The 72,089-nt window shown below is 35.1% G+C and overlaps 3 protein-coding genes and 1 long non-coding RNA gene across 5 annotated transcripts; 1 reads left to right on the top strand and 3 right to left on the bottom strand.

Annotated features, from left to right (window-relative positions):
* Positions 1-3,693: 3,693 nt before the first annotated feature.
* Positions 3,694-7,639, bottom strand: LOC124377200. Its single transcript, XR_006924069.1, has 3 exons — positions 7,573-7,639; positions 4,320-4,367; positions 3,694-4,075 (listed from the first exon to the last, which is right to left on the bottom strand). It is a non-coding gene; the product is annotated as an uncharacterized LOC124377200 (long non-coding RNA).
* Positions 7,640-21,689: 14,050 nt separating this feature from the next.
* Positions 21,690-27,914, bottom strand: pax1b (paired box 1b). 2 transcript variants are annotated; one of them, XM_046835719.1, is made up of 5 exons: positions 27,723-27,914; positions 26,433-27,053; positions 24,311-24,441; positions 23,071-23,239; positions 21,690-22,920 (listed from the first exon to the last, which is right to left on the bottom strand). In XM_046835719.1, exons 1-5 carry the CDS (start codon positions 27,724-27,726, stop codon positions 22,820-22,822), a joined length of 1,026 nt encoding a protein of 341 aa, XP_046691675.1. In that variant the 5' UTR covers positions 27,727-27,914; the 3' UTR covers positions 21,690-22,819. The 2 variants fall into 2 exon arrangements, with proteins under 2 accessions (XP_046691675.1, XP_046691676.1); XM_046835720.1 differs by having other exon boundaries at positions 23,071-23,186.
* A 9,905-nt stretch (positions 27,915-37,819) lies between these two features.
* nkx2.4b (NK2 homeobox 4b) lies at positions 37,820-41,536 on the top strand. The gene is made up of 2 exons (XM_046836443.1): positions 37,820-38,886; positions 39,831-41,536. Exons 1-2 carry the CDS (start codon positions 38,484-38,486, stop codon positions 40,463-40,465), a joined length of 1,038 nt encoding a protein of 345 aa, XP_046692399.1. The 5' UTR covers positions 37,820-38,483; the 3' UTR covers positions 40,466-41,536.
* Positions 41,537-41,681: 145 nt separating this feature from the next.
* Positions 41,682-66,342, bottom strand: xrn2 (5'-3' exoribonuclease 2). The gene is made up of 31 exons (XM_046836442.1): positions 66,091-66,342; positions 63,461-63,588; positions 63,263-63,374; positions 61,891-62,002; positions 61,616-61,674; positions 60,732-60,821; positions 60,493-60,565; positions 60,034-60,084; positions 59,182-59,339; positions 59,024-59,098; positions 58,681-58,814; positions 58,296-58,353; positions 58,091-58,198; positions 57,891-57,935; positions 56,426-56,569; positions 56,295-56,339; positions 55,941-56,035; positions 55,312-55,447; positions 52,506-52,613; positions 52,289-52,378; positions 52,097-52,169; positions 51,924-52,007; positions 51,595-51,692; positions 51,188-51,267; positions 51,042-51,098; positions 50,258-50,326; positions 49,803-49,931; positions 47,621-47,772; positions 45,137-45,197; positions 42,094-42,234; positions 41,682-41,950 (listed from the first exon to the last, which is right to left on the bottom strand). Exons 1-31 carry the CDS (start codon positions 66,163-66,165, stop codon positions 41,824-41,826), a joined length of 2,967 nt encoding a protein of 988 aa, XP_046692398.1. The 5' UTR covers positions 66,166-66,342; the 3' UTR covers positions 41,682-41,823.
* Positions 66,343-72,089: the final 5,747 nt, after the last annotated feature.

Genomic DNA, 72,089 nt, shown 5'->3' with positions numbered 1-72,089 from the left:
CCTGGGGAAACAGCTTAATTGCCCTCTATGGACACTATTCCAACAGTGGTGGGGTGGGTGGTCTGTCTTTGACTCTAATACATTTCAGGACTGTGTACAGAGTATGTCCCATAAATGGGTAAAAAGAACAACACGCCTTGACGCAATGATTAGTAATGACAAAAACATATAGCAAAATCGTGTGATAGAATGATGGATTCTATTAAAGGTAGTGAATGATTTTTAAATAAACAGAACATATATGCATGACTGGTGTGTGCATTCCAGTAACAAAGGCTTTCACAGATTCTTTGCTCAGTTTCTTTTGGTGTCATCTTAATAACAAAAATAAATAAATAAATAAATAAATAAATAAATAAATAAATAAATAAATAAGAACCTAATTTATACACACAAAAAAAATGCTTCAATTTGTTTTTTCTTTTTTTTTAATAATTATTACTTTTTACAGTTATTACTTTTATTACATTAATATTTTCCTAGGAATGCAACATGGTTTAGATTCTTAGCATATAATCAGCATTTGCTGTTTAGCCAATAGTTACTAGCAGAATGATATTAAAGACATTTTACTGTCTACACAAAATGTCATTTTCAAATAAATGTTTTTCTGTTGTGGAATTTGGGTAACAGGGTTGTACTTTCAAGGAGACAGGACAATTATCAGTTAGTACTACAATATTACCAAACAAAAAGCAAGAAAGAAGAGAATTTTTCGTATTTATTTCTACTTATATACACTAGAATGACCACAACATGGTCCATAACAGCTAGTTTTAGTATCTCTTTCCCATTCTTTGGAGTTAGCATGCTGCTGATGAGAATACAATTCTAGCTTATATACAGTGGACACAGACAGAAAATGCCCCACTGTTTTATATGTACATGGCTGCATTTATATGGCGCCATTTCTCAGGCCTGTATAAAGCAGAAGCAACTGTACTGTACATATAGAAAGTGTTCTACATCTCAGCTGCAGTTGATCAGCCTCTGTGTTTAAAGTCTGACCAGAGATTTTACTGCCTGCACCTCTGTACGGGTGAACTGGCGTTCATGAGAAGCAGTAAAGCTCTGCATGTGCTCAATCTGCTAATTCTAATCTGTGGATGTGCTTCAAATATATGAAGCAGCGATCAAGTGTTTCATACGTGCCCTTCGCATTTTAAGTTTCTATCTATGCTGAATTAAAAAATATATATATTATCAAATGTGACAAATTATTTAAATTGGGGATATTTTCCTTTGGGCACAGAAATTTCTCCAGATTCTCAGAATATTTTTATATTATTTACTGTAGATGATCTAGTCTAGTCTCTAGTCAGTCTTTCCCAATTTGATGTTGAACATTATTTTAAAATTGGTCCATAATTTGTAGATGCAATTTTCCACAGATTTGTGAATTGAATTCATTTTTATTTGTATAACACTTTAAACAATGGACATTGTCCCAAAGCATCTTTACACAGATAATGTGGTAAGAAAGAATCAGTTAGATTCTCTGCCCATCTTTATTTCTGATACTCTGCCTCTCTAAGATATTCTAATTATAGATATTCCAATCATCTTACTAACTTGTCAATTACCCTCATTTTCTAAATCTTCCATCTTTTTCTTTTTAGTGACACTTTTCTAGCCTTTTGTTGCCCCATTCTGAATTTGAGACCTTCTGCAGACAATCAAAATCTATGCATGAGGAGTAAATTCAAATCATGTAATTCACACCTAGCTGTGGATTATCCTGCTTATACAGTGGTCAAAGCTCTTGATGCTTTTAGTTAAACTGTGCACTGCAAACATCAAAAGCTTTGACCTATACATACTGGTAAGTGACCACTGTATAAGCAGGAGAATCCACAGCTAGGTGTGCATTACTCTTTATGCATTAAATTTGATTGTCTGCAGCAGGTCTCAAATTCAGAATATATGTGTCATTATTTCTAGAGTTCTGCCCACAAAAATCATACACAGAGATGAAGTGCAATAATTCTTTACTTATAAGGCAGGTCTTAATTAAGAGCAATGATTAAACTGACCAGAATCAACTTTCAGCCATTCAGAATCAAGTACTCAGGCAATTCATGATGTCAATTATGTTGTAAGATATTGGTCTAGATATTTTCTTATCTTTAATTCATGTGAAGATTAACTAATTACAACTATAAATTACTGTACAAAGAAATTCTAAAGTTGAAAAATGTTGAAGTACAAGGAGGACAAAAAAATAAATCACAGTAGTGAGTAAATCATTAGTGATGCATTACACACAAGCATCTAAAGGAAATGCCTACAAATGTTTCCTATTTTTGTTTTGCAGTTTCCATATTATACAATACAACACTTAATTTGTGACCAAAGCAATTAAGTGACTGGATTAGGCAGACCGTAAAACTCCTGAAAGCCCAATGCTGATTAACATGGCATGGAAAGAAAAGGAATTACTCGCCAGGTCACTTTGTCATGTACTTTCATTTTTGTATCAACTAATGAGTGTAACTGTAGCTTTTTACTGTAGCTGAGAAACTTTTATCACCTCTTCAGACCTTTTGATTTATAGCGTTCATGACTGTGTTCAATTGGCAATCGGTTTATTTCAAACCCCATTAAGTCTACAATGCAGCACTGAAGCAACTCATAACAGGCTTTGAAGATACTGTGAAGCAACTTTCAGCTATTACAATTTTAAATGAACTAAAAATCTAACAGCATAGTCTTTATTGGCCTTTGTAATGTGACACTGGTTTTTTTTGGGTCAACACTTCTTATGCATAAATGGACTGAGTGATGAATCAGCCTCTTTGGCACCCTAAAGCAGTTAAAGGTCTCCGGCTGCAGACTCGCACCAAAAAAACTAATGCATTACGGTAAAGTTAGCTTGTTCAGACACTTGTTTGATAAATCCAAAATTCTCAAATGATCTATCCAATATTAAAAGCTTATGCAAAGTATTTAGCTAATGTTACCTATGTAAAATGTTTTAATTGTCAGCCACTTTGAACTTCTTATTAAAATGGCCAGAATCCAGGTCTCGCCATTGCATCAGTGGATGAATTGTGAATGAACCTGAATTGTTTATTTGTCCTGTGCTCATCCTTGGACACAGTCCGCTCTTATTGAACTGATCAACACACTTTGCATTTTTTTCTTCTAGTAGTGTAAATGTAAATTATAATCCCATTATTCAGCATCACCCTAAAGAGAACAGGATACAATCTGGCTGTGTTTTCTTGAGGTTTTTTTGCCTTTGCTACCTTGACAGTCGTAAAAGTCGTAAACCAACTGTCATGTTTCATCTGCACTCTCACACGTAAAGATAAACCAACTGTCATGATTGATCTGCACTCTTACACACCACCACAACTTCATAGAACACACTTGGTAGCTCTGTGTAACAGAAATTCATCTTGACCTTATCTTTATGTTAGGTTCATCTAACAAATGATATTTCAAAGGTAAAAATATGTTTCTGAACACAGTTGTCTGAATTCCTGCATTTTTTTTTTACCTAAACAGTAAAATGTAAAAGCTTTGTTGTTTAGCTTCAAATATTTTAATTTATTAATTGCATAACAAGAGACCTCATTATTAAAAGATAATTTAATTATAATGCTAGATTATTTACAGTTTTTGTACTTATGCTAAACTAAATGACTGATATTCTATACAATGCTACAAAGATAATTTCAATAGGTTGCAAACAAAAAAAACAATCCAGTAGCATGGCTTGGGACACAGTGCATACATAACTACAGAATGAAAGTTTTTTAAACCATACAGCATATATACATATAGCTGATGGATATGTAAGGATTAGTTTCTTTTTGGTAAACCACAGATAACTAAAGACAAGCATAGAATGAAAACAAAAAATCATGACATTGAAATCATATATAGTAGCTACAAAGTGCTTTATATCATTTAGATCCAATGTTTTATCCCTTAGTGTTGTTGAGGCAGGTTTGCCTGTCGCTGCTTGCTTCCTGGCAGTAATGTTGGTTGTAGGGGTGTTTACAGTGAACATCTGCAGCTGGTTAAAACTGTTGTAAGCTGCAACTCAGATTACTAGAGCTTGAGAGACCTGTACAAAGTGTGGTTAGACTTTCACTTTGATCCATGCAATTGTGCATTTCTCTCAATGGTACATAGTTGTGTAACACAAATTACAATTTACACACACACATATATATATATATATATATATATATATATATATATATATATATATATATATATATATATATAAAATCAATATATAAATTGTAATTTGTGCTGATTTGTATGCTCACTTTAGAGCAAAGTTGGAAGTGACAAAATCATCTGACCTAGTAGCAGTGACATAGCCAGGAATTCATATCAGATGCTCAGGGAACCTGTCATGTAAGCACAGGAACCAACCAGTAAGTCAACTTCCCAGAACACAACAGGGAGTACAAACATGTCCATCATGAACTCGCACTTTTTTACTCATTGTCCTTACCTAAATTTTCAAGCCATCTATCCATCCAGCTCTCTCTCAATGCACTTTTAATAGCTACTAAAATTTTGGGAAATTTATATAGCAAAATTGGAGTGAAAATGATTTAATTCAGAAATTCAGATTTTTCAGAAACGACATAAATAATAAGTAAATAAATAAAATAAATAAATTATTAAAAATTAAATAAATAAATAAATAATCTGTCATGCTGAATAAAATCAATTTATTTTTGTTTTCTGACCTCGTTTTAAAGTATTTTATCAATTGATGGAAAAAAAAACAAAACAGCGAAACTGTTGCCTTTCTGCATGGGTATAAGTGTGATATATATTCAAATGGATTTTCCTTTGGTTTGTGTGCAAAATGAAATAAAAGAGCACAAAATAGTTTCTGTACAAAGCAATGAACTCCCATAAGAAAATAAGGAAGAAAAAACAAGAAGAAAAACACAGCTTTTATAGGCCAAGCATAACCTCCTATTTTAAGCGGTAGAATACTCTTAGTCTTAATACCTGAACTTTCAGTAAGTTCAGGACCTGTTTTGGTACCAGCCCCTACCAACCCACATTTCTTCTAAGCCTAAATCTCCCACTTCCTCTTGGCTTTTTAGTAACACACTGCCTGCTTACGAGTACAATGCTATCGTATCAGAGGTTTCTCACTGCCACCCAGAAGGGCTGGCATGGGGCTGCAAACGTCCTCCTCCACTGCACGTTATGAATGCACCAACATGAAGATAACTCTACCTCACACCAATCTGCACACAAAGCCCATTCAACTCTGAACAAATCTTATCTACAGTCACTTCAGTCTCTCCTGATTATTAACACACAATAAGTGGATGCGGCTATTTTTTGATTAAAAAAAAAAGTTCAGGTTTATTCACTTTGTGTTTAAAACACTGTGGGGCTTAACTCATACCAATCTTCCTAAGAAAATTACCCTGCCTGGGTGGAGCTAGATATTTAAGAGATGATTCAGCAATGTTTGTTGTACCCACATAGATCATTATCTATTCACAGGAGCTATGATATATATGAACAAATCACTTGGCTAATGTCTACTGCATTCCAGTTTTTTAATATACCAAAAGCGTTCTGCTTTTATTTCTTGAAATGTGCTTGTCTAGCTAATGCAACAGTGTGTGAACTACACCAGTAAATGTTCACATGAATTATGCAGAAACGAATACATGAGAGATTTCCGAATTATAAATCAAAGAAGAGCACAGAGAATTACAAAATGAACAGAAAATACACAGAACTCGTTTTTTTACTCTTGCCAGCAACAGTTTTCTCCGTCTTCCTCCATTTACTAAGTTCTTTGCCATGACTGTTCTGGTTGTTCCCACTTTATCGTTCGGTTCCTTATCATATTTAAAAATATATTGGTGATTATGTAAAACATACTTGACTGATCATGCACGAGCCTGTTGGAACAGTCAGGAGTGACCAGGTCCCAATTGTCAAGGCCACTTGGTATAGATCAGGGTGGGGGAACATGTTTTGTGTAAGTGTACAAGTACAAAGGCATATTTATTGCTTTTGATGAACAAATGGTTGTACTGGATACCTGACCATTTTTTAAGACATATGTTGTTCTTCCACAAACCAGTGGTAGACGAAGTACATAAAGCATGTACTTGAGAAAATGTAATTGTAGTAGTTTCCTTCATTATTCATTTCTCTTAAATGTTCTGCTTGATGTTGAACTGATGCTGATCTGTATGTTCGTGATAAGTAGATACCACCAATAGCGGTTCAGGCTTGAATGGTGCCCTGGGTGAATCACGCCATGACCCAACATTTCCCCCATCGATTAGTTTCAGCTTTTGCAAGCTTCTCTCTGCTTCAGCTACAATCACTGGATGAGTAAGACATTTTCTCAGATCAGGCCACAAATTCGTATGTATATCACCCTAAATACATTTATTGCACAATTAAATAGATGTCATTGATTTACATTTACATTTTAGAACCAAGAACTATACAACTCTGGTTAATTGTAGCCATACGATACATACTACATCTATATCCTTATAATGTATATCTTAAATGAGCCTTTTAAGCTTCACCTTACTGACCTCAGTTCAGGACTTTTTCAGTGAAATCATAGAAAACCTTTATAACATCTCAATTAAAGGTAACCAAATCAATAAGCGTGAGTTTACTACAATCCAACTAGACTAGTGAGGTAATTGTTTTGTTGCAAGATACAAATGAAACTACATTCTATAAATTATAATGTTATGCAAGCTAAAATAAATATTGTTGCTCTATGCGTTAAAGCATAAGTGATATATTAAATTCAGTAGCCATTACTATTCTTAAAACAAGATAAGTGATTGAGCTACATACACACCTTTATCTTTTGCACGTTTCTCTCCTATTTCTTTCCTTTTTTTGGGCTTCTAATGGGTTTAGACTGTTTTTTGCCATACAAATTTATATCCAGCGCTCCTTACTGATGTGACATCACCCAAACCCCTGCCTCTCCTTTCTGAGTGTAAGAGCCTTGACCAGGTTCATTGGCCATGACATGGTATATTAATGGACGGGACCGTGCAAATGAGCAATGAATAATTAAAAAAAGATGGATTTATGATCTTTTGTTGTGTGCCGCCTAACCGCCTACGGCTGCCCATGTCGCCTCTGCCTAAATCCGCCACTGCCAAGCGGCAATCAAAACAAGTTTTAAATAGTGCGCGCTCTACCGTAATTGGTGGTTTGCTGCGTGTTTGACCAGTTAAGTTTGATCCGCTCATAAATAAAAAAAGGAGCTAAAAAAATAATTGAGAAATGTAGTTGAGTAAAAAGTAATATATTTCACTTTGAAATGTAGTGAAGTTAAAGTCTCCCCAAACAGAAATACTCAAGTAGATTATACTTTGTTAACTGGAGAAGACTAATTTGGAAAGCTCTTACACACCCTACCATCAACGCTTACTTAATGACGCCATACAGTAAATTGTCATATTATTGAAAGCCACAAATGTAACTGAAGATAGCCTTTATATTGTAAGTGCTAGAAATCACAAACAGTGACATAAAACTAAATACAAAACAACATGAAATTTGGACACAAAACTGTTAACCTACCCATGAGCTGACAACAATTAAGAACAACAAATACAAACGGACAAACATGAGTCAGTATGTATGGTTCAAGACTTACAAGTACTAATTGACAAATAACATGATTCAGGTGCAGACAGTCACGTGACATGAAACTTGCAGTAGCTGATGGGAAATGCTGTCCCGAGTTTCTCTCTGCACAATCTTGACCATTTTTTAATTGCAAACTTTTTTTTGCTAGAAACATAATTAACCATTTTTATTATTATTATGAATTTATATTATGTGTAGAGTACTCCATACAAGTCTGAGTAAATTATCTCTTACTATAGAAACAACAGCATATTAAAACAAATATATTAATATAAACCTGTGATTTTATTTATAGTCTTCACCCATACACATTGACTCATGTTCATGTGAACAATAATAATAAATAATATTTATAATTTCCATTTTATATAATTGGGCAATTCACTAAATGGTATTCCTCTTTGATATAGGATTAGTTGACACAGATCCAAAACTGCATAGTCATAAATGATTTCGGTTTAGGAGAAAGACTTCAACCAGAACTAGTTAACTTCCTGGGAAATGGCTAACTTCCCTCCGTTTTTCTACAATTACAATTCTCACATATTAGGAGATCTATTTAAACAATAGACATTACATATCAACCTTCTTGACCTTTCTGACACTGTACACCTGAAGCTGTTGATCTGTTAATCTCCTGCACTCTTCAGAAACCCTAGGTATCAATAGACAAAATAATCTGAAAGTATTTGTTTTAGGGCTTAAAGTGCAAGACTTTTAAGGCTGCTCTGAAAGGCAAAAGCGGCTCCCTCACACTCACTCGTTCCATCAACAGAGTAATCTCATGTTACACAGCTTTCTAGGGGTGCTTTGCTGTTCAAATGTAAATAGACATGACTTTTAACAGTGCTCTATGAGACGTAGGAAAAAGAAGCCTATTTTTTGTTTATTGTACCACTGTGTCTCTAATTTACTGAAATTGAAAGTCTGTACATACGTATTGTTAACGTCATTAACTGAGGACACTTGGAAAATGTTACCTTTCAGGATACATATGCTTTATACTTATTTATGGATCATAATTTGATGTTGAATGTCTGGTGTACACATTTTCAAATTTAGCTTTAAAGTGGACACATCACAAATTAAGGGGAAAAATCTGGGGGCATTTTTTCTGTCCACTTGTCACCATTTAAAAAGAAATGTCACTAGAAATCAATATAAATGTTAATGTAGATAATGAAACATGTCTATCTTGGTGGGAGTGATTTCTTTTTTACCTACAAGGCATAAAAACTTACGGAATGGTTAGATGGGAATGAAAAGAAGCTACACAATAAAAGTATGTGGAAACTTGACCCATATGTATGCCTTTTCCAAACTCTTCCCACAAAGTTAATTTTGTTTTTGGAAATTTCTTTCATTACAATTTTGCAGCTCAATTCTTTTTTAGCATGATAATGCCCCCTGTGTACAAAGCAAGGTCCATGAAGACAAGATGTGCAAAAAGCTGGATTGAAAAGTCATATAAAATGTTAACATGGCACTTTCTGGTAGATGAATTCAATCCAATCCACATCAGAAATAACTTATTTTAAGTAGCAGTCATTGTCAATGTACCACTCTGAACCAGAACACTGGCAATAATGGTAAAGCTTGAATTTATTAATAATTTATTAATTGATCAGATAGATAGATAGATAGATAGATAGATAGATAGATAGATAGATAGATAGATAGATAGATAGATAGATAGATAGATAGATAGATAGAACTTTATTGTCATTGGATTGTACAGGTACACAGCAACGAAATCCAGTTTGGCATCTACCAGAAGTGCAAAAAGTAGCAAACGTGCAAATAGTGCAGATAAATATGTGGCATATTTACAGCATGTGATATATATGTAAGCATATGCACAGTGAATAAATATAAAGATAACAATAAATATAAATATATATTTGCTCACATGCATTCATTACTCTCATGGCCATCTGGATCAAACGTGCCTGTTGTCAGGAACATCACTGAGTAATTAGTTGCAGTTTGAGACAGGAATTTGCAGAAAGGATTTAGCATGACACAGTGTTTCATTCAACTGCTTTTGTGGTTAGAGGGACATTGTGTACACATTACTGTGGATTACTGTGTATTCACAGTGTAATTCTACAAATTCGCTTTTACCAATTAACATTCGTCATTGTGTCCATTTCCTCACACGCAAACACCACCTTCTATGGTAGTGTAATTTTCTGCATTCACATCCTCTTGGACAATCCTTATGACCTGTCTCCATCATCCCAGACTTAACACGCATACGTGTTTAAGAATAAATCACCCTACAGTTCAACACAGATGAAAAGGATAAGACGTGCAGATAATTATCACTGCTTTCTGTGAAAAAAAAAAGAGCTACAGTGTGCTTTTGCAAGGATGCATGGAGATAAGCATGCAGCTTTTTGCAAATGCAAAGGTAAATAAAGAGCTGCTGGTGCTAGTCGACACTGATCTTCGTATTGATTACAATGCTAATGTTTTGGCAAACGTGCCCGGCTCAGAATTTGGGAATGCTGATGCCTGAAAAGCTAATTTAGCTAGTTTTAGTGCTTTAGATAATTGTCCACAGTCCTTTGCCTAGAGTCCGCTGGGAAAGTAGAGTGTGTGTGCGTGTGCGTGTGTTTGTGTTTTATCAGCAGCACTGATATGTGTGTCTGTGTGTGTCTGCGTGTGCGTGTGTGTGTGTGTGTGCGTGTGTGTGTGTGTGTGTGTGTGTGTGTGTGTGTGAAACAGCCATGGATCTAGCGATCTTGTCCTGGGGGGGGGCAAGCCTTCACAGAGTGCTTACAGCTATCGCTCTTTCCCATCTTCACTGCAATTCTAAAAAGTAGAAAGGGCAAGGCAAGACACAAATCCACACTCTCAACCACACATGCACACACACAGGTTTATTTGGAACATCAGAAATGCAGAAGTTTAAGTAATGTAAGGTTCAGCTGAAGGGAGCCATCATGTTTATCTGCCTTTGGCAAGAACATGGGTTGAGTGCAGCATCTGATTGCCTGTGTTCATAGTGTGCTTGTCTTGAATCTGAGCATGCTTGAACCCCAATATGACAGTATACCTGTGCACACACTTGTAGTTGCAAATTAATGTCATTTGTGGCGTTTTTTTCCAGGTGATGTTAAGGTCACGCAACTTGTGCACAACATGCAGTTGTTGGCAATAAGTTGAACTAAACAATGGGAATCAAAGCTACACCTTATAGAGAACTCTACCAGCCTTTTTGCACATTTTTTTGCACACTTCCCTTTTGTTTGCAGAAAACACTTTTGCACACAACTCAAAAAGATATTTGCAGACATCTTTCCATAATTTTTGATGACAGCTGTTAAAATGATAAACATGCTACTAAAGCAGTTTTGCTGCAGTAGATTGATTAATCTATGTTTAAATGAACCAAGGTTGTTTTAGCTTTGTGTACACACTTCCATAAAACACACACACACACACACACAAATGCAACCTGGGTGGCGCTCTGAAACTATTCTATATTGGCCACCCGAGTCAAGCATTTTGCCAGAGAACCAGCAGCTCGAGATGGAATTTGAGATTGCAGTCAGGACTTGAACTCTCTCGCAGCTCTGGATGACGACAATCAGTCAGCAACATGCAACTATTCAATAAAGATGTTATCGACTGGCAGCAGCATTCGAACATCTCTTTCAGCGGCGTTCACCACGACAAGATCAATGAGCCGAACGTCTCGTCTTTTTTTGCCTCTTCACTTTTTCTTCTCTTTCTTTTTGCACACGAGGGGGAAGAGCCGAGTGAACAAAGAGACGTGAGACTTCCTGATGTCACTGTGTAGGAAAAACTCGTCTGACTTGGTTGTGATGGCAGCTGCAGAGCATCTGAAACAGCTGCTGAGCTAGTCAAACACTCACAAAAGGTCAGTGAGAAGTCAGTACAGAGGATGAGGAAGAAGCTCATTGGGAGCTCATATGACTGACTGGTTGAGTTGGATATCATGGAAAAAATCTTCTGTATTTGTATGTAAATAAAGCAAACTTCCTACTCGCTGACTTGTTTGCTGACACCAACTTGTTTTGACATTGCCTATGCCTATAAAATAATCCTTACTATGATTATTGTTGCCTGTGTAACGTTTCCAAACCACCATGTGGGTTGTACTGTAATTTAATCCATGAACCTCTGACTGCATACATAATGAAATACTCTTCCTGATATAGAGTAAATGTTGATTCCTATAACAGATCATTTTCCTAATATATGTTATATATTGCACGATATATGTCATGCAAAGCAGCCTAAGCTCACTAGACGCTGTTGCTAGTCTTTTTTTATGAATTTAGGCCTGTGCTCATTAGCTGCATTTTTGTACATTTTCTATTTGTAAAACTATTGTCCAATGAGTTTATTTTAAATGTAAAAAGAATCAATTGTTTTAGTTATTGTTAGTTTATTTTCTGTCTATAGGAATTTGTGACAAATTCGGGTCATTAAACAACCACAAATTGGCGTCATTCGTAGAACATCTGATAGCTTTCATTATGTTTTTACAAGATCGTTGCCTTCTCACCTTTCCATCATCATAACTCCAGAATTTTGTATTCTGATTAAGCAAAGTGGTCTATTCACATTCACGGTATTCAGCAGACATCCCTATCCAGAGCAAGATACATTTAAGATAAATGTCTCTTGACCACTTAAGGGTTTATGGCCTTGCTTATTGGCCAAGAAATAGAACCTGGTGGTTCTGGGATGTATAACTTCTTTTAAGAAGACCAACATATCAGTAATAAACAGAGGCAGACAGAGTACACAGCTTCAGTACTTGAGTAAAAGTAAAAGTTCCCCTTGCTAAATTTTACTCAAGTACAAGTAAAAGTACTACAGTCAGATGTCTACTTAAGTAAAAGTACATAAGTACTTGTTTTTAAAAGTACTTGAGTATAAAGAGTACAAGAGTAAATTTTCTAAATATTGCATTACTACTGCCACAGTGCTTACATTTATGTACAGAAACGTCCTACATGGAGTTATGAAAAATGTTAATGTTAATACCTTGGAGAATGTAAAAGGAATTCAAAGTAAAATCAAGTCATTTTCATATTTTGACCATGTTGCTTTATTTAACATTTCTCACTTGCACACAAGGCAATAGAACAATGGCAACGCTCCGACAAACCTCGGCTAGAGTTTTAATGGATTTTTTGCACCCACATTTGAACCTGACTGTGTAAAACCGACCGCTTACTCAAGAACATCAAAGCAAATGCTCAGCTTACATTAATGTGTAATATCAGAAAAGAAAATGTGAGTTTCTCTGATGAAAAAACAATCAAACCAATAAACCTAAACCAGCAAAGAAGGCAATATAGCAATGTTGTAACACACCTCTGAACCTGACTGTGTTATACACGGAGCATAGAGCAAAGAAGAGAAAATAATAATGATTAAAGAAAATCAGCTAATTAGCTGTGTTTAGGTCAACAAACAAAGAAGGAAAAATAAAATTCAGCTCATTTGAGTGACAGTATTAAGCCCCTTCCTCTCACATTGACTTACAGGCAAAGGCAGGAGAAAAAACTTTCAGCTGAATAACACCATTCTCACACACACAATCTATGTGTGACAACTCTGTGTGTGTGTGTGTGTGTGTGTGTACTGTACTTCAATTCAATCAAATATCATTCAGCCATCTGAATGCCAAATTGGCAGGTGCATGTGGCTTCGACTACTCAAACGTAACCGAGAATGTAAAAAGCTGCATTATCGCAGGTAGCCAATCATTTAGTGCAGTTTTCTGTAGCTAGAGGATGAATTCTTGTAGGCGTTGATAAAATTCTGTTTTGGTAAACACAGCAAACACTTGAAGCGAAAATTATCATTAATTTCTTCAGAAAATTCAAATAGTCTGGCGAGGTGTGGCCACGGGTTGGCACGTTCCCGGGATGGACCTGCTGTGTCTTCATCCACTGTTGTTTCATCCATGGTTTCGTCTCATCTAAATCTGATCATGCAGTGGACTTTGGCGCAAAGCTGAAGGTGATTGCTGATAGGCTGTCCCAAGCATTGGCGCCTGCACAATCCAATCACGTTTGAGAGGAAAACAACAAATTGAGGGTTTTTGAATTTTTTCTTTTTTCCTTTTTTTTTTTAGAAGTAACGCATACTTACGGTTATGGGAAGAAATGTAGCGGAGTAAAGAGTACAATATTTGCCTCTCAAATGTACTTGAGTAAAGTCATGAGTACGCCCCAAAAATGATACTCAAGTAAAGTACAGATCCCTCAAAATTGTACTTAAGTACTGTACTCAAGTAAATTTACTCCGTTACTGTCCGGCTCTGGTAATAAACAAAGAAACAAAGAAAGACCAAAATAGCAATGTCTGTTTATGTATGTGTTTTTATATCATAGTGGGGACCAAATGTGGGCAACATTAAAAAATACAACCTAAAATAACCAAAATTTGGTTTCATTTTGAAGATGGATGTAGGTATATAATTCATTTACTTCATTATGAAAGGTCTAAATGATTGTAAAACAAATATCTGTGTTTGTGTGTGTGTGTGTGTGTGTGTGTGTGTGTGTGTGTGTGTGTGTATGTGTGTGTGTGTGTGTGTGAGAGTTGCTGCAAACCTGTCGAGAACTCGTGCGTTAAGGTGGAACGCTGCATTTAGTCACGGCAGGTTTATCCAAGATGCACCCACATGCACTTTTGCTGCTTTCTTTCTACTGAATTGTACTGGTTCGTTTCATTTCTCTTAAATTCATTTACATGGAAATCAACTTATTTTAAAATAAATATTTGCTATTTTTGCTTTTAAATAAAACTGATGAAAAATAAATTATTCACCACTTGTCATGGTTAAGGACACACTCGCATTGAATTAAGAGTACACTTCTCACACAATAAAATTTAGTTGATGTTAATTTAATCTCTATAGATAATCTAATGTGTGTTATTGGCAAGGGCATTAAACCATTTCACATTTTCAGATTTTTGACAGTCAAGTACTCACCCTGGGACTTACACTCATATAGCTAACTGGTTAAAAAATAAAACTAGTATTTGGTAGATGTGTGTGTCTTGTCCTGCTTTCTGTGTGACACAGAACTGAACTGGATTTAAAGATTAAACAATGTGTCAAAGGTTGGAAAAACCTGATGTCATGTCATTGATAAAAGCTATAACAACTAACTCTACCTTCTGTCTTCACTTACATACACTAACACCCACCCACCTACACAAACAGACACATGCATACACACCTGCTATTCTGTCTCACACTGGTGAAATAACTGCTCTGCTGTTTCCTCATTATTTCCAAAAACATTACATTGTTTGAACATTTGATTGCAGTGTCGCAGGTCTACTGTATGTCTCCCACATTATATGTTATAAACGTTTAGCAAATAGCATTTATAAGAACCATCTTGAGCGGCACAAGCACTGTGTAACATACAAGTGTTTTATGTGGGAGAAAAAGTGCAAATGAGGGCATGAATGATAAACAGCATGGTCTGCTGCTTTTAAATTCATAACTATTCGCACAATTTAATGTGAGAAAATGGAGTTTGAACAGGATTAACGTTCATACCTTTTTATATGATTTTGTTTTCCGGGATACAGTATCTAAGCATTTGACTTGAATGAACGTGTTGATTTGTTCTTTATTCATGTACATGTTGCATGAGATTTTGATGATTATCAGATTTTAAGGGTACGGGTGCTACAACCACTGCATCCACAAAATTACTTAGCTGGACAATCTGTCACACCCATTCACTCTCCTGCCAGCCTGTACCAGGTTCTACCATGAGGCATTTAAATGTCCTACTGCCTACCAATGCTTACCTGGGCAGGTCAAACACTAAACCCAGCCTGACTTAATACCACATCAGGCACTTTATGGAACACTGACGTTTTTAGTCCTACAGGTATGAATTTTAGTTTACAGCCTATGCTTTGTATCTTTTGTATTTATTGTCCACACAGACTCTTTTATAACAAACTGGTTTGGTGAAAATGAACACTTTATATTGCCCAACTCTTCCATTGAAAAAAAAACGATGGAAGGTTAATAAGGTTAATTTGCAACCGGTCTGTAACATAATTGGGTATAAATATAATAGAAATATAATATTTTCTAAAAAGGTTCACCAATCTGCAAAGAACTGGCTACAAATTGGATCCTATTTCTTTAAAATAGTTCATTTCCTCAGGTTGATATGTTTTCTATGTTCTATTGTAAATAGAATATATGTTTATGAGATTTGCAAATTGAATTAATTTTTTTTTTTTACATTTTACATATAAATGTAAAACAGCAACTACAGCAATTTATTTTGGAATTGGGCGTGCTCAAAAGCACTTACTTTCGAAACATCAAAAGTAAAAGTATTGTATAAGCAGAACAACTTACACACACACACACACACACACATATATATATATATATATATATATATATATATATACATTAATTATTATATATATATATATATATATATATATATATATATATATATATATACATTAATTATTATATATATATATATATATATATATATATATATATATATATATATATATATATATATATATATATATATATATATATATATATAGATATATATATATACATTAATTATTATATATATATATATATATATATATATATATATATATATATATATATATATATATATATATATATATATATATATATATATATATATATATATAGATAGATAGATAGATAGATAGATAGATAGATAGATAGATAGATAGATAGATAGATAGATAGATAGATAGATAGATAGATAGATAGATAGATAGATAGATAGATAGATACCCAGTGAGAAAACACTTAATACACACAAACACCAGAACTGTAGATTTACTCTTGTGTTCTTGTTTTAAATTGATATTTATAATACAATTTATATTCTCATTTTATTTATCTATTCACTTTAAAGTGTCAAGGAAAAGCATATTATTCTAAAAATGTAGGGAAATAAAAGGTAAAATATTACACATTAAAATGTAGTGAAGCAAAAATCTTTCTAAATTAAAATTCCAAGTAAAATAGTAAAAAGAAAAGTAAAAAATAATTTATTTCGGACTACCACTGCTCAAAAAGTCACCCAAATACTGTAATACTTAGCTGATACAACTGCTGAATGAATGCAGGAAACAGAAATAAAGTTTTTTTTTTTTTGTGAACAAGCTGTTTCAGTGTATAACTGAAATCAAACAAATAAATAAAAATGTTGTGTTTTTTCCTTTTTTTTTTTACAGAAAAAAGAGGGAACCGGGTTAGGTCATCTATCCATGCTTCTTGATAACATTTTAATATTTATTGAGCTCTGTTTATGTTTAGCAGTTTAACTGACTAATGTTTACATGTGCACATAAGATTTGTAGTTAGCTAGTTGATTTAAATAAAATGGATTACATTAGCTAGCTATGTTAACTAGCTTAGATCATTAGGATTGCAGTAGAGAAGGACGAGTCTTATTTCAATTCAAAAAAAGTATTTTTGTGCGTGCAAAATTAAAGTACTTTTAAATGTCTTCATGCATCAGAATTTCAACAATATATTGGGTAAGTGCTGATATTTTTCCTCTGGTTTCTTTGATAGATATTTGGCTTGTTTAAACCCAATGGGTGAGAGAGTTTAGTGTGATTGTTCTCATTCGTGTAGGAGGAGGAATTATCTTCTGAACTGAATATGAATACAGATTTGAGTTACAGTACGCTTATATTAGGAAAAGGGAACAGCATATGTATGTATGATAGGAATCCACAGGATGAGCGTTAAGGGTAGAGAAATGGCTCTGTGGTTTCACGCTCTGTCTGTCGTGTATCACATGGCGCCTGTGGTCTGTTCTACTCCGTCTAAAACACTGCATCTACACATCCTGGAATGACACTGTCTGTTATATTTAATCATGTCTGAATTGGTGATGATTAAAACTCGTGCAAACTCGAAGGTGTACTGAACAATTGACAATAACATGAACAGCATACAGGCTGTAATACCCCACAATTAACCTGTCTGTGACACCTTATTTTTGTTGACCTGTTGTCAGCTTTTCTATCGCTATTCATTAATCATTACTGGTGTAAAAATGACAGCTCTCTTTAAAACTGACACACACTAAACCTGTTTGGTAAAAAAAAAAAAAAAAAAACAGGTATTATGGAGATCAACGTGTTCACACTGAATGCAGTGCCTTAAAAAAATACAGACCTGTGTTTTACAGGCATCACTGAGATCCTAACTGGTAAGGAATTTGTCTAGATTTGAACTGAACAGAAGTGGAAGTTAGCAGAACTTCAGTGCTGGCATATATATATATATATATATATATATATATATATATATATATATATATATATATATATATATATATATATATATATATATAACATGAACAATAATAATTATTTAATAAGCATCAAGTGAAAACTGCCATGCAAGTTTTGCTATAATGTTTCTATTACAGAGTGTGAAAAAGTGTAAGTAAAGGCAAATGAAAGTTGCAAAACAGTGGTGTAGCTCGGAAATGTTTACTTAAAGGGATGAGGAAATATGCTAAATAAATTCACCACATGATCAGTACATTTAAAATGATAAATGCGGAACGCTCATAGATTTTGGGTGGATGCCCCACAGCGAAGGAAGCCAATGTGGCAATTTTTCTTTTTTTTATATGACAAGATTATTAAAAAAAAAACAACAGACAAAATTCTTTAAGTGTATTATATACTATTGCTGGACAGTGATCAGGGGAACTAGAAATTAAAGCATCATACAACTAAGCTACAGTCTATGCAATATCTAGCTTATAGAATTTGTGTTAATCGTCAAATTAGTGTTTTGTATGAGCCTGAGTGGTGGATAGATGCTATAAAAATATAACCTTTAGCTACAACTTGATCTCTTTTTTATAAATACAGGGACATGGATTTGGTCCACTTTTTGCTTCTATAACAGCTTAGAATTTTTTTATGGCTTTTCACTAGACAGAAATTGATCAAAAACTGTGTGGTAAGAATTGATGTTTATCCCAAAGGTGTTCAGTGGGGTTAAGGTTCAGGGCTCTTGAGTTATTCCACTCCAACTTCATGGAACTTTCCTCTGTTCACTAGGCATTGTCATGCTGAAACAGGTTTGGGGTTCCAGCATAAGGAAATGTTTATTCTACAGCAAATCCTGTCTAGACAATTGTGTATTTCCTATTTTGTAGTAACAGTTTGTAGAAGTCCCACATATGCTACAGGGGTTATAATCTAGTGTCAACATAACTTTGGCCTTGGTAGGAGGAACATGACACAGGGTTGAAGGTGCTGACTTGGTTTACAAATTCTGCAGATCTCAATCCAACTGTTTGTAGGATGTGCTGGTTGAACACGTAAAATCCACAGAGGATCCACTTCAACAGGGTTTAAATGATCTGCTGCTAATGTCTTTCTGCCAGATACCACAGCACAACTTTAGAGATCCTGTATAGTCCATGCTTCAGTGGGTCTGAGCCGTTTTAGGTTTAGCCGCACAAGGCAGACCAACTCAATATTAGGCAGGTGGTTTTAATATTCTGGCTGATTGTAGTATAATGTTTATATTAGGGTTATTTTCTGCTGTATTTCATTACACAGTTTCCTGAGTCTTAATCAATAATTGTTATGTAATTTCTCTGTACTAAAACACACACACACACACACACACACACACACACACACACACACACACACACACACACAGAATGAATGATGATTGTTAATTATCCACTAAAAGTAAACTGTAGCAAAACATGTAAGTATGACAATATCATTTGTTCGGTATGATCCTTTATTTTCTAGCGTTTCATGAATCTTTTAAAAACACAAACGTCAAAAAATCAACCTCAAATGTACACTAATAATTTTTTTATAAAGACCTTGATCTCTTGAAATAAATCTTTGTGTCATTTATATTTAGTAACAACTTCTCCCAGATTTTAAGGGAATAAAATGAAAACAAGTGAAAAATAGAATATAATGAAATGAAATTTCATTTCATTCAAAAAAGAAAAAAAAAATTGACACTGCATTATGTGCAAGACTGCTCCTGACCCCTGATAAAAGTTTTAAGTCGCTCAGAACTTCTGGCAAGATGGCACTTTCAAGAAAATGACTACACACACACTCTTAGATAGTTTAAACCATGTGCCAGAACATCTGTTATAATGCAATAACACTCGATCGCATGATCAGAAAACACACCCAAATCAATCCAATGATAATTTTTCACAACTTATTGCAAAATAATTAGAAATGTGTGCATTGTAGGTGATGTAAAAAAAAAAACTCATAAGACATCATCTCATAGCACTATATGACAAGGTGTTTGAAATCATCCTCTGCATTCTTAGCAGCTCAGCAGATATTTACATTGCGACTCCAAAGAACCGTAATCTGTCTCAGGCGTATAAGCCTTTGTGTTGCTTCCTATTTTGAGGTCATTATTTACCTGGGCTTTCTTTGCCATGTGAAGGCATGCCCCTGTTCAGTTAGAGCTGTTTACTCTTGGGTCAGTTTACACCTCCCATTAGCTATAGGCTACCAGAGTAGTCAGAACAAACACCCAGTTGACCTTTGAGAGCCTGAAGAATGGAGCTTGACGACTTGCTTCCTCCTGTGCAGGTTAACAAACGCACAAACTGAACTCTAAGTGTTTTTCATGTCATATTATGATATATGAACTGTTGGCAGTGCTCTGAAATTTGACTAATGGCAGTCATATTTAGATTAAACCTAAAAAATGACTCTTAGTTACAAAAATATTACCAGTATTTTTCACGAAATCTATGAATATTGTATTTCATATTGCACATATCAAATATATTTTGTTCTACACACTTTATTACATTTACTGTGCAAACATTTAAGCTTTTATGTCATTTTACTTGTCATAATATTATGTAAAATATAGTTTATTGAATTCTATTATAGTATTATCAGTATAACTTTTTTCCATATCAACCTTCTGAAATTATATTGCTTTATAATATTAACAACATTATTTAAGCTTGAATTAGATTTTTTTTTTTTCATTCATTAATTTTTTATTTAACAACTCCATAGGAATGTATATTTTCGGTGTAAAACCAAAATTTTTTATATTTAATTAAATGCTTCTTATCAGACTTGCTAAATAGTCTCACACACTGTGTCTATTCGTGTTATTTTCCAATTAATTAGCGCACATTTAGAAAGTGTGTGTGTTACGTGTGACTGCGCGTCCGCGTGCCCGCGTGCGTGTGTGTGCGTGCGTGTGTGTGTGCGCGTGTTCTCATTATTAAAGCCTGCTTTAGTCTCATTCCACGCTTTGTGTGTAAAAGCACAGACGGCTGTTGTCTGTCAGCTGTTAAAAGAACTGATTCTTATTTATGTCAAATCCGAGATATCCAGAGATATTTCCCAAAAAGCGACATAAAAGATGCGTTTGGGAAAAGGATATTTAATTTCAGCACAAATTTCCACGAATTTTCCACCTTCAAAAGTAATGAACTAATTATTTATTTTAAATAATAATAATTATAATAATAGTAATTATAATAATAAACCAACCCATTATAATTGCAAGTTTGTTTGTTTGCTGCGAAGACGAAAATAAAGACAAACAATAAAATATTATTATTATTATTATTATTATTATTATTATTATTATTATTATTATTATTTAATTATTATTATAATATACAAATTATTTGTAATATGTCTATATAGTCTGTATCACTAAATTTATATATTTTACTGCTTTTACTTATTTTTTTATTTATTTATTTTATTTACTTTCTTGTTTTTAGCACTTTTAAAAAGTTTTTTTATCTGAGTTTATAAATTACAAATAAAGGTAAGTAATACTTATATTGTACTGCATTATTTTACTCAGTCATTTGACATAATCAAAAATGTGTTATCATAAAATCTTAAATATTAAATGTTGTACAAAATATATTTCTTGAACTGCACACACATTTTTGCAAAGCATTTTGACTTTGTTGGAGGAGAAAAATCACAAAAGTCAATTTCTTTTGAACATGCGTTTATTAAACACAGATGGATTTTGACTATAAATAATATAACTAGGATTTCGTTGTGGGCTTCACAATAAAAAAAAAAAAAAGTTTCATTTTTATTATCTTTATTTAGCCTACAATTAACAGTGTGTATGTATCATTAGGTAAAATTGTATACTTAATAATAGATTATTTTAATCTAAATCAAGAAACAGGCTGTCATACATTTGTCATATTCAACACCAATTGCATTGTATTTGTATCATTCATATTTAATTACATTTTAAAAAAACAAAAAAACAAAAAAAGGTATGTCTAAAGCAACAAAAACTCACTGCAAATATTGCAGAAATCAACTGTGGTCCACAGTTCCAGCTATGAAAATTAAATTAATTACCGATTTCAACCATCTCACTTCTTAGTTAGTTTAATAACCCATTTTCTCTGATATCCTGAATGTTCCTTCTGCTGAAGACAGAAATTAGGAGAACTATTTAAAATTGAACAAATTTAATATCATTCAGCGCAGACTGCAGCTTTAAATGTCACCTTTTTATATGTATATATATTTATATAAATTGCTTGTATAATTGCTGGTTCATTGTTGGGGCCTGATTTGACAACCAGGTGTTTTTTGACCAATTTGTCTACATCCTAATTATGCTTTTGGTTTTCATAATTTTTTATTTGTCATGTCTTGTATAGACACACTGCATGTGCCCGGTACCAAACAGACGGTAAACTATTAGGCTTTTATTACAGGACTAAAAAACATAGTGACAGTCTATTAATATTTTAGCCTGTATTGAACGCTTGTATTAATTTGAGACTAATAACTAGCAGCATCTAGCTTTATTTAATTACTGTAGATAAATTAAAAATCTACGGTATTTCTTTCCTCTAATACAAATATTAATGAATGAGGTGACCAGGGTTGTTTCAGGAGAAAATGATTGTTGCATTGTCTTCAGTCACTAATGTTTTGATATATATAGAGAAGATGATATAATAACCTGCGCTGGTGTACTTTTATAAATCAATTTAGAGTTTCACTGCATGGATTTACTTACTATTTAAATTAGGACAACAGCAGATCCGTGTGTGTTTGCTCTTTTGTGGGTGTTTGTGTGTGTTCATGTTTATGAGGCTGAGGTGGGTAAGGCCAGGCTGTGAATGCTGCTCAGTGCCTCATGCTGCTGCTGCTGCTTAATCAGGGGATTGGGAGGTTTTCTGTCTGCCACTGCAATCCAAATGAGGGGGAAGTTTAGATAAATAAATATGTCCTTCATGCCATCTCTGTTTTTTCCAACAACTTTTTTTTTTTTGTGAGTTTGGATGTATTATCCCGCATGCATAAGACCCAAACAAACCAATGCATATTAGAACTCACCATCTGATGGAGGTTTGAAGTTCATAGCAGTGTGAAGGTGGGAGTCATTATGTGCCAGGCCTGTTCCCTGGGGCTGCCAGTGATGCCCATAGTTTCCCCCGTACACCCCGCATTGACTGGGGGAAGAATAGGGGCAGGGGGGCATATATCCACTAAGACTCGAGGGAGACTGTCAGAGACATGAATACACCATTAGTTTGAGTTTGGAATCTTAAAGAAGGTCTAGCAGTGACCAGAATGAAGGTCAGGAGGTACAGTAAGTATATTGCAATATAAACACACAACCACCCAAGTTTTGGGTAAGTAAAAACAAAACGGTGCTAGAGCTAGTAATTTGAGACTTATCTTTTCAACAAATTTAGATTAGTAATAATGAATTTTTTTCAAATGAGCAAACTTATTACTACACATCAGCAATAACTAATATCATAGCTCACACACAAAAAAGCACCAAATAAGCAAACTTTTTTATTTTACACACACAAAATAATAGATATGAATGAATGTTCATGGTACTGGGTTAACATTTACTGGATTTACATCTATTTGATTAACACCTGCACTACTTATCATGGCATCACTACTTATCACCTAACAACCACAATGACACCCACACGGGTAAGTCCTGACCAAATGTACAAGAGAGTTCATCAAATTGTGAGTGATGTCTGCATCTCACTTTATGCTCTTGGATATGAGCTTCTTGTTGTTTCAGAAGTTATTGAAATATTCAGCAAATTAATTCTATTTTGTCAATAAAAGCCAGAATACTATAGAACTAGAATTTTACATTTCAGGTCACAATTTTACCAGCAACAGCTTAAGAAAATTCTTATTATTTTTATATTATTATATCATTATTTTTTATTTTTTTTAATTTTATTATATATTTTTCATTTGGTTTAGCATTTGGGACTATACATTTTTATTTTGTTCAGCATTTGGTCCCATCAACAATGTTGTTAAAGGGACCAAATGCTAAACCAAACAAAAATATATAGTTACCCTATAGTTTCGCTGCAGATTGATGTAGATAGAAAATGCTACAGATAGATATATGAGATATATAAATTAAAATAAATTACTGTAAGCTATAGCTTGTTAACTCTTAGCTTGTTCTTTTTCTGAAATGGTTCTAGCAACCACGATCGATCAGTCATAATTTATACAAATGTTAGACTGGCATAAAGTTTGCTTAAAGAATTCGAAAAAAACAAACAGATTGAAATGCAAGAGTTACCTGATTGTATTTAATATCCGTATCTACTGGTGATCTGTCAATGCCATTAACTGCATGAGACGGAAATGAAGTTCTGTTCACACATGGCCACTCCTCCATTTTCTGCTGATATCCATCAGGTCCAGTGATGGCTATTGGGGGAATCAAGCAACATTTTCATTCATGTAAATATGTAGGCTGCATTAAAATATGTTGAAGTATACGTTCATTTGTTTATAGACTTACTATTGAAACTATAACAACATCAAATAACACTACACAATTAAACTAGTGCTACATGAAACTGTAAAAAGAAGCTACTAAAGTAAATATAAATAAATGCATTAATATAGAATATAGTTCTAAGAAAAATCATAATCAGGGCACTGTTATGCTATTTTTAATTTCATCTAAAAATTACGAAGATTACTTTAGGTTTATAAATGGTTTGTAATTTTACGATAAATTGTAAATAATAATAATAATAATAATAATAATAATAATAATAATAATCATTAACTATTAATAACAGTAATATTTCAATATTAACTCTTCTTTTTCTTCTTTTTCTTCTTCTTCTTCTTCTTCTTCTTATTATTTCTATTAATAACAACTAAAACTATTTAGAAACAATTAATAATTAAAAATCCCAATCAGGGCGCTGTAATGCTACTAATAGGTTGATCTAAAAATGACTAAGATTGCTTAAGGCTTTTGAATGGTTATTAATTTTACTATAACTTGTTAATAATAATAATAATAATAATAACATTAATATTTTAATGTTAACTCTTATTATTATAATAATTCTTATTATTACTATTAATAACAACTAATACTGTTTAGAAACAATGAATAATAATAATAATAATAATTATTATTATTATTATTATTATTATTATTATTATATTGACAATGAATATAAAACTAAAATGTCAAAATCGGATTTTAATGGTTGTTCTAGGCTACATGACAATTTATTAGATTTTTTATTACTGCACAAGTTGTAAAAAAACGAAAATAATTTATGTTCATCATACGGAAGAAAACATTTTTTTTTTTGTAAATTGTGGTGATGAGATGCCTAAAGACTCAAACCGTTTACATGTGAGTTGATGAAATATATTATTTTGTATTATCGGATTAACACACACATAGCCTTGTTCCCATAGCATTTCTTTGTTCAGTTTTCATAATTAGAGTTTCTTTAAATCTACTTCTACAATTTATTCATTTATCTTCATAAAGCGATTTATCATGGTCAAGTTCAATTTTGGATTTGGAGTCTGTCCCGGGAACACAGGGCATGAGTTGGGAATTCCGCATGGGTGGGACGCTAGGCTACACACACACACACACACACACACACACACACACACAAAGGGATAAACTTGACTTGACTTTCCAGTTGCCCTAACATATTATCCCAAATGTTCTCTAGTTTATTTTTCATTATTACCATATGTAATTACTTATACACTATATATAGTTTATATATTTAACATGCTGAAAGATTATTATCACAGACCCTTATCAATCTATACTCTGTTTCATCTAACACACTGCTCACTTCCCTACCACTCATACGCAGTCAATTTGGCTTACACTTACGCGCTTTCCCTATTATTCTGAAAATTATAACACACTTTTCTAAACATTAGCTGTTACACCTAACAGACACTTATACACTTATCACACTAACGATAGTTATACAGTGATTAATCAGTTTATACCATATCATCTGGTCATGTTTATTTACTGGCTTTCCCATATTGCATTAACACACCACCATATAGTAGAAATGGTAGTAATCATCATCATCATCATCATCATCATCATCACGTCAGATAAAGATAGATGCAGCAACTTACTCCAACATATAACTATTAAAAATTGTTAGAACTGAAATATGATTTTGTATTAAAAAGGGTCACTGAACATTTTGGTTTTTTCACGTGTTCTATTTTAATTAAAATTGCATTTTTCTCATTTCTAATTTTTCCCCCCAAATAAAACATTTTCCATATTTGTCATTCTGATTTATTATTTATTAATTACATTTTCTATCTATTTTGTTTTCTGCATTCGTCTATTTGTCATTATGCATTTGACTGAATGAATAAACGAACAAAGCAGAACTTACCTGAGTGGTCCATGAAAGCTCGTATCCCTAAGATGTTGCTGACGGTGTGTACAGAAGGCCAGGCCCGGGACAGACCGACCCCGACGCCGTGAGGTCCACCGAGTTTTGCGCCGGTAGGTGAGATGGCGTTGGGGTAAGAGTAAGCACACACCGGGCTGTAAGGAATCGGCGGGGCGTGAGGTTTAACGCCGACACCGCCCTCGTGCTGTAAAGGCTGCGACAGGTTCCCAATCTTATTCCTCAAGATGCGACTGATGGAGCTCACCGACGGCACGTTGTACTTGTCGCACACGCCGTCGGACAGCAGCCGGTCCCGGATCTCCCACGCGAACATGCCCGGGTCCGCGCGCTTATACTCCCGTATGCTTTTCACAACGTTGGGTGTGGTGACGCGCGGCTTGCTGCCCCCGATGGCCCCCGGCAGCACCGAACCCGTCTCGTGGTAACGCGCCAGGATCTTGCTCACGCAGCCGTGAGAGACGCGCAGCTGGCGGCTGATGTCGCACGGGCGAATTCCGAGCTGCGCGAGTTCCACGATCCGCACCCGGATGGCGTTGGGAAGAGGCCGCCCGTTCACAAACACACCGCCCAGCTGGTTCACCTCTCCGTACGACGGCTGCTCTGTAATAATAATAATAATGATGATAATAATAATAATAATAATAAATAATAATTATATTGATGATTATGATAATAATAATAATAATAATAATGATAATAGTAATAATAATAATACTGATAGTAATAATAATAATAATAATAATAATAATAATAATAATAATAATAATAATAATAAACTCCACATGGTGGTCATCAATATTTAAGATTTAGACATAGGGCTATTGAACTAATCTTTTATAATAGTAACCTGGCATTAATAATTCAGTGCCTTTTTCCAGTTTCTACTCATTTGTAGGCAAACCTACTACTATGCACAACAAGTTATTAACTTTATAGGACTAAATAGACAATTTCGTATTTTTTATATTTCATACAACACAGCACAAAAATCTCCACTTCCTTTGATTGAACAATAGCAGATGTTGTAAAAGTGTTTTAATTTGTCTAAACAATTACAAAACTAAATGTTATATAGTGACTGCAATTAAGTTGCATTAAAAAGAGAACATTTCTAAACATAACTGTAAAATATAGAGATCTTAAGCATACATAGGCATAAAATAATAAAATAAATATTTTTAACAAATTTGCATTAATTACGCCATTACATTTTTATTTTCATTTACACCTTTTCAATGGAATATTAACATATATAATAATAACACTTACCCATTTGCAGAGACTTTTAGGGGTTCAGTCTTTATTCTGACTTTGTCCACATTTAAAAAGAATAGCTTCTTCTTCTTTTCTTGCTCTCCTTCTTCTTTTCTTCTTCTTCTCCTTCTTCTTCTTCTTCTTGTTTTGTCAGACCTGCACTTGTCACTGCTACTGTATCCAGAGGAACTGCACACATCTCCCAACACAGCGGCCGGTGTGTTTTTGCGAGGATTAAACTCCTCCCTTCAGCCCAGACTCTTCATCACACTTCCTTTTGCACTCATTTTGCACTCATTCTGCTCCAAAAACACAGGGTAATACAGCAGCAGCAGCAGCAACAAGGACAAACACCGGGGATTTATCAGTTCTAATGAAAGAAAGAGAGCACTGCTCATTGTGCATCATTTATAATTGATAATTAATCAACCTCTTGTTCTTCTTCCAGAGAAGGCATCTTAGTCATTCTTTTCTTATGTATACTTTTTCCACATGATAAATAAATATTGTAAATGAATATATGTTAATAATTACTATTTTTGCCACTTCGAAACATAACTTTTCAAAATACTGATTGTAAAGTCTAACATGTCTCCAGACTCCAGACAGTTAATGGAGTGGCCGTGCTCACTTGATCCACGCATGCGCAAACTACAAAATAAATAAATAAATAAATAATTTCCTGGGTCCTTGGCAAACTCGAGAACGTGAGAGCGCATGCGCATGCGTGGCTCACAAAACGCGGCCTTCATACGAAAAAAACAAAAAACAAAACAAAACAAGGAAGACTAGAGTCAAGTGCTTAGAATGGAGCTGACTTTTAACCATAAACCGCGATGCTTCTTTATTGTAAGAGAAGTAGAGCAGAAATGTGTAAAACGTGTACAGATAATATTATTTTACAATTATATTATTATTTTTTTATTTATTTTTTATTTAATTGTTGTTTTTATTATTATTATTATTATTATTGTTATTGTTATTTTTACTATTTAATTGTTGCTATTATTATTATTATTATTATTATTATTATTATTATTAATTCATTATTAATTTATATATCTGAAGGTACCACTGAGTAGTATCCTTCTTCCTTTCGTATCTACTTGATTCATCCCGACCCCCGACCTCTGGAAGGAGTGTAGTTCCTGATCGCTCTGTGCAGCTGAGGATGGTTCCACATGAACAGCCTAAAGATCCATGAGGTTACTGAGCAATTAAAGAACTATGAGAATGGATCTGAATTGTAATTTAATATAAACAGTCTATCACAATGACTGAGGTTTGTAAAATACTAGACAGCATCTTAACTATAACGGAACTATAATAAATGGACATTCGGTACCACCCAGATGAGGATGGGTTCCCTTTATGTCTGGTTCCTCTCAAGGTTCCTTCTACTGGTTTGCTCATTACGGATAAACTAAGGGTTAAACATAATTTTTTAAACTATTTATCACTGTAAAGCTGTTTTGGGAAAATATCCATTGTCAAATGCTCTATACAATTAAAACTGGACTAAACTGTTTAGATCTGTAGATCAACAAGCTATATCACTATCATCAAATACGACCATAATAAAACTATTATAAATGGGCTACATTCAGTTTGCACTTTTGATTTCGGAAAACTTGACATCTATCTATCTATCTATCTATCTATCTATCTATCTATCTATCTATCTATCTATCTATCTATCTATCTATCTATCTATCTATCTATCTATCTATCTATCTATCTACAATGTTCATTTTTGAAGAGGAGACATTTATTATATTCCATTTCCTTATAGTTTTAAAATAAATCTGGACAGATATTGTACAATAAACACATCGCGATATTTAACGATATTATTGTATTTGCTTTGAATGAGGGCTTTACCTCTTTAATAATTCAGAATTGTGAATGTTTGTATTCCTGTTCAGTCTGATGTGGAGTCTATCCCGATTTAATGAGCGGCTTTGATCAGGACAATAAACACAATCAATCACGTGTCATTAGAGAGATTTTTCTCAATTCAAAATACATGAAAATGTGTTGGACACGATGGACAGAACTAATGAACACTGCTTTAATGAACACTGCTTTACACGTGCTATAGTGCAAGATTATAGTAAAGCGTGATAAATACAAACATTTATGAGTTATAGCAAAAAAAAAAAAAAACATTTAACTGTTTAAACCACACATAGAACCAAATTCTTTATATTTTACCGTGCATGACATGTAATGTGTGTATAATTAACATACACATTTCTATTGTTTTCATATTACAGAATTATAAAAAACTCCATATACGAATGTTTTCTCGAAGTGCTCAGAAAAACTATATATATATATATATATATATATATATATATATATATATATATATATATATATATATATATACGTGTGTGTGTGTGTGTGTGTGTGTGTGTGTGTGTGTGTGTTAGTATACAGTGTTTATATAGTATACGTGTACTGAACTGAGTTGTAACTGAGTTGCCCTGCCTTATGCAAATGCTCCCTCTTGTGGACAGATATAAGTCGTGCACATTTGCGGTTTTACTACACCAGTTACAGGAGCAGGACAAGCAACATACACTGTATGTGTATATACACACAGGTGCATCTCAATAACTTAGAGTTTCATTAAAACGTTGATTTATTTTAGTAATTCAATACAAAAGTGAAACTGGTATATTATATAGATTCATCACACACAGACTAATGTATTTCAAGTGTTTATTTCTTTTAATTTCTTTTGATTTTTGGCTCGCAATTAACAAAAACCCGCCAATTCACTTTTTAAAAAAAAACTAGAATATTTCATAATTATACATTTCATAAAACCAATCCAAAATATTTTTTAAATGAATTGTTGGCCTTTTAGAAAGTATGTTTATTTACTGTATATGTTCTCAATACTTGGAAGGTCAGTCAGCTTCTTTAGCAATAACCTTTTGAGTCTTATCCTCCATGTGAAGGGAGTCAATGATCCTCTTCTGGACAACTGTCAAGTCAGCAGTCTTCCCCCATGATTGTCTAGCCTGAACCAGACTGAGACTCCATTTAAAAGCTCAGGAAACCTTAACAGGTTTTTGAAGTTCATTAGCTGATTAGAGTGACACCACAAGTCTTTTTCACTTTATTCTAATTTACCTAAACCAGTTAACAATGCTTCTGTGTATAAAAAGACAAAAAGAGCTCAATGAACATATGGTTTACATGGGTTGGAGTGGAAGATCTTGAGTGGCCTATAGAGCTCTAACCTCAAATATTTCTTCCCCTGAAGAGTGGAGGTTATAATAACAGCAAATGGGAAATAACTATTTCATGGGATGATCAAAAAACATACATATATTATGGTCAGGTGTCCACAAACAAGATTAAAGAAGATTTCCTCATTAACTTGGACAGACCTTTTTTTGTTATTTTACCCAAGAACCGGGTCTACAAATATATACAAACAGACACAGAAGTCATAAGTAAACAAGACAAACAAAGTGTTCATATACCCAGGCACAGAATGTCATTAGATAAGAACAAAACTCTAACATGGTACATAGAAGTAAGTAAAGTAGAAATCGATACTTAATAGTAATAAAGATAAAACTGCACTTGAAGTAACTTGGACCATCGCCTATGTGAATTGACAAAGTCTGAATGCTTGATGTTTATTTGTTTTTATGAGAGGTGACTCCACTGTTATCATGTGTAATGAGCTGATCTGTGTTTTTAATTGCAAGTGGACAGGGTTTTTAACTTTTATGTTTAATTTAAATGCAGCTGCAAAGCAGCATGGATGAGTATCATCTTTTAAGGGGTTGAAGACAGTGGATGGTATCGTCTCCAAAAAATATATATACCTCCCCCAATTTGTTGTGTAGCAATTTACAGTAAATGTAAAAATCATAGCTTAGGCTTGCTGTCTCTTGACCTTTCATCACATACAGATACAAAAAACTATTTATTTCCTATTATGGATATGAAACCCAGAGTATGTGGAACTTATATACATGTAATCTTCACACACACAATGTTGGAGACATGATGACAAATGCTAACCACTACATTGAAATATATATTTTAAAGATAAAAAACCTTTAATATTATATTATATTATATTATATTATATTATATTATATTATATTATATTATATTATATTATATTATATTATATTATATTATATTATATTATAGCTCTTGTTAACACAGGTCGCTTTGTAAGGACTTAATTAACCTAAATATAATCCTTAAACTATTCTGCAATACCAACACTTACCACGAGAGGGCAGTGTAGACGTGTATAGCAGTGTTTCGTCCTTGGCTGACCTTGCAGTCAGACATTCTCAGGTATAAAACACTAAATAATATACATATAAAGACAGATGTGTGTAAGTTATAAACACAGTAACATTAAAAATCGTGAAAAGCACCCGGGATTTCCCTTTTTGGTATTTTCTTCCTTACTTTTTGGCATTAGTGGATTATTCGAACTCCGAAGCATGAAAGTGTAAATGTGGGCTATATTCAAAAAAGGCAAAAGAGAAAGAAAAATAAATTGTAAAAAAAAAAAAAAGAAAGAAAAAAGGCCATTAGCTGTTTCTATGAATCTTTACATTATTACTATTGTTAAGGTTTTTTTGTTTTATATAGTTTTAGTTAAATATTTAAATATACAGTGCATACACTCTCATCCGGTAAAAAGTGTACCTTTCCTGGTGTGGTATTAAGCTTACTTTCAGTTTGAGTCTTTACATGTGGATATAGTGCATTATTAAAGAATTGTCCTGTTTACAATAATTATACAGTATTTATTTTGAGTCATAGTAAAGCACATTTTGTTCATATGTGTAAGTAAATGACAGAGTAATTGGTGGTACCACCCCAGCAATAAATGGTTGTTTTTTATATAGAAAACACATGAACTCTAAACACGTTACTTAGTTATGGGTTTAAGAAATGATAACAATGAATTGATGGGGGCTAGAAAACGTATAAAATGTACGGTTTTCTGAACAAATAAAGCCCGAGACTGTTTCTTTAAATATTCCCATGCATGAAAAGTGGTAAAAAAAAAAAAATAAAAAAAATAATAATAATAATAATAAAATAAATAAAAAAAAAAAAAAATATATATATATATATATATATATATATATATATATATATATATATATATATATATATATATATATATATATATATATATTTTTTTTTTTTTTTTATTTATATATTTATTTATATATATTTTTACCACTTGGAATATATATATATATATATATATATATATATATATATATATATATATATATATATATATATATATATATATAAATAATGAAAGTAAATGGATTGTGAATGAAGATTAAAAATAATGCATGAAATAAAAATATTTTTTGTGTACACCTTTATTTTTAACAATAAACATATAAATATTTATTAGTAATAATCTTGTAAAATTGTAAGTGTGTGTGATGTGTAAAATGTAAGCAGCTGTAAAGACCAGCTTTTTGACCAGCAATTATTTTTTTTATTTAAATTGTAATTTGGTGTAAAAACATTTTAAACTATAAAGCAGTGATATATCAATCTGAGATGGGCAAAAGGTTTGTAGACAACAAAAGGGTTTACATGGTGATGTTTTCTGCAGGTGAGGAAACATCTGTTTATTGTTGTTATAATATGAGTAATAATAATTCCTCGTTCCTCAGACCTTAAATGTGTCTATAACTGATTCACAATGGTGGTGTCTAAAAAAATCTTTTCAATTTGCTGTGGAATAGGAGGAATAGACCAGTGCTGTTATTGGAAAAAGAACTGACATAAGCTCTGCCTCATATTTTTGCTACTGTTCACTTTGTCTCATTACAACAGGTTTACTGGCAGAGCTATTTTGTGTTTTGTGTATTGTCTTTGCACTGTCTTGTGTTGTCTTGAACTGGCTTGTGTTGTCTTGAACTGTCTTGTGTTGCCTTTGCACTGTCTTGCGTTGTCTTGCACTGTCTTCTGTTGTCTTTGCACTGTCTTGTGTGGTCTTGCACTGCCTTGTGTTGTCTTTGCACTGTTATGTCTGGTCTTGCACTGTCTTGTGTTGTCTTGCACTGTCTTGTGTTGTTTTGAACTGTCTTGTGTTATCTTGCACTGTCTTCTGTTGCCTTTGCACTGTCTTGCGCTGTCTTGCACTGTCTTGTGTTGCCTTTGCACTGTCTTCTGTTGTCTTTGCACTGTCTTCTGTTGTCTTTGCACTGTCTTGTGTTGTCTTTGTACTGTTTGCACCAGGTTGCACACATGCACTTTTTTTGGCGAGGACACTTACTAGTCCTTAGCCCTGTGTTTTCTGTGATTGTTGTTGTATGCAGCATCAGGGCTCTGGAGGATCGTTGTTTTATTTCACTGTGTACTGCGTCAGCTATATATGATTAAAATGAAAATAAAAGCTTCTTGACTTGACTTGATATGAGGATTCCTCACACTGCACAGTCATTGATCATTTTCCTGTAAGAGCAGACTAATCATGTTTTGTTTAATTCTCAACTAAAGCATACACTCACAGTAAAAGATCTGAACAGGAATAACACAATAACACAAAACATAATAACACAAGACACAACAATTAATACAAACTGTTTGTGCCATTTTATTTTGAGTCTATAAACTTGTTTTTGTCAGCGTCTGGACAACAAGGTGGTGAAAAAGGACTGAGTGTGTGCAGAGGAAACACAGCTGCTTGGCCTACTGCACTTCACAAATATGCAGGATTACATTTTTAGCATAGGGGCCAGATACAGAAAAAAGAGAGACAGAAGAGGAAGAGAAAATTAGAAAGGTTATTAATTAGAGATCAAGGCAGGAAAAGGGGTGGGGGGGGGGGGGGGGGTATATAAAAACCACAGCAAAAGAAATGTGATCATGATTTAGCTTAATATTCAGTAGCAGTTTTATTGGAGCAAAGATCTGATCTCCATTATAAATAGAAGATGGGTGGCTTGTTGGTAGATGAAACGAAATTTAAATGGACAAATATAAATATATATTATTATATATTATAAATGATGTAAATTATATGTAACATAAATATATATCTAGAAATGTAGAGAATACATTTTCATGATTTAAAAAGATATTTAGATCATGTTTAACATAAGGTAAGACTGAATATATTATTGACTTAAAACTATGAACAAAGTAGTATTTCTGCACTGGTAATAATGTAAACTATAAATCTTTTGTGTGTGTTTGTATGTGTGTGTAATATAACTTTTCCTAAAAACTTTTATTTTTATTGCATTTGTCATATTATTTGTAACTGTTTTTCTCTTTAGACTTTATTGCATGGATAATTAAACTAATTTGAAAATTGAAAAAAGATTAGAGACGTGTTTATCGTACAGATTGTAAAGCTTATATGGTTTGATTAATCATTTGCTTAAATAGCAACGTAAAAGCAAACAATAATACATCCTAAATTATTCAACTATATTGGAGACATAGGTCAAACAATTTACAATATGTAATGGTTACAGTTTTTGCAATAAAATCATTGCAATCTCATATATGCAACTCCAATACATACTGTAAGAATAATCTCAGCAAAATCAGAGAGCAAAACTTCCGAATAGGAAAAAGGTGGGCTCGTTTTTTTTTTTTGCACTTCCATTAGCATCAGACTCGATCCTTAAATCACATTAACTGCTGGAGAAAAGGAGGAGGACGGAAAAGAGAAAAGCGCATTGAAGTGGCGGCCATGCGCGCGCTCGACATTTTCACCTCATCAGAGAGAGATGAAGCCCACCTGGGCACTTTCACACACACACACACACACACACACACACACACACACACACACACACAAAAGGCCATTTGAAGTGTATGGAGCCCAAGGACACAAATATCCATCAGCAATTAGATGATCTAATGGAGCTCAATAATGAAATCTAGCAGGGTTTAACCCCCATCATCTGCCAGATTGTCCATTTTTGGTTCATCTGTAATGAACGTACATTTTCAAAAATTCCCGTTAATGCCAAAGATATGATGTCCAGCTCACAAACAAACATGCATGCAAATAAAAAATTCCGATTCATTTATAATAGTGAATGTATGACGTCATACTAATAAAATGCAGTAACTCTAGTGGAAGGCTTGAGACTGAATGTGCTAAACTCGCTGCAGTTTTGTTCGTGGAAATAATCAGGAATATAGAGAGCATCCGCTGTTAAAAAGTTCCTGGGGCTCCATATTGTTTATGTTGCTGAACCATTTACTAATGAGAAATGGAAAATGTATGTCTTAAAGTTATTCAAAATATCTTTAATCCTCTGTAACAGAAGAGACAAGTGTCAAGTGTCAAGACTGAAAACAAGAGTTAATACATATGCATTAAAACATCAGTCATTACAGCAAGGGGTATATATTGAAGAAAAACAATAAATAAATAATAAATACATAAAATAAATACATTTTAATTTAACTAACTAACTAACTAACTAACTACATCAATTGTTTGTATAATGATACACATTTGAATAAAATGCATAATTGAATATACAAACAATGTATGTAGTTAGTTAGTTAATTAATTAGTTAGTTATTTAGTCTAATGTATCATTATACAAACAATTGATATAGTTAGTTAGTTAGTTAGTTAGTTAGTTGGTTAAATGTATCATTATGCAAACGGTTGATGTATGTAGTTAGTTAATTAATTAGTTAGTTATTGAGTTTAATGTATCATTATACAAACAATTGCTGTATGTAGTTAGTTAATTAGTTGGTTAGTTAATGTATCATTATACAAACAATTGATGTAGTTAGTTAGTTAGTTAGTTAGTTAGGTAGTTAGTTAGGTAGTTAGTTAGTTAGTAAGTAAAAAAAACGACATATTTGTTGTTTCAGTACATTCCAGTACAGTGGCCCTTATACACAAAATTGTATATTTCTTGCAGAATATATTCATCACTTTACAGTAAAATAGCAGTAGACCCTCAGTGTAAATACTGTTACTGTTTATATTTGCACTGTGAATTCCTTCGCATTTCCTCTCTCGCATTCCTTGTGCTTTAATCTGATTAGATGAAGCATTTTACTCTTATCGAAGACAAAATAAATTTTGATTTGATCTTCGTTAGAATCAATGTGGATGCTAGTTTATATGGTCGAAAATAATTTGGAGGCTTTTTTTTATATCTCACTTTATTAAACCTAAACTAAACATTTCTGATGACTGAATTAACGCGTGCGTTCGTTTTTCCACTAAACCCTGTAAATGCTTTAACGCCATCGGTGCCACCTTTTTTTAGTTTGCTACAAAACCTTTCCATTAGAAGAACATTGAAAAACCGAGGAATAACAATATCTGTTTGTGAAATCCATTATAACAAGATCGTTTCAAACGAATAATAAAAGAACACAAGAACACACAAGAAAAGAAATGTTAAGAAAAGAGAAGAAGAATACCTGAATCATTTTTTTATCCGAATCTCTCTGCGCCTCTCCCGTGATCTTATATGCTGTAACACTCTCACCATCTAAAACACCCACCCACACACTCACACACCCACACACTCACACACCCACACACTCACACACGATAAATTCGTCGTGGTTATGTTCTGCAGTGTGTGGAATCCAGAGCGCCATGCGGTCGGTGTGTGTGTGTGTGTGTGTGTGTGTGTGTGTGTGTGTGTGGTGGGGGTTATTTGGGAGAGACTCCAACACAAGTGTTGTTTAAGATCACACAAATTCTCCAAATCAAACAGAATATATTTAATTTAATCATAAATAACAAACTAATATTCCCAGCGATGCATTAATTTATTTATTTATTAGTCTAATTATTTTGAAAATTATAACTAATCAAACACCGAATGAACACTCGGATTTTACAAATTATTCTTAAAAACATTTTTGACCAATAAAAACGAGGTTATTTGGGAATATTATGTAAAAATGTTTGTTGTGTGCTGCTTCAGATTGATAATACAGTAAATAAAATAAGCTGGTCAATAAGCTGCATTTTAAATGCATCTGAAAACTGCATTTTATGAAACATTACTTTTTTGAGCAAAAACATTGTATAACACCTAAATAATAAAAAATAAAATAAAAAACCCTAGTTAAAAAAATCATTGTAAAACACCTGTGCATCAAATAAAAATAAAAATAAATAATTTTAAACACGTGAAATACATTTTAAAAAGTAAAAATGATTTCTGAATTCATGATTGAACTTCTCTAAATGTGCTGCACGTGTAGCGTAAAATCACAGGGTTACTATCAGCTCTCTTCACCAGTTCAGTGTTAACAAAACGCTGTGGATGATCTTCCAATACACTGCTTTATATAAGATGTAAACGATGATGAATTTGTCTCAATTCAAATGAAAAAACAACGCACCACAGAGGACTCACACGATTTCCACGAGGTGGTAATGCCCACGGTACTTTTTGTCCGTTTTATTTTACCTCCCTGTTGCTCCGCCTCTCGTGTTTGTCGTAAGCCTTGCGCGCAGTTTACGAACCCAGCAGTGAGATAAAGACGGGTTTTTCCTCCGAGTGCGTCGATTCTCTTGGAGCATTTTGAACGTGCAGTCTGGTAACCCCCCCATATACAAAAACACACACAGGCGCGCGCACACACACACACTCGTACGCACAAAACGCCATCGCGGAGGGGATTTTCTTTGCTTTTTTTTTTTCTTTCTTTCCTTCTTTCTTGTTGCGTCGGTCTGTCTGAGACGCGATCCTCGCCTTTGCGCGCGCGCGCGACGGGGCCAGCGGGCGCCGAACCATGTCCCTGAGCCCAAAACACTCCACGCCTTTCTCCGTGAGCGACATCCTGAGCCCGCTGGAGGAAAGCTGTTATAAGAAGTTTGCGTGCATGGAGGGCGCTTACCGGCAGCCTCCTCCTCCTCCATCTGCTCAGAGCGCGCAGCATCAGCACCATCACCAGCACCATCACCATCACCATCATCACCAGCAGCAGCAGCAACAGCAGCAGCAACACGCAGTGAGCCACGGAGCTTATCACGTGTCGCAAGGCATGTCTCAGTTCTCACACGCGGCCATGGCGGGATACTGTAACGGAAGCCTTGGCGCTGTGGCCGAACTGCCCACTTACCAGGAGAGCGTGAGGGGCGGCGCGGCCACGGCGGCGTGGTACGGAGCAAACCCGGAGCCGCGCTACGCAGCACGTAAGTTCACAAAACAATGTATACAACAATATATATATATATATATATATATATATATAAATACAGTATGTATATAAACTTTCTATAAAAGTATCCAATGGATATAAAATAGATATTCCAACAAACTACTCAATGCACTACTACACAGACATGCATTGTATTTATTATATAAAGATAATGTGCACAAAAACAATCATAACAAATAAAAATATATATATCAAATCAAAATCTTTAAATATTCACCATGTTATTTTTATTTATATCATTATCAGTGAAAAGCACACCTCAATAATAATGGAAATAATCCCTCTTGAGTCTGGTTCCTCTCAAGGTTTCTTCCTTTAAGGAATTTTAGGGAAGTTGTTTTCTTAAACCTAAAATTATATATAATTATATAAAATTATACATCTTTTCAACCTCTTTATCTCTGTGAAGCTGCTTTGAGACAATTGTAAACAATTAAAATAACACTAAATAAAAAAAAAATTATATATGTGTGTGTGTGTCGAATTAAAGTTTTACACAACTAGAGGCAAAACAATCAAAGAATACATTTTCATCTACAGCTGCTTCTGTTCTAAATCTGGCCAATTTATTTAAATTGAACATCATGAGCCAGGATTTTCCTTTTCGTTTAATTTGATTCGGTTCAGAACAAAATGCACGCACACGTTATGCATCTAAAAACGTCTGGGGATCTGCGAGGAGTTCTTTATAACGCGTGAATAACTGATTGACATAAAATAAGTCTTAATGTTTAGGTGTCTGCACGTGAGCTTGGACATTAGATACATCAGTATTGCTCATAATTCGAATGTAGTAAAATGTCCACGCTTTTTATAAATGTGTATTTATCTTATTTAATCTAATCTGGACTGATAAATGCACTACACTGAGTTTTAATTTGCTTAAACGACATCTGCTAATAATAATCTCTCTTGAAGTTCCCAGATTCATGGGCTCCTCCACAGCGATGAACATGAACGCGCTCGCGGGAATGGACGCAAAGTCGATGGTGACTCTGCACGCGGCTCCTCGCCGGAAGCGTCGCGTGCTCTTCTCCCAGGCGCAGGTGTACGAGCTCGAGCGCAGATTCAAGCAGCAGCGCTACCTGTCCGCTCCCGAGCGCGAGCACCTGGCCGGTCTGATCCACCTCACACCGAACCAGGTGAAGATCTGGTTCCAGAATCACCGATACAAAATGAAACGGCAGGCCAAAGACAAGGCAGCGCGCGAGCCGCAGCAGCAGGACGCCGGTGACGCGTGCGAGCAGCAGCAGCAGCATTCACCGAGGCGCGTGAACGTGCCTGTGCTCGTCAAAGACGGCAAGCCGTGTCAGACCGGCACCGGAACCGGCACGCAGACTTCCGGCCAGCACGCCGCCGTGCCCGCGGTTCCGCTTCAGCAACGGAATCAGACGGTGGAGTCTTTAGCGTCGGCAGCGGATGAGCTCGATGAAATGACACCGAGTCCACCCGCGCTGCACGGGGCTCACCTCAGCGGCCTGTCGCACCTGGACTCCGCCCTTCTGGAGTACAACATGGCGGGCTCGAACCTGCTCTACGGCAGAACTTGGTAAACGAATAAACGTGAAACCAAACCGAACCGGACCGGACCGGGGGAAAAAGCCTAAAGACTACGGGAACAATTGAACCAGAAAACAGTTCGTTTCAACATGTATAAAAGTCGGGATTTTTTTTTAGACTCCATTCCTCCTGAAATAAAATGTCACAATCGGAGTAACCAAACTGTTTAATGGGCTGGATAAACATCCGGGTTATAAAAAAAAAAAAAAAAAAAAATTCATTTTCCACATCTGTCTTTTATCTACCTTTTGTAAGATACTTTCAACTTTTTAGACGCAAAGTATAAAACACATCCGACAGCGCGAGAATTTATGCAGTTTACAACTTTTTTTTTTTTTTTTGTAATTTAAGCAAAACCTACTGAAACATCTAAAATTACATTTAACAATAAAACCCTTCTGAATAATTTGCAGCTTTTTTTCCCCAGCAATGTGAAATCAATCTACTGTTATGAAAAAAAACAATTAGCTGGAGATTTATACTATGGGTTTTAATAAATTCATATTGCGCCATTAATCGACTCTGATTTGTTACACGTGGAATTGGTGGTGAAAAATGGTTCATATTTATTTAATAGTTCATATTAAAAAAATTAATGATATTCCTCATCCCCAAAAAATGTATTTATTTATTTTCACTACAAGCTAATAAAACATCCATAATTAAAATTAATAGACTAACAAAAAAAATTTAAAAACTCAATTTGTTAATTTCTTTGGCTCAGGTTTGGTCCACAGACTAAAAAGCTGTAGGAATTTAGCATTATAATTAATTAGGTTGGGGGGAAATAAAAAAACCTGCTATTCCATCATGTGTATATTTCAGATATTCTCGATAATCGCTTTTTTAAAATGAATTTTTGAATATTAATTCATTTAAAAAAAAAAAAGGAATTTGAACCGAAAGAGGAGAGATGATCAGATCAACCACTGAAGTTAACACGTAAGTGATTTCAGCTGCTGAATGTGCAGACTTCTGATTTCAGATGAAGACAATTGTCCATTAACCTAATTATTCCATTCTCATTTAAAATAGTGTTCGACTCCTAGATCTACATTTATAATTGTCTATTATGTGGAGCCTATGAATATTTAAGCTCTGGATGAAACATACTGGAGAAATGCAAACTGAGCATCTCTTGCAGACACACATTCAGGCGTCAGTAGAAAATATTCCAGCTGATCTGGTATTTTGATGACGACACCACGCTCACACAAAAAAATGTATTTGATATGTATTTCTTAAATGTAACAGGAATTACAAAATCAGTACATAAAAACTGTTATACAGAGTAAAACCAGAGTTTTTCTTAAAAAAGAAATTTAACAGTCCACCAAAAAAAAAAAAAAAGTTATGTTTCGCAAAAAAAAAGCAAGACGCAGACACTAACATCTCCTTCACATAGGTCTACTGTTTCAGTTCCAGTTGTAGCGCCTTGCAGGTGGAGGCAGGCCGTAACCCCTTGATGAATTATAACCCTGGGGAAGAGGATAAAATAATAAAAATCAAGAAATCTAATAAGCAAAATCCTTAAAATCTCTAAAGTATGTAAAAGTGCTGGAATGTAAGCAGTTGAGAATTGTAGTCCAAAACTACAAGGATTTTATAAATAATTGTGTACCCCTTCTGGTTGGCGATCATCTCGGCGTTGCACGTGCTGCTGGAAACCCCCTGCTCCGCCACGGCCCCTCTGCATGTTATGCTGATACGAGAGGTTTGAGACTGCATCGCTCTGTCCCATCCATGAGCACCGTGCTGAGGCCTGGGTGGAAAAAAAACACAAACTAAAATCAGTCACCTTCAAGAGAGACAATTCCGGCTGAACTAAATACTTAAGATAGGTTAGATTTAACATTTTGAGCTGGTCTGTGCTTTTAAAAGAGAGAAAAAAAAAAGTGTGTAATGTTGCATAAACATATTAAAGGAATTATGTCTTATGGTGGGGGGTGGGGGCCGGGGGGAAACGACAAAAAAAAAAAAATAATTTTAGTGGACAAAATCAATTTGAACTAGAAGTGAAATCAACATGACCCCAGCAAATGACAGATCAAAGATCAATAAATTAAATTCTGTAACAAATGGAAAGGACTGGAATTGAATTTGTTAGAAATGTTTATATATGGAGAGAGACCTGGTTGTACTTTTTTATTATATGAATACATTATTATACAGTAATCCCCCGTTTAAACGGATAACACCCTAAAAATGCTTATGTATACAGTACTGTATTAACATTTTATAATATTTTTTAATATCATTTTTATTAATACATTGCATAATTTTAACATAAAACTCCATAAAAATAATTCCCGATAAGTTTTTTGGTCTATTGTGCTATCCATAAAAAAAAAAAAAACAACAACAAACAAATTAGTGTGGCAAATGCAATCCCGCGATAAACCGGGAGCGCCAGATTCGAACTGCGGTAAAGCGGGGGATTACTGTATTTGCAGAGCTAATTTTTTTTTTTTATGGTGTAAGAATCTAAATAAAGTTTTTTTTTTTTTTGCAAATGTGTACACTTTAATACAAAAAGTATTAAGTGCTACATTGAAAATAAAAAAAGTTTAAAATGCCTGTAATAAAGACAAATCCTGCTCCTAAACCAAAACTTATCTGCATATTAACAAAAATAGTTTTATAGAAAAAGATGAGGCTTGAGAAAATAAAAATTCCTGTGACGTTGCTAAAAACAATTAACAGTGCCAGGACTATTGTACACGAGTCCTGCATCATGTGGTGGGACGACTCCCTTTTTAACCCAGCTAAATTGAAGAGGAGGGGGGGAAAAAAAAAAAAAAAAGTTTACAAAAAGCACAAAACTTCTACAATTTCAATAAAACAAATATAATTAATATTTACCCTTACATATGCTAGAAACTTTAATTTTAAAGACTTTTTGTAGTCCTATTTTATTAAACAAGTCCCTGTTTACGGGTGGTACATTCCAAAACAATGCCTAGCATTGTGAATCATGTAGTTGAAACTCATTGAAAAAGGATCGAGTTGTAATGATGCATAAAAAACTGTTAGTTTAATGATCTGTGATAGTTCTTTATTTAACACATTTAAAAGTTTTTCCTGATAATCTTAGGAGATTCCTGAATCTTGAAACACAGTTACCAGCATGAGCATGTAACAATGCGTCACTAGTGTGTAGCACACTACCATCCGCTCATTTTTATTTATTTATATATATATATATATATATATATATATATATATATATATATATATATATATATATATATATATATATATATATATATATATATATATATATATATATATATATATATATATATATATATATATATATAAATAAAAAAAAATATATATATATATATATATATATATATATATATATATATATATATATATATATATATATATATAAATAAAAAACACACACACACACACACACACACACGTACACATTACGCCATGAACGTTATATAGCAAGTTACAAAAGACAAATAGGACTATTGAAATGTATCACCCACAGAAACACCAAAAATAAAGGGTGTTATTAAAATGTATAAACCTCCTAAAAAAAATAAAAAAGTCAAATATCTGATTAACTTGAGAATTTCTTTCAGTGCTGAATAAAAAGGGGAGGGAAGAGAAAAAAAAAAAACGTCGTGTGGTGACATTTCAAAAGGTTTATATAGAGGAAATACTGCATTTTGGGCATTTTGATAAATTATTGAAGTTTTATTCATTTGCATGGGTACAAAATGATGGAGGGAAAATAAATAAAAGGCTTAAAGGAAAAAAATAAATTCTATTCTGACACTCTGGCAATTTCCTACTGAGCTCAAAACGGTGTTCGTTTTTATGAATAGCAAATCTGCAACATGTGGCAATCCATAAAGCAGAACACCCATACTAGCTCTAATCCAGGCTCTATATGAGAGAGAAGAAAAAGAAAAAGCAGCATCCTAACCATCCCTCATTACTTAACCATGTCACAGCCTTCCCAACGCCTGCCTTAGCAAACACCAGTGGAATCCATAATCCCTCCTCCAGGTTCCTTTATGCATTTCATTCGTGTCTGTCCTGAGTGCTTAAAGGAAATGCGCACAGTCACCACTAATAACTACTGACCTAAGGTGACATCGGCCTACAATAGGCCTGGCAGGCCTAAAACGTTGAACCCAAAAGAAGCTGATTAGTGCCTGAAGAGGTCTGGAGCCAGAATCAATGGCTGGTCTGTGTGACCGCAGCGGCCCAGCCTTCGAGACGATATTGGACCAACAGAATTAGTGCTGCCTCATTAAGTCCTGCAAACCTCTTCAGGAGAAAATTTGTTTAGCCTGTGCAAAATAACCAATTCTATTCTAAGCCCTCCCACAGAGGAAGCGAAAGGAAGAAAGCAATTCCAAGAAGAAAAAAAAAAAAGGATTTCTATATTCAAAAGAATTCAGAAAAAGTCCTTTTGCAAGACATTCGATCAATTCATGTAGCACTACTGCATATGTATGAGTGAGATGTATTGATATCGCATGTATATGGAATAATGGGACACAACCTTGAGTAGATGAAATGGACATGCATGGCTACGTTCTACAAGAAGCACACGATGACCTTAAGCACGAGTAAGGTGATGTTTAAGTATGGTGAAGACGAAATGCAGAGGATGATGGATAAAGCTGGAAACTTACCGTCCGTATTGCTGTGGATACGATGGCAGTGCATTTCCTGGAAGCCCCTGCTGCCTAGAATCTATCAAAGAAAAAAAATATATATATATTTATATGAAGCACAAGGTCATGAAAGTGTTTCCTGTATCAGGGTGTGTAAGAAATAGCCTTATTGTATTGAATTTGAATAGAGCTTTCAAATCGATTTTATTTCAGATTTACTAGTTGCAAACAGAATAATGAAAGCAAAATGGTTTCAGTGATACAATTAAGCAGAAGCGATTCGAATGGCAGCGGTACCTTAAGGGGTAAAGGGAGGGAAGAGGGGGGCGGGTACGGGATTCTGCATTTGCATTTCTTCCCCTACAAAATGAACTAAGCATTCATCTGGCGACATTGTGCCGGGCTCAAGTGCTCTAGTTCCAGCGAGGCAAACCCCTCGACAAAGGCACACTTTCCTCCCCCCCCAAAAAAAAAAGTAGCAAGTGGCTTCGACCCAATCTCTCGTTGCCAAGGCAATAACCAGCTGCAGAGCTCAGACTTGTTTGTTTTATAGTGGAAGGCTTGGTGAGTGGCTAAGACAGTGGAGAGGGAGAAAGAGGGAGACAGACTATGTAGGGGGAAGCAGGGAGTAAAGACAAGAACTTCAGCTGTCATTTACAAACATGGGTTCTAAACTGCTCAGAGAGTGGGGGTGTGTGAAGAAAAAAAAAAGCAATGTTTTCATGTTTGTTTTAATCAGTTACACCTGCAAATAGACTGTTTTCCATAGTCTTCTGTAATTTGCATCCATAATAGCAAAGATGGCATTCAATTCTCACACGTTCGGATATACGGACCAGAAAAAAAAGGGATGAAGAAAAAAATAAAAAAACAACAAAACAAAAGAGACCACCCACTTTTAGCCCAATTATCTTGTCGTCACCCCCATCCCAGTCAGCTGAGCTCTGTATACATCCTAAAGATGGCGTTATATTCAATTCATCCCTAATAAACCCTGACTAGACTTAGGACAGAAGAACTGAAAGGATCTGAACACCAGGTGACAAATAGGATTACATCAGCAATCCTCTGTAAACTGTCTTCTCATTAACTTAACACAGGGATTACACTGTCCCAATGCACATCTTGTAAATACAGACATACTGCCTGGTTTTTAATAGATCCACATGATGGCAAGATGGGCTCTAGTCCCTCTGTTGTATATAGTATAGGAGTTTCACATTTTCAGGGTCTGAATATTGGTGATAGTCATTGACAAGTGACGATAAATCTCTCAGGAATATAATTATATCATTTACAAAACAAACAGTGCAATACATACGTTTGTCAACAATACTTAGATTAATAATAATTTTAAAAAGTGTATATAGGAGATAAATATTACTATTAAAATAACGTTATGGGCTTATGACCAAACCTACTGACTGCAATTCACTACTTTACCACCAGCTGTTTCAATTAAAGTCAGTAAAAGACAGCAGTCTGTCTCAAACTCCACACTGGGCAGACTCCACAGGAGGTAATGGTTCAGTGAAAAGGGAAAGTTAACTAGTGTTTTACCCCTCTCATGACACTACTCAAGCATGCTCCATCAGAGTCACGGCATCCCCCACACACCCGCTGTGTGCGGTGATGGTTCACAAAGATATGGCTGCTCTCAGAAGTGAGGAAGCTTAAAGCCTTGCTGCTGATGGAGTCGGAGGTCAAGGCTTGAGAAACGTACTTAAAAACCTTTGCTCTGTGGCTGATAATAATCCACATTTCGAATGTTTCTCAGTTATACAACATGTAGTTAAATCTGCCGAAACTTTTCAGAAGGGTTGGAGAAATAAATGTTTAAATGATGACAAGCTAATTACCAAGTTAGATGTTTTAATACTGACAAATAAATATAAGTGAACACTCAGACAAAAATGGGGACAAGTCATTAATCAGTCCTCATCGTTACCTGATCATTCTATTTTTTTAATGCAATGTGGTAGTTTCAGAGTTCACATTGAGTGCTAGAAGCCAGCGGAGATCATTTATCGACTTGTGAGTATGGAGGTGCAAGACTTAGGCTAATGCTACTCAACAAGGGCAGATCATTGACCGTTACTGTGCACGAGTCACATGTGTGGCAATTTCTGACAGAAGTTATTGAAAATTCAATGTTATGCAACAGACGAAATAAATACTATGAACACACTCAACACAAGGATGTAATAGCTACTATAACTCAGCTACATAAGTTCTTCAAATTTACTTTAATGATGCTGCATGAGGCATTTAGCCATTTGGTGAATCATTCTTTTTGAATACACATCAAGATATTACTCCATGCAAATCAACACAAACATGCCATAGTACTGCCTCTTAAGTATTAATTAAAAATAATTCATTATGCAAGGTGTAGCTCTGTCATCTGACATAAAAAAATATTTGGCCCATTCTGTTAAACTGGCACATGCTTTGTGGCCTAAATTCTGTTAAACCTGAGGAGAAAGTGCCTGTGCAACTTACGCTGGTTGTCTTGAAGAGGCGGGCGATAGTTCCCTTGGTGGTATGTACTGGGGGGTGGAGCATTGCTGTACTGCCCGCCCATATGCGGGGCACCACGGAGGGGCCTGTGGACATGCTGACCACCTCCTTGCTGATGACTGTTGATATGATGGCTGAACAAAAAAGAAAAAGCATTTATATAGAATCTTTCACATACAATCCCCTCAGATCAGAGGTAGGAATTAAAACTAAATCTCCTTGCTCTGCTCTAAAAGGCTTAAGCACCTGTCTGCATGGTCTAATCAAACCTAATGATTGCTTTCATTAAGAGATTAAGACTTCAGAAAGCAAAAATCCAAGCAATGCATAAATCATTTCGCACCCAGGGCTGATGAATCAGCCAGATGTTCAATTAAGTTTTGAAGCAGTTGTTCTAGTTTTTTTATGAAAGGAAGCAGAACCTAAAAGAATAATCATGCTTTATAGAAGATCGGTTGGTCGGTTTCCACCGAAATGTCCCAGACTAGCAGTCTATCAATGTAACAAACTAATGCGCCTCCTACAAGGAAAATACATGACCATTAACTTTGGAATCCCTGCCTTTCAGAATAATGTCACTATGGTTTCATTAAAAAGATATCACCAAAAATGAGTTTTAGTTTTATGCTATTAATTTACACACAAGTATAAATGGCACCAAAACCAAAAGAGCAGCTCAGACAGTACTGCACCTACAAAGCAAAAATCACAGACTTGTACATACATAATACATACAAATATATATGTTATATAAGCTGTAACGATTCCTCGTGTAGCTCGAGTAATTTGATTACAAAAATTCAAGGCAAAATATTTTGCCTCAATGCTACATTTTGTCGATTTAACTACACATGGAGCCATAGCCTCCAATCCCTGGAGAGAACTCTGTCTAACAATCAGCTCTGGACGAGACAGAACAAGACAGATGAAGCAGAGGAGCCTCGGACATACACCAACAGCTTCAAACTTCAGGCCATTTACGAGAAATAAAGTTAGAATAGAGAGAAAAACTTTTTGTTTGTATCGGAAATGGGATTCAGACCAAAGAAAGAGAAAGTTTCCAAAGTTTGGGATAATTTCAAAAAAAAAAAAAAAAAAAAGATTTTTGGTCTTTAAGTAATTAAGTAAGTAATCTGAAATGTCTTTTAGATTTTTTTTAAGTATATATTTGTAATATATGTAATGTATATATTTATAAAATTTATTTACATTTTGATTTATTATGGCAATTAAATGCACCAACACAGATATTCTTGTATGCAGTTTCATCAATAATAATAATAAAAACGATTATATATATATAGGAAACAAATTACGTAAATTTTATGAGTCCTGTTATTTTCTCTTGTATATTTAGTATTGCTGTTTAATGAAGAAAAAGTACTTCTTATCTGATTACTCGATTAATCATTGGATTAATGGCACTGCCTCTGTGCACAAAGTGAGCTTCTTGAAGATATGGTTTAGATGCTTTGGAGAGGAAGATCTTGAGTAGCCTGCTATAAAGCTCTGATCTCATCCCTACTGAACACCTTTGGGATGAATTGGAACACTGACTGCACCCCAGGTCTCCTCACCCGCATCAGTACCTGCCTTTTGTAATACCCTTGAGGCTGATGAACACAAATATCCATAAGCACACTCCAAAATCTAGTGAAACAGCTTCCCAGAAGAGTGGAGGAAATAAGAGCAAATTGGGACTAAATGTGGTGCGATGCTCAAAAATCACATACTGTACTTATGACCAGGTGACCATATATATGTATATATATATATATATATATATATATATATATATATATATATATATATATATATATATATATATATATATATAAAATACATACACATAGGCGTGTACACACACACACGCGCAAAATTGTATAAAAAATGGTCACATAACAGAAAACTTTATCCATAAATATGTAATGTTTCAGACTTTATGTAGACCATTTGCAAATCACAAGTCCCTGAAAAGTGGTTACCATAGCAACTATCAGGAGTATGCATGCCAACATAAGCCTAGAGTTTAAATTGCAAATTATAGCCAACATTGCCATCAGAGCAATACAGAGAAAGTGGTTTTCCTATGACCTCAGTTTTATGCCTTATATATATATTTTTAAAATAATTTATGTAATATGTTGTAGTGCATCACACCTACCCCAGGGTTCTGAAAGAAGACTGGTCCAGATGCATCTGCTGACGGTTGGGATTAAAGCCCAGTTGGGGTCTCCATGGCTGGTGGTTAGACCGTTCCCAGTCACCAGGCTTCAACACTTTATGGGGAATCCTGCAAGCAAACAAAAAAAAAAAAAAAAAAAAAAAAAATCACCAATATAAAAACGACATGAATATCATTACATTTCAGGTCAAACTACAACCTTATGCTCTTTCAAATAATACAACATTGACATCATCCTAGTATTCTACCAAAAAAGCTAAAAAGATGCTTTGCTTAATGCAAAATTTAAAATTAAAGTCAAATTAAAAATTAACTTTAGCAGCAGCTTAATTTGTAACCCAAGTAGCACCTTACATTTTTTTAAACCACAACAGAATACAAGTGCACAGTCCTTATTACCAATCATTTCTAAATAAGATTGAGTAGATACCTACTTTGCCCCAGAAAGGACGACAGCCTTGAACACATAATTGTCTTCATATTGTGGATCCATGAATTTAATTCTAAAAAAATAAAAAAGGAATACAGATGTTAAAGTACACAACCTTTTTAAAAATGTAAAGTTCATGACTTTGTAAAGGAAAACATTAAATGCTATACTTTTTGTTTTGCAAACAGAGGAGTCATAAAACTTTGGAATTGTTTATATTGTTCACAAAGGATCATTGTGGCTGAATGCTTCCATCCTAAAAATAGAAATTAGTTAAAAGGGTCTCAAAAGTTCTGATTTCACCAAGGCAAAATTGTAGCCTGAATCCCCTGATCAAGAGTTAGCCAGTGTTGTCTATTTGTTTTTACATGATTGTTTATTAAACTGTGGGCCATCATTTTTTTTGTGTTTTTTTAAACACAGAAATAAGCTAAATAAAACTGATAGGCATGACAGAGAGGGTACCTCAAGTTAGTTAGTGATTAGGATCACCAAATGCTCAGAAACAGCTCCATACCACAGAATAAACAACTTAAAAGAAGGTTAAATTTTACTCGTAAAATCTGTAAATATGCTCAATTGGGACTTGGGACTTCATCACTCGTTTGCAACATTAGCCTTGTGCTTCCAGTGCAAAGGGAAACCTCAGAATAAATCTACCCCAAACGTGCATTGGGCAGAAGAGTAAAATTGAGATAATTAATAAATAAAATTGATTAATTTTAAGTAGAGTTCAAATGCAGAACATCCTTGGATAAAAAAAGTTTAATGTATAGAGTTCAGCTCACCCAACTGCACTGCTGCATGGAATATCCCTCAGCATGGGAATAGGAGATTCGACAAGTCTGAGAAAAGGTGCGATCGCAAACTGTTAGATTTGATTCACATAAAAAAAATTGGGTTGAAAATAATGAATAAAGTGACTGCTTCTTACTTATCTGGTAGAATGGGATTTTCATCAAGAGATAATGCACCCTGGATCCCAAAGCACAGCTCAGGAGGAATCTCAGTTCCCTGAATTAAGTGAAACACAGAGTCAGGAGTGTGTTCTGTACAGCAAGCTATGAAGTGATGACGCAGTGTTACATTTATGATTAAAAGGACATGATACATACATCAGGCAGAGAATTATGACAGTATAACCAGAAAGTTGATTTTCAAAGTTGATGTGTTAGAAGCAGGAAAAATGGGCATGAGTAAGGATTTGAGCGAGTTTGACAAGGGCCAAATTGTGATGGCTAGATGACTGGGTCAGAGCATCTCCAAAACTGCAGCTCTTGTGCGGCGATTTTACATACATTTGTATGCTTTTAATTTTGTTTAAACAAGAATATTTCCTACCTCATGAGACTCGGATCTATAAAGTTCCTCGATGAAGTCACACAGAGGGTGTGATTTCCCCACAAAAACCACATCGCTGCCCAGACTATTCCGTCTGGCTGAAAAGGAGAAAAAACAAAAACCACAAGAGCATTTCATTTCACTTTTATTTCAAGTTAGTGAGAAAGGATGCACTTGTCTTGTAAAAGGTACTTAACATGGCAACATTTCATGGCAACCAAAACATAGGATAACTAATTGTTTCACACCCACAATGTTTCTAATTTTGAACCCCATAGAGTGAAGGGAAAAAAATTTAAATAAATGGAATTGAGTCTTTTAGCACTCACCTTCATCTGGACTTAAATCAGGATAGACCTTTTCTAAGGCTGCCCGCAGCCTGCGTTCATCAACAAACGGCAACAAGGCAACACCTTTAAACACACGAGTGCATATACACAATCAACAGCATGATACAAAATTGAGGCAATAGTGGATTGTGTATTAAACTTAAACTGGTTACCCTGCCAGGCAAATTTCTTCCCATTCAAATCGATCGCAAAGTCTTCAGGATAGAAATCAATTATGGGCGAGTCCTGTTTTAAAACAGGTTTTTCAAAGCTTAATAAATCATGTTACAACCTTGATCAACTATGGTGTTTCTGTCCATGACATTAAGATACTATGTCAATGTTATATATAAAAGTGGACTTACTGGGTCTGACATAAGTTCCCTCCATGTTGGTGGCAGGAAGTTCCCACTGGCAGCAGGGAACACTCCCATCAGCTGCTCTAAAGGTTTGAACTATTTTAAAGAAAAATAAATAAATAAATAGCTTAATTTAAAACACAAAAAAAGTGTGTGTGTGATGTGATATCTCTCACACACACACACACACACACACACACTCTCTCTCTCTAGTTCCACTTACTGGCTTGGTCCCTTTCTCAAAATCCGTAAACATGCCCTGAATGTCTCTGAAGTCAGATGCAAACGGTGCATAGTGAAATGGAAAGTACCATTTCCAGGATGCGCAGCCCTGTCAAAAAATATTTGAAAAAAATCAATAATCCATGCATTTTTACCCCAATACACAATATTGACATAAACTAAGCATCCAAATATACATCATTGGAACGGATGCATCTTCCAATGCACTCATGCTGGTCACCATAAACTTTTATCTCCTACAAAGTTCATGTCATTACCATTTTGATTCTTCGTTATAGAATTTGTGCTCCAAGCAACACTTCAATATTAACATGTCACATGATTAAGCTATACCTTCATAAGCTGTTAAAAATAAAACAAAATTTCTTTTATTGCTTGACTGACTTGTATTTAAACAATTTTATCATACCATGTTTGGTTTCAGAGGAAGACAGAGTAAGAATGTTTTTTGGGTTCTTCATCTAAAGAGACATCTTTCCCAATTTTTCCCAAGCTACATAAGATGCTTTACCACGACACCTTTTTAGTCCAATCATAAAAAATAAAAGTCTAGTGCCGATGTCTTCTAATTTGGTCTCAGTGTCAGAATATTTACCCTTAAAAAGGAAATTTTTAAGTCTTACATTGGTGTCAAGTCTTAAATCCACTGAAATGTTGTACCATTTCAAAGCATATTAAATTGTGTGAAGTACCAATAAACCAATGCTTGTAAATGGTACAGCTTGCTAAACCCTCACATGTGGAAGGTTAAACATTAGCCGTGGGCATTTTACCCCTATATTTACTCCTCAAATGTCCTTTTTATACACCTTTCAGTGCTGTCCTTGTGTGCGCGCAAATGCATGTGGATGTGTAACGGAGGGCAGCAGAAGCATCGCTGGCAATTGTAAGGGCTCAAAATAAATCTATTCAGCGAGTCCCATGGGAGCGAAGCGTGTGGAGGCAAACAAGCCGTAGCAAGTGTATGAGATCTTATTTACTGCAGACAAATCCATCAGCCAGAACCCTAATCAAACTGGGATCTACTGAAACGCAAATGATCCAATTTACAGCTCAAGTTCAAGACCTGTATTTGTAACTGACTACATAATACCAGTCCTTGAAGGACAAGCCAACATACGATAAGAAGTGATCAGACAGAAAACAAATAATTAATTTCCTTTTATAATACTATTGTTGATTTATTAAAACAAAGAGGGACTAAAAATAAATAAAAAGGAACATGGTGGTAGTGCTTTTTTCAGACCACTATATGTATTATTGGCGCAACAAATCACAAAATCACTACAGTTTTTGAGTCACAAATCTGATTTTTCGGCTAAGCAGAAAAAAGAAAAAAAAAAAATTTATATATATATATATATATATTATATATAAAAAATATTACAAAATTGGAGGAGGAGACAAATCTAGATTTCTAAATCTTTAAATTTATTACAAAAAAAGTTACAGTAAAAAAACTTTTGGTTTTAACAAGAAAAAACTATGTTGCAGTTTGGATCCTGTCATTGTAACAATATGATGTCGTCGCTTTAGATGCCTGGCCATATTTGATGTATTGCCCCTTTCCTATGGCTCTCTAATGCCACAGTGCCTGCATACTCTAACAGTTTTGTCCACTACCCTTCTTCAGTCATTACATTTTCCAGAGAAGCAAAAATGCATACATGCTATTTTTTTTGTATCGCATACATGCGATTTGTATGATATGGGAGGCTTTTCAAGTTCTTTTGCTCCTTCCATAGACATTGTTGACTGATTAACATGATTTATTCATGTGAGCACATTCCTGCTCTGTGAAGTTACAAAATTACCTAAATAGCAATATCGGCAGAAAGAGGAAATAAATCAATAAATAAATAAAATCCCCAAAAAAACTTTAGCTCTGCAAAAAAAAAGATCAATTAATCTGTGGGTCACTTGCGTGGCAAGGTTCATGATCCACATAGATCATGGATCAACTGCCCACCATCATGGGGTGGGTGATAAAAATATCCTATTAAGATTACTTGACATTTCTATGCTATCTGCAAGCAAAACAGCAAGGTTAAATCATTATAAGTATATTAGTCAATATTAGTCAAGATTTGTGCTCTCCCTCAATTAAATAGGTTTCTTGGACTGGTAATTTATTAATGTATGGATAATCACAGGGCATCAGTAAGAATAGACTTGTAGACTTCTGTGCAATCACTGTTTTTCAGAAAGGTTCAAGCCAGCTGACACACAATCATGGAGAAAAATGCAACTGCATTGTGTATGGGTTTACAAGTGTGTGTATGTGTGGGTGGTTGTTTTTCCAAAAGTTACGCACACTCATTTATGGCTTGACTACATGCAAGCCCTTGAATCACGTTAAAGCGGAACATGACGAGTTGCGTTAAACTCTGGGGGCGAGACTTGGTTACGGCTGTCAATACTTATCAATCCACCAATAAAAATAGAAAATAAAACCCAGTAAAACTTTCAAATCCCTCACTATGTTAAATCTGTCCCCTTTTAACAACACTCACATTCCAACCATGTAAACAAAAGCACACCTATCTACAACAGCCAGCAAGGTCCAGTTACAGTTTCAAGTAATGAAGTGGGTTGTTTATTAACAGTTACAATAAATGAGTGCATTATTATAAGCCAATCTGATTTCGGTTTCTCTCGAGAAAAACGAGACTTGGTCATGAGTAATACATGTTAATTTTTCCTTGTTCTCTGCAGAAAACATTTGTGCAGCATAAAGTGTTCGAGCACAAGTGCTCATCATAGTGGATCCATATTCAGCCACTTACCTGGTAGTAATACCGGAGAACCCAGCACAGGCCCTCTACGTAAGCCTTGACCACCTTTTTACGAAACTCATCATCAGTCTCATCCACGTCAAATTTAGTTTTGTAGTACCTCTGCTTCCAGCCTGCCTCCCACAACCTGCAAAATATGAACAAGCACAGCTGTTAGCATGAAGAAGGAAAAAAAGAACCACACAGCCCACAAGAAAAAATAATAATAAAGTCAATGATTGACAGTGGACTCATTATATTAGCTGAATTTACCATTAATGTGAAAAACATAATTCTTCTCTGCATATTCACATTCTCATAAATATTACCACTGGCCCAGGAACACAAATTTGGTGGAGTCTAGAAAGGCAGCAGCATTCCACTCATGTAATCAAGGACGAGCGGCATCTGTCGAGCGAATCCTCAACGCGTCCCCAGTGGGGCAAGAAATACTGCTATGAATACCAATTTAGCCCAACGGATTTAACAGTTTTGACAAGTGCAGCACAAAGGAATATTCAGTGCATATTCCCCTTTCCATATTAATCACTGGTACTTGTGGAAGAGGCACCACCAGAGTTGAGCAGGGGGGAAGAGGGGGATTAATGAGATGTAATAGTGAGCTCCAATCAGATCATCACCTGACGTTGTCTTCAGGCTCTGGCTCGCTGTCGCTGCCTTCTGCTTTCCTCTTTACACTGTGACTGTCCATGCTATCGCTCGGCCCTGCAGGATCCTGAGGAAAAAATTATCTAGCAATATGAAGTATATGTTATGGTGCAACATAAAGATGCGTGTTGTATTACTGCAAAACAATTTTTATAGTCTCAAATTATGTGTATAAATGTCTAAATATATTTCAGATGCAATATAAATAAGATGCAATTAAAACGGCACGACTTCAAAAACAAACTAAACGTATTTGAGAAAAAAAATCACTAAACTGGAGAGGACTTCAAAATGAGTCATGCAGATAAAAAGGATGAAATACTTGCCTTTCCCCCATTTCTCAACTTGGCTTTTAAAGAATTTGCAGCGTCCTGTAGGTGTGAGAAAAAAAACCCAAAACAAAGATAAGTCGCTGGTTAGAAACATCAAGTAAACCGGACCTTGTTGAAGCACATACCTTGTTCTGCTGGAAGTTACTGCCCTGCATTCTCATATCATAAGCCGTATGGCGAGCATTGTGTACAGGCATCGGACGGTCTCTTCCTCCCAATGCGTGAGGGGAAAATTGACCTCCGGTGACAAATGCCGGACCCCGTTCTGCCTATAACGAGAACACACACACACACACACACACACACACACACACACACACACACACGATTCTGAATACCAGTTATACATTGCGCTAAGTGCAAATTAGTCTCTTCCAGTTAATTATATTTTTAGTCAGGTATAATCAAGTATGCTTAATAAAAATGTACAAAAGTCAAGAATCAATGGAACTGTTTTTAAAAGCCATCTCAAAAACAATTTTGTGAGCAATTCTTATAGCTTTAATTTTTTTTTTTTTTTTTTTTTTTTAAACAAGTAACCATGCAGCATTAATGCAAATCTGCACAGGCCTCTAAATGTTGTGTAATCATTTGTGATGTAATACACTACAAAAGCTATTAGAGATGTAGAAGCAGCTATCGCAGCATTTCATGCTGGGTTCATTTTCATGGAAACCAATATTAAGATTTTGCTTTTTAATAACAGACGAAAGCAACAACTGATTTAAATTCCAACATAGCCTTCTCACTGAAATTACAAGTGGCGGACACAAACACACACACAAAAAAAACAAGGTTAATGAAGTGAACCTCAACATGATTCATGAAAGCATGTCTGATAGAAACAAAAAAACTGTACATTGTTCTCTTGCACTAAAATGAGGGAATTTTATTATTCAATAAATGAGCCACATTGTCTGTGAGCTCTTTCTTTTTGCCCTACAAACCTACTGCCCACACAAGACTAAAAACATGTGGATGCAGCAGTCAAGCACTACAGAATAAAATTACATTAAACAGAGAGAACTTGAATTCTGTCTGTTCAACGTATGCTTGCAAACACAAAAAACAAGAACCTGTTGGGAAGTAAAACAGACTAAAATTAAATAACTTACTTTCTAAGTAGTATAATATATGAAAATGGAAAAGTAGTAATAGTTTAATGACACAGACTAATCTTATTCTGATTTATTTTGGCATGTTCGGATTAAGTTGAGTTTTAATGACACTTAAAAGAGAGAAAAACAGGATTTCTATCAATTTTTTTTTTTAAATATTGATTTTAGATCGCTGGTAAAAAAAATAATTAATAAAGAATAATATTCCCATTTATTCTGAAACACCCTAAAACATTAGTACAGAAAAGCAACAGCAGGATGAGAAACCTAAAAGACAATGAAGATCAATAGAGCTCCAAGTTTGGAAACTGGGACTAACAAACAAAAAGTAATTAGTGATAAACATAAGGGCAAATGTAAAACCCAACATAAGTGATGTCAATGAAGAATTGCAGCGCACACGTCTGGAATGCAAGAGGACTTTAATGGTAACGTGAATGTGTGCAAGAGAGAACAAATTAATTCCACTCACTCGCATTCGCTTCTTCTTTTCCTTTGCTCTCCTTTTAAAGTTTTCCTAAAAAAGAAAGCAATGAGCCCTCAATAAACACACACACAAATATAACACCACTATTACATACACCAGTGCAAAACAAGCAGTCAAACTCTTCAGAGATGTTCTGTTGAAATCATTGATTATTTCCTTTTATTTTGTCAAACAGAATGCTGTACCTCGTCGTCTTTGCGCTTCTTGAATATGTTGTCCTCAGCAACTCCCACAGCCTGCATGATGAGCTCCACTCTCTCTAGGTTGACATAACCATTTTCTGTGAGGTATCCCTGAATGAGGAAAAAAAAAACTCCTTTATTTTGCTCTCTCTGCCTATTAGTCCTAAAACAAACATTGTCCTGAAGCATCAATGAAAAAGTGCATTACCCCGGTCTTGTGCACAACGTCTTTGTAAATACCCACGAGTCGATCGATGGCGCCCTCTCTGAAAAAACACGTGCAAATAAGGGTGGAAATTCGAGGTACATCCAAGCAGCAACTCATTTTTATTCATTGGGAGTATAATTCAATAACAAAAACTATTGTGTTTATACTGTAAATATTTTACTAGATATCCTCCTTCATGTATTTAGATTTCACGTATATACGTTTCAGGCCCAGCAGGCACCACAGAATCGCTAGTGATAATGCCTTTGTTAGGAAGAATGTAATTTTTTTTTTTTCACTAAAAGATTAATTGTAGCACTGAAAAATATGCAATATTTAAGTGTGTGCACACGAACTAAAAACCTGTAAGGTGGTCTTGAAGTACCTGATTTCTAAAGAAGGCAAGTGGGGCAGAAAATCATTTCCCACAAAGAAGCACATGAAAACCCAGTCATCCACACTCCTCTCAAAGTTAAATGGAAAAGGCAGGCTGGCCATGGTCAGCTCTCGCTCCAGATACTGCAGAGAAATGATAACCTTTAATAACCACAGCAGTGACAAAAGGCTAAAGCAGAAAGTGCAACACCACAAAGCTACAAGGCTGTTGAACACAATTGGATTAAAACCAGGCAGTTACATCGAATTAACCACGTCTATCCCCTTAAGCTGTAATTTTACGCTCATGCAGTGTAATCATTTCAGTGTATGTGGCGGAGACGCAAACACACCTCGCGCAGTACGCACAATCGGATGAATATAAACTCCTGCTCGGATCCTGGCACGCTGTCGGCAAATTCATCATGCTTGGGGAAGAAAGTAACCAGTTGAATAAATAACTCAACAAATGTATTGGAGTATTTTAAGTACAGAGATTTTGTTGTAGTACCTCTCCTCTTTTCTCTCTGGCTACACCCTGGCACTCTTTCATTTCATGACCAATCTGTCCACACAAGGCACATGGTCTGGGTTTATTCGGCTTGAATTCCTCTCGGATGATGGTGAAGTTGGGCTCATGTGTTGCCAGGCCCAACATAATAAGATCAGCTAGTGAGAAGAACATTTTCATTTTAATGTATTTTTGTTTTTTTTAATGTACATAATTCCCAAGAAAATGACAAAAAACCAGATTTAATAAAAATAAATAGATAAAAATGCTAAAAGCATAATCCTCTTATTTTCACCATTTCTAAAATAAGGAGCCTGGCTGACAGTCTTTTATTCAGCCATTATTCAACCCAGATCACATTGTCCAAAATAAAATAAAAAAGTGTTTGAATCCATTTAACTGCCAATTTTGCACTATTACAATAAATTACATTCATTTGTATTACTTCTAATTATGGGTCACGCATGAACATGATATAGTTCCTACACTGCAGCATCAGGTAGACTCTAAAGCTGATGAAAAGAACACACAGAGTTCATTTTAAACTTAATTAGGTGCAATGTTTTTCTCCTTTGTCCCAAAAGGCATCATTCACCATTGATTGCTACAGTCCTTGTCGTTAAATTGCTTGCCTTCTAACTGCTCCTATTCATAAAAAGGTTCAAAGCATTACTAGACGGTTTGGTCCCCTCAAGCTTATTACAGCAATTTCTGTTTAGAGCAGTAGACACAAACAATTGGGGGGGTCTGGGATTGCCCTTCTGCTTTGGTTCAATACATCACTATATAAAGTTAATCTCTTCTGATAAGTGGTATATAGGGTAGAACAAATTAAATTAAACATTTACTTACCATCAGCGCCACAGAGACAGTGGTGTGTATTAGGGTCATGGTTGGGCTGAGCTGAAAAAAAGGAAAAGGAAAAAAAAAAGGAAAAGGTGACTAACAAGGCCTAAATTAGCAAAACAGAAGCAAAGTGAATCAGTTGCTATGCAGTATTATAGAACAGGGAGTCCCCAACCACCGGGCAAAGAAACAGTACAAGGTTGTTAATGGGCCACACAATTTTATTTCCATTCTATTGACTTTTGCTGTCTTTTAGATATACATCATATAATTAAATTAACGAAAATATTAATATTAATAGTATTTGACTGTAACAGCTCTAACAATTAAACAGTATCCACGCTATCTCTGGCCATGGTCTGGTTCAAACAAGTTTTAAAAGCATGTACTGAGCAAAAACAATCACCTCTGAACTCAGTAACGTGCAGTGCATATAATAATTATTCCATTTGATTCAAAGCTTACCTCTCTGTCTTCTGATGAAATCCATGATCTTATGTTCTCCTTCTCCAGGAACACTGGCATCAGACAGAAAGACCTAAAAATCGAGGAAGAAGAAACTTTTAAAACTTGCATAAGTCAGGTAATATTTTTAATTGTAATTCCTTAGTAGAACGTATAAAGGCTTTATATTACACTTCTGAGCTGCAAAAGTCTAAACCATTATATTAACGCCTGAATAGAACAAGTGCTGTATGACCTACTGTGACATTCCGCCATCCAGGATCATTGCTCAGTCTGTCTGCAACGTAGTAACGCAAACATTTGGCCAAGTTGTCCATAAACTCGGTGCCCTTAACCGGAAAGCACAAAACATTTCTCAGATTTGTCACATTAGCAATACCATACTTTAAATACAAAATTAAGCATTATGAAGCATTGTAAATCATTATTTATTACACCACAGTTGTTTGTGAGCATTGTGGACTCGAGCAATAACTCCAGCAGAAAATATGTACATGTTTTAAAAAGTAAAAATCAATAAATCCAAGTCATCTTTACCAGACCAGAATTGTATCAATTTAAAAAAAATAAACTCAGTAAGCACCATCTTTTCTCAATTTTCTTTTTGCGCTGTTCTGCTGTACGCTTGACCTGATTGGCTGAGAGTGCAAGTCTATCAGTTATAAAAATGAATGACCATTATCCAAACCGCTGCATTGGAACCATCAACAGCATGGAATTTTTACAAACACTGATATTGCAAACATGGATTATTTTAAGTGGACACAGACACAAAAGGGAAAGAGGTCCAGCACAGAGCACAAACAATCTTAAACACCCAATAAGAATTAGGTAGAAAACAATGTCCAATTACTCAATCACCTTCCCCTTAGGCCCCTTAACTCCCCCAGAGTTAAATACTGCCTGGTTTATACTTTTTGCAGAAATGTCACTGCACTGTTTTACAGCTTTTTTTGTTAATTATATAGTTGCCTTATTAACTACACCAAAAAGATAAACATTCATACACTCCTGCTTACTGAGATTCATCTTAGTGTTCTCAGATTTTATATCTGCATGCTGCTATAAGAAGTGACATTTAACACTAATAGAAAACCATTGATCTTGCATACGAACGACTCACCGGAGTAATACAATTACTGTCAAATCGCTCTTTAATTCCTTCAGGAGGCAGGTAACCACCTTGTAAAAAATAAATAAATAAAATATTAATTTAAAAGAATCAGTTATTCATCACACATTTATAAAAAAAAAAAAAACACTCAGAGAACAATGTAATACAAGACTATAACATTACACACTAACTAAAGAGCACCCCTCCTTATGGATTGGTAATTTGCAATAAAAATTGCAAATTGAGGAAAGGGGGAGGAGGAGAAAAAAAAAAAAAAAACATACCCCTCTGAACAATTTCCTCCCTCATTTTCTGTTTTTCTTCAGCAAGCTCCACTCCTTCTTTGGAGGCCCTGAATCGTCTGGATCGTTGCTGGTTCATTTTGGCACGAGGAGCCTAAATAAATAAATAAATAAATAAATAAAAGTGAAACCCCATGCACTAATCAACATTAACAAGTCAACATAGTGCGCACAATCCACAACAGACATGACAAATAAAAAAATGTGTTGCTTACAATTAAATACAGTACTTTTAGCAGAGCCAAAAAACACGAATCTCAAATCTACACTGTTCTGATACAATAATTAGTCAAATGCAAACAAATGTGTTTCAAAGAGACACTTTAATGTTAGCAAATATCTAAAGAGCCACAGTCACAAAAATCATAAACAAGAAGTGCTATTTAGAATTATTTTTGCTTATTTTTTCTTTAAACAACTGAGGTTTTCTGTCAATATCTTTGAAGTCTGGTATCCAGTCTTCTTTATCTTTTTACTGGCTTCACAGTATGGTTTTAAAATTAAACACTGAACAGATTTGCAGAAGAAATTTACACACACTGTTCTGAAAATCACTTTCCATTAAACTGTTGACCTTCAGTGTGACCCCCTCATCTGACCGTGGGGTCAGTAGTCTACACAGAGGAAGAAAATGACAGTTCTACACAAAGAGCTCAAAATTAGGCTATAACAAATCTAACAGGAGAAAAAAAGAAAAATAAATTTGAAAACAGCGTTGCTGTTAACTGAGAATGAGAATTGTGGTAATGCGACACAATGTGCATGTGATCTATCAGGAAGGTCATTGGTCCAAATCCCAGCATCACTAAGATGCCACTGCTGGAGCCCTGAGCAAAGCCTTTTAACCTTCATTTGCTCAGCTGTATAACTGATATCTGTAAGTCGCTCTGGAGAAGTGCATCTGCCAAATGCTAAAAATGTTTTTCAGTAAGTGAGGAAAACACGGAAACCCTCGGACAGAAGGAGTTTTAAACTGATTGAACTCAAAAGAATAAAACTAAAAACGCATACACTGCACTTTATCATTTACATTTATACGGATTTGAACTGAACGATTTTAGACACTGAATGTCCATGTTCTTTAATATCCTCCACCATGTTTCTTTTTTAAGACTACACACATTTGATCATTTTAAAATGTGTCTGAGTCACAATGTACAACTGAAGCACAAGATTTTAGCTGTATATTGATGCTTTAAGTACTCATGCACATTGCAAAGTTTAAGCTGAAACTAATTTGCGGTTGCATCAGTCTGGCTTTTGGCACCAAACACGTCTTAATGCGCACGTTCTTTACAACACAAAGCCAGCTGCGTGAACTGTGAAGGGCTACATGCTGAGCCTGAATACTTACAACACCATCGATCGCCATGTAAAGAACTCTTCTTGGACGAACGATGTTGAAGAGCCGGTCAATGTACTCAAAAATCGCAACCATCATTTCATCTTCATTCTTAGGTGCAGGTCTGAAAGGGGACACACATACACACACACACATCAATAATAGATTCAAAAACATGGCTTTAACCTTCAATCTGGGTAAAATACTCACTTGTCTTCAGGGTGTGTGCAAGGGTGGATGATTCCATTCATGTCCAAATAAAGATTATCAAATTCCACCTCATTTGGGTTGGGCTTCGTCGTATCAACAGGTATCCGAACTCCATTGCACTCTTTAGACTGGGGGGAAAAAGCAAATGATCTCAGAAGGCTACACTGGCACAAAGCATCAGAGTTCCTTTAGCCTGTATTAATGATACAATTAAATTGCAATTATAAAATAAAGATTATCTGGCCTCTATTTACTCCATACACCCCTCCCCTGCCTTCATATACACCACACAGAGCCGTGTCTGACAGGATGCAACTCAAAACACGTTGTTCTTGTTGTTTAACTTAGCTAGCTAATGTTTTGTAGTTTGAATTAGCTACGAAGTGAATGAATTTAGGGAAACGCAGAAAATAATATAATAAAGAGTGGAAAACAGAGTCTGCACCTACGGGGTTGAGTCCCGACTTCAGGTCTGTGTACATAGAGTTTGCAAGTTTTTGTGTGAAATAGACAATACTTGCTTGTGCTTTATAAAATTCACTTGTTTTAGGCTTTTCTGGGAGGAGAGTTGCTTATTTCAGGCTTGTGTTCATTGACTTGGTTGCTCGTTCCTTTGTGAGAGAAAACGCTGCTGGCAGTAATAAACCTGCTCAGGCATATGTTATCTTTTTTGGGTACTTTTTGTAATGATCTTTGCCATAAATGAAATTATTTGTTGTAACAAATTGAAAATCTGCAATGTTAATAATTACTGCTATATGTTATGTTCTACACTGATAAAACCCTTATTATATTCGTATTTTTTTCCCAGAAAGTCTTGAGGGGTTTTGATATGCACTACTATAAACAGTGTAAGAATTTTTTTTTAATATTAATAATAATTTTTTCCCTCTTTTTCTGAGATTTTTTCATTTTACCTAGCCTTAATATTCTTCTACACCTCACTGCCTGATTAATGTGCGTTTTATGTTATATCTTTTTTGAGTGTGTGAACTGGCTGCTGTAACCTTTGGGATTAATTAACTACTCTATACATCCATCCTATCTAGCTATTAATCAATCTATCTCTTCCTCCATCTTCTCCATCCATCCATCTTATTTCTCCATGTTGGATGGATGGTGACGCATGTACAGATTAACTGGATAGATTAATGTATGCAGATCATCCATGCATCCACCCATATATCCATGATCCATTAAATTGATCCATTTTCTCTCTACTTCTATCCATTTATCAAATCAAACCATCCATCCATCTATCAATCATTCCACCAAATATATCAGATGGATGGTGGATGAATAGAGAAGATGGATGGATGAATCATCAGTCAATCTCTTATCTATTCATCAAATTAGTCCATCCATCCATCCTTCTCTTAAATCTTCTTGAATCTTTGGAGTGTTTCTTGAATCAAAATGAAATTCTCAAAACTTCTTGTTCAACTTTCAGCAGTTAGTCATTTGTGCACATCATAACATTTCTTGTTGCTTTGATCAAATTGCAAATGCTTTGGTACATGATTTAATCGATTGTGTACAAGTGCCTGCTGTTTCCTACATCATTAGTTATGTTAATGTTCATCAAAATATATTATACTGGTTTCACCTGAACAGTTTTTAACCCCAAAACACCTCAGAATCAGTTTGTTGCATAAGTCATTGAATACAAAACGATTAAACCAGTTGTCATCATCTGTCATCTTAAATTTCTATTAAACTTTTGTGGAAATGTGTCTTGAACTGATTTCAAATTGAATTAAAAGGAAGAGAAAGTCATCAGATCAGACAATGGTCTTTAAAATAGGTCAAAGGTGAATCTTTTGAACTTTAAATTGGCGAGCGACACAGACACCAAAACACAAATTTTTTACGAACGTGCAAACAAATAAATATTCATAGTTAGTTGCGACACAGAAGAAATTCAACTTTGTCTAATTTTATTTGCTGTAATCCAAACTGTAGTTTACATGAAGAGACACTGAAACTGTGCGCCATCATATTAACAACACGACTAAACATTTTGATTTTGTTTGTAAACAATGACAAAACGACTTTTCATTGTGATGGCAATGTTCTGCCCACTGATACAAATACTTACTTTTGAGAGATAAACGAAAGATTTTGAGAAGTACATGCTTTTTTTTTTTTTTTAAGAAATCCAATGTGTGTTGTGCTGTACAGATTGTTTTGGGAAATGCAAATGATTCAAGCAACTGAGAAAAACTATAATAAACAAATGAAACACTGAATTTGCAAATATGACCTCATCTGGCGACTTCTAGCAGGAGCATGCTACTTTCTCCACAGTAAAGTGCTATTTAAACTGATTGTACAGGATGGAAATGATAGATGATGCTTTTAAAACAAAACAAAAACAAACAGAAAGCACATTAGTAGTGTGGGATTAAAAGAGATCTGGTTCCTGTGTTTATTGAGTCTCTGCTGCAGGTTCAGGCCCTGTGTTTAATACAGCAGCAGTATCGGATAAACTGCTTCACCCTGCAAGTAATCGTGAATAGACAGAATTTCACTAACTCCATGATATTTGAGTTTATATGATGTGTTTTTTCCGTGAATTTCTTCAGTGTCTGTGTTTAGCCGCTTCTAGCATGATTAGCATGTTAGCATACCTTCTCTTCCACGCAGTGTACGATTATAGACGGATACTTCCGACTCAGCCAGCGGAAAAAGGCAGGGACTCCCATCTTCAGCTAAAACACGCCTTTCTTAAAAAAATAGCTTTAAAAACCACTTTCGTTACCAAAAACCGCCAATTGATTGTGTAAAAAAAACAAGACGCTATCGTTTAGCACTAATTAATGACAACGCGTTGTATAATGTTAGCGTATCGGCTACGTTTATAGCATAGGAAGGATTCATGTCCGGGTTCATGATGGACTTTCAGGAAGTCTGTGGAAAGAAACGAGCGCCCTCTACAGGCGAAAACAAGAACACATCTGACAACACACTGCAGGGTTTAGACAAATATTCCCCAAGATTTCAACACAAATACTAAATAAAACTTTCATATTCATTTCTGAAATAACAACAATTAAATATCTCATTTGGCCAGTCTCTCCACCGCAGGAAGGTGGTAGCTTAGTGATTAAGGCAATAGACTTTAAAACTGATGGTTATGAGTCAATCCCTGCCACAAGATGCCACTTTTTGGCCCCTGATCAAGACCCTTAACCCCACAGCTGTTTAGTTGTACAAATGTGAAATGATAATGTAAATGAGAGTCTCTCTGATGGGATCAGCATTAGTTGCAATGGTCCCTTACTCTCACACGTTCACTCAGGTTTGTTGACGGTGGTGTGGTGGGCCGTCTCTTATCCCAAGGATCCCTCATATCTATATACAGTACAGACCAAAAGTTTGGACACACCTTCTCATTCAAAGAGTTTTCTTTATTTTCATGACTATAAAAATTGTAGAGTCACACGGAAGGCATCAAGGGCTATTTGACCAAGAAGGAGAGTGATGGGGTGCTGCGCCAGATGACCTGGCCTCCACAGTCACCGGACCTGAACCCAATCGAGATGGTTTAGGGGTGAGCTGGACCGCAGAGTGAAGGCAAAAGGGCCAACAAGTGCCAAGCATCTCTCGGGGAACTCCTTCAAGACTGTTGGAAGACCATTTCAGGTGACTACCTCTTGAAGCTCATCAAGAGAATGCCAAGAGTGTGCAAAGCAGTAATCAAAGCAAAAGATGGCTACTTTGAAGAACCTAGAATATGACATTTTTCAGTTGTTTCACACTTTTTTGTTATGTATATAATTCCATATATAATTCCACATGTTAATTCATAGTTTTGATGCCTTCAGTGTGAATCTACAATTTTCATAGTCATAAAAAAAAAAAAAATAATATTTGAATGAGAAGGTGTGTCCAAACCTTTGGTCTGTGCTGTATATATATATATATATATATATATATATATATATATATATATATATATATATATATACACACACACACACACACACACACACACACACACATATTTGTCTCTTTCAGGGGATGTGCTTCATTTTGTAAGGTGTTTTCTCAATTTAATTAAAAAACGTTTTTCTAGTTATGATATTTGTATGGCATGTAATATTCTCACATATTTTCTATTTAAATGTAATGCACATGGTTTTATTTTTTATGCATTTCTTTCTAGTTTATTCTTATGTATTTATTTTCCTTAAATAGGGAAAATTTCACATTCAGGGCACATTCAAGTGTTTGCCCAAATGCAATTATACCTTCATTTATACATTTTTTTTTCAGGTCTAGTATTTATTTTTCCAGATCAGATATTATTCACACACAGTCTTTTTTTTAAATTTCCAATTAAGCAGCTGAACCTAGAAAGAAAAAGTGCTTTTTCACATTTTTTTTTTCATCTGGTCAAATTTAATTCATGTAATCACGCATGTAAGTGGCATTATTGACAAGTTAATTCTCTCTATAGCTTACATGCGTTTTCTACCTACTTGTCTTCCAAGATGAAAGAACTAAGAGCCTCATTTAATGTTAGAGCATTATTTAATAAAATACTGACTCATACAGCGTGATATTTGCTGAATATCTTATGCTGAAGAAGCTTTTGTCATTTAGGATTCAGCTGCTGATTTCATTGCACACTTCAACCAATTAAAGCAGATGAACAGTTCACCTGTAGGTCAGTGCTGTGATCATGCATTCAGCAAGGGGTTAATGTGTTTTAATTGCACTTATATTAGTAGGCTGCGTTTCTGTTCTTTTGCTAATAACAGGCAGGGGATGATATACAGGGTTCTTGGTATGAAGCTTGTCTCAATGCGGAGGCTTTGATGTAGCCTGTTGCATATGTAGCAGCTCACTTCTTATTTTCATGTTCTCCTTAAATCTGAACATTGTGCACTGTCATCTTATTAAAAAACAAAACAAAGGCTGTATTCATTAATCCATCTTATTGCCTGCACACCTTTTTTGTTCAAAACATTAATTATTATTGGGCCTTTTGAAGTGTCTTCTTTTAGATGTTTTTTAAAAAGCACACAACAAGATGCACAAATGAATACATAAAAAGTGACCCATACACTTTCTTATATTAAATGGCAAGTTTTGGAACAGGTGGAATAGGCCACATGTAGCATCGTTTCCTCATGGATCCAGGGTTTGTTTGAATTTTGAGCTTGTGTTACTGTCTGAATGGATTTTCATATGCTTTTTCTGTGTCTGTGTGAGTTTTCTCTGGTTCTCCTGTTTCCTCTTACCTCCCCCTAGCTGTTAGGTGGTCTGGCTTCTCTAAATTGTCATTAGGTTTGATTGTATATGTGAAAATGTGTGTTTAAATAAAGAAGTATAAAATCTATTCATGTGCTCTTCATTTTTGAAAAAATCTTAAACACTAATTCAAGCTTTCTGTACATTTAACTATCACTTTTGATATCACTTCAGTGTCACACAAAATGCCAATCTGAAGCTGCTTCACCTTTTCTACATTTCCATCTGCTCTAATGATCAATCAAGTAACACATTTAATTTGCAGACTGTATCCTTGCTTTTATGGAAAGACTAAAAAAAAACACAAGTTTCCTATTTCCATGTCTTTATCAAGAAATAAGAAGATCTAAATGTAATCATGGTCACTTTTGTGTAGGCATAAAAACTACACCCATTATTATGTACAATGTAAATAAAATTGTAATACACTTCCAGGGCCATTCAACAGAAAACCAGTTCTATTCAATCAGACTTCATTGTACACAAGCAGCATTCACATAAAGCACTGACCCTGGATCAGAATATCCCCCCTCAATCCTTAACTGCATACCTGCTATTGTAGTATCTGTGAGCATCAGGTCCAGCTCTCATTCGTATTCATAACATGCAAGACAAGGACAATGCGTCTCTCAAATGTTTCTGAAAAGACAACCTTAATACTCATAAACAACCAGGGACCAATTACTTAATGAATTGGCCTTGCACTTAATGAGGCGACACAAAGAGGACCATAAATGCATTTGCTCAATATCACAGACCATCATAATTATGCCTGCTTCTTACAATGTAAACTTTAAAAACTTTCCTCAAGATTTAAATATGTTGGCTATGCACATTCAGGGTATATTTATTAAATCGGTTTTGCTGTTCATTCTTTGGTTCAGTTTAGTTTGACCATTAGCATGGTTATTAATGACGAAACTATGTGGACAGTTAGTCTGTTATTAGCTGGATTTATTTGGTTAGTAAGATGCGTTTCAGCCCAGCTTAGTGACAATGCGGTGTTGCAATTCTCCCATACCTGACACACTTTTCCCACACACACACACAAACATTTCAGTGTCCAAGACTTGACCAAGATTGGCATAATCAAGTCTGAAGGAGGAAAAGGAGAGAAGGAACACATCTACAGAGACAGCAGGGAAAGAAGAAGTGGAGGAGAGTGGAGGTTACTTTAAATGTTGATACTATGACAGGTAAAGCGAGAGAGATAACTGATATTATGGAGAGGAGAAAGGTAGATATGTTGTGTGTTCAGGAGACAAGGTGGAAAGGGTGTAAGACGAGGAACACTGGAGGTGGGTTTAAATTGTTTTATCATGGTGTGGATGCTAAGAGAAATGGTGTAGGGGTGATTCTGAAGGAAGAGTTTAGTAAGAGGGCAGTGGAGGTGAAAAAAGTTCCTGATAGGTGATGAACGTGAAGCTGGAAGTTGAAGGGGTGATGATAGATGTCATCAGTGCTTATGCTCCACAAGTGGGTTGTGAAATGGAGGAGAAGGAAAAACTCTGGAGTGAGTAAGATGTGGTAGAAGGTGTACCTAGGAATGAACGATTGGTGATTGGGGCAGACTTTAATGGGCATGTAGGTGAAGGGAAGAGAGGGGATGAGGAGGTGATTAATATGTATGGTTTTAAGGAGAGGAATGTGGAAGGGCCGATGGTGGTAGATTTTGCTAAAAGGATGGAAATGGAAGTGGTGAATACTTATTTTAAGGAGAAGGAGGAGCATAGGGTGAAATAAAAGTGGAGGAAGGTGCACACAGGTGGACTATGTTCTCTGTAGGAGACTGTAAGGTGTTGGCGGGGGACAGAGTAGCTAGACAGCATCAGATGGTGGTCTGTAGGAAGGTTTTTTAGGTGAAGAAGAAGAGGAGGAGAGTGAGGACTGAAAGAAGAGTAAGATGGTGGAAACTGAAGAAGGAAGACTGTAGTGTGAGGTTCAGGGAAGAGGTCAGACAGGGGCTCGGTGGTGGTGAAATACTGCAGAAGTGATAAGGGAGACAGCTAGAAAGGTACTTGGTGTGACATCTGGAAATAGAAAGGAAGACATGGTGGTGGAATATAAAAGTATAAGGAGAAAGAGGGTTGGAGAAACAGAATTGGAATCGACAGAGTGATGAGAAAAGTAGGACTACAAGGAGATGCGGCAGCAGGTGAAGATTGATGTGGTGAAAGCCAAGGTAAAGGCATATGAGGAGTTGTATGTAAAGTTGGACACTAAGGAAGGAGAAAAGGATTTATACCGATTGGCCAGGCTGAGGGACCGAGCTGGAAAGGATTTGCTGCAAATTAGAGCAATAAAGGATGGAGATGGAAATGTGTTGACTAGTGAGGAGAATGTGCTGAGAAGATGGAGGGAGTATTTTGAGCAGCTGATGAACAAGGAAAATGAGAGAGAGAGAAGAGTGGATGGTGTGGAGATGGTGAAGCAAGAAGTGGATAGGATTAGTAAGGAGGAAGTGAGCGCAGCGATTAAGAGGATGAAGAATGGAAAGTCAGTTGGACCAGATGACATACCGTAGAAGCGTGGAGATGTTTAGGAGAGATGGCAGTGGAGTTTTTAACCAGATTATTTAACAAGATTCTGGAAGTTGAGAAGATGCCTGAGGAATGAAGAAGAAGTGTGCTGGTACCGATCTTTAAGAATAAGGGAGATGTGCAGACCTGCAGTAAGTCAAGTTATCGGAAAGAGTATTGGAAGCCAGGCTAAGAGAAGAGGTGACCATCTGTGAGCAACAGTATGGTTTCATGCCGAGGAAGAGCACCACAGATGGCTTATTTGCTTTGAGAATGTTGATGGAGAAGTGTAGAGAAGGTCAGGAGCAGAGGCATTGTGTGTTTGTGGATTTAGAGAAAGCGTACAACAGGGTGCCGAGAGAGGACTTGTGATATTGTATGAGTAAGTCAGGTGTGTCAGAGAAGTATGTGAGGGTGGTGCAGGACATGTATAAGGACAGTGTGACGGCAGTGAAGTGTGCAGTAGGAACGACAGACTGGTTCAAGATGGAGGTTGGACTGCATCAAGGATCGGTTCTGAGCCCTTTCCTGTTTGCAGTGGTGATGGACAGGTTGACGGACAAGGTCAGACAGGAGTCTCCATGGACTATGATGTTTGCGGATGATATTGGGATTTGTGGCGAGAGTAGGGAACAGGTTGAGAAGAGCCTGGAGAGGTGGAGGTATGTGCTGGAGAGAAGGGGAATGAAAGTCAGTAGGAGTAAAACAGAATTATATGGTGGTTGTGAATGGTGAATGTGATTGACTGCATATCACAGGAAGCTATGTTTGTAGACTGTGTTCCATTGTGGGTTAGTCTATTGCTAAAATTATAAAAAAATTATAAAAAATGACTGACTGTTACAAAATTT

Source organism: Silurus meridionalis, chromosome 23 (assembly GCF_014805685.1).
Source record: "Silurus meridionalis isolate SWU-2019-XX chromosome 23, ASM1480568v1, whole genome shotgun sequence".
Classification (NCBI taxonomy): Eukaryota; Metazoa; Chordata; class Actinopteri; order Siluriformes; family Siluridae; genus Silurus; species Silurus meridionalis.
Note: the sequence above shows the minus strand (reverse complement) of the source record. Positions and strands in the feature narration are given on the sequence as shown.

Coding starts and splice junctions, on each gene's coding strand:
- pax1b (XM_046835719.1), bottom strand. Junction 24,442..26,432: donor AGCTTTCATGGACCACTCAG/GTAAGTTCTGCT, acceptor TTCCCCCAATAG/CCATCACTGGACCTGATGGA. Junction 22,921..23,070: donor CTTCAAACCTCCATCAGATG/GTGAGTTCTAAT, acceptor TTTGGATTGCAG/TGGCAGACAGAAAACCTCCC.
- nkx2.4b (XM_046836443.1), top strand. CDS start 38,484: ATGTCCCTGAGCCCAAAACACTCCACGCCTTTCTCCGTGAGCGACATC. Junction 38,887..39,830: donor GGAGCCGCGCTACGCAGCAC/GTAAGTTCACAA, acceptor TCTCTCTTGAAG/TTCCCAGATTCATGGGCTCC.
- xrn2 (XM_046836442.1), bottom strand. CDS start 66,165: ATGGGAGTCCCTGCCTTTTTCCGCTGGCTGAGTCGGAAGTATCCGTCT. Junction 52,379..52,505: donor TTGAGAAAGGGACCAAGCCA/GTAAGTGGAACT, acceptor TCTTTAAAATAG/TTCAAACCTTTAGAGCAGCT. Junction 51,693..51,923: donor TGATTTAAGTCCAGATGAAG/GTGAGTGCTAAA, acceptor TCTCCTTTTCAG/CCAGACGGAATAGTCTGGGC.